At 38.2% G+C, this 72,089-nt stretch overlaps 2 protein-coding genes across 2 annotated transcripts; one reads left to right on the forward strand and one right to left on the reverse strand.

The window, feature by feature from the left end:
* Positions 1-20,610: 20,610 nt before the first annotated feature.
* TYW3 (tRNA-yW synthesizing protein 3 homolog) lies at positions 20,611-36,929 on the reverse strand. The gene is made up of 6 exons (XM_032425995.1): positions 36,652-36,929; positions 33,914-33,994; positions 32,166-32,264; positions 31,881-31,952; positions 29,259-29,392; positions 20,611-21,065 (listed from the first exon to the last, which is right to left on the reverse strand). The coding sequence occupies exons 1-6, from the start codon at positions 36,823-36,825 to the stop codon at positions 20,846-20,848; spliced, it is 780 nt and encodes a 259-aa protein (XP_032281886.1). The 5' UTR covers positions 36,826-36,929; the 3' UTR covers positions 20,611-20,845.
* Positions 36,930-36,980: 51 nt separating this feature from the next.
* CRYZ (crystallin zeta) lies at positions 36,981-60,457 on the forward strand. The gene is made up of 9 exons (XM_032425980.1): positions 36,981-37,088; positions 41,431-41,547; positions 42,958-43,110; positions 46,055-46,218; positions 51,096-51,147; positions 55,035-55,184; positions 59,061-59,162; positions 59,263-59,358; positions 59,786-60,457. The coding sequence occupies exons 2-9, from the start codon at positions 41,437-41,439 to the stop codon at positions 59,948-59,950; spliced, it is 993 nt and encodes a 330-aa protein (XP_032281871.1). The 5' UTR covers positions 36,981-37,088; positions 41,431-41,436; the 3' UTR covers positions 59,951-60,457.
* Positions 60,458-72,089: the final 11,632 nt, after the last annotated feature.

A 72,089-nucleotide genomic window follows, 5' to 3' on the forward strand; every position in this document is an offset into this window, starting at 1 on the left:
CTCTACTTACGTGCAACAGAATCTCCTAGAAATATTTAAGCCGTGTACCACTTGCGATTTTTTTTTAGATTTTATTTATTTATTTATTTATTTTAGAAAGAGTGTGTACACGAGCAGGAGGAGGGGGAGAGGGAGAGAAAAAATCTCAAACTGACTCCACGCTGAGTGCAGAGCCCCATGAAGGACCTTATCTCACGATCCTGAGATCATGAACTGAACCAAAATCAAGAGTCAAGACACTCACCAGACTGAGCCAACCAGCTGTCTGACCTCTTGTGACTTTTAACCCTATATTTGCAACAACACTTGCATCTATTAGATAAAATGTAACAATGGTAGTTACTGAATGCTTAGTTGCATGTATCCAGAGTTTTGGTTTTAAAAAAAAACACTCTAAAGTTTACTATAAAGTCAGATAAGGGTACTCCTCAATATTTGTGCGAGTGTATGTGCTTTTTGAGTATTAATGGCTAAATTCATACCAGTACAAAGGTGGGGAAAAAAGTGCGAGGCATCTGGGGCAACCAAACTGCATTAGTCTTGTTTATCATACATAACAAATGCCAGATAGAAATCTGAACTTACAAAGTCAACCTATTAACAGTTGATTAATAGATAATTTTCTAAAGCATTTGCTGCTGGGTACTTTTAAATTGTAGACCCTGAAAAGTATTAAAATGCTTGCCACTTTTTCTGCCAGAGGCAAGGTACGTGCACCTTTGCCACACTAAGGCTGAGCCATGGGTATAACAAGCGAGTTCTGGGTATGCCTCACAGCCAAGTGTCTTTTATTTCCTTTTTTATCTCTCTGCCACAAGGAACTTCTAAACAGATACAGTTGCTGCTAACAGTTTTATCCACATCTCAACCAAATTTGTCTGGGAAACTTGGCATTTAGCCGTGGTTGTAAAGCTGCTGCCACCCCTAGTCACCGACTGGGGGTGTGCCTGAGAAGAAGACGGCTCACAAATCAAGGAAAGCAGTGCGCCTGAGAGGACCAGAGTTCAGGGTCTCCTGCCCCAGTGTGCTTGCAGCCTGACTTTGCATTCCAAGTTTTCTTCTTCCATTTATTCAGAGTAGAAGCACAAGGAGTAGAGTTTGTGGCTTCAAGTTCATTTACATATGTGCATTGTTCCAACCCATCCATTTGTGACCTGGGCAGGGCTGAATTTCTAATTTCTGTGACCCTAGGTAAGAAAAGATTCAAATGACCCACATAAAGTTAGCAATGAAGGGTTTTAAAAACAACAAACACACACACACAAAACTTGTTCTTCTAAAGTGAAAAGTTTCAGATTATTTTAAAATAAAATGGATTAGCAAAACCATGTCTTCTTTTCCTTACACTGACCCAAGTATAATTATGGATTTTGTTTTTAACCTTTTATTTCCTTTTTTCTCTGACTCTTTAAGTGATTATATTCAGAACTGATGGAATGTTGTGCTCCATTAATAGTTCAAAATAAGGGCACCTGGGTGGCTCATTCGGTTAAGCGACTGCCTTCGGCTCAGGTCATGATCCCACGGTCGAGCCCCACATCGGGCTCCCTGCTCGGCGGGGGAGCCTGCTTCTCCTTCTCCCTCTGCCTGCCGCTCCCCCTGCTTGTGCTCTCTCTCTGTCAAATAAATAAAATCTTAAAAAAAAAAAGAGTTCAAAAGAGATTTGCTCAAAATTAAAAACTTTTGGGCTTCAAAGATACTCTCAAGAAAATGAAAAGTCAACCCACAGACTGGTAGAAAATATTTGCAAATCATATATCCAGTAAGGGATTTGTATCCAGAATACATTAAAAATTCTTATGGGTTGATAAATAGAAAACAACCTAATTAAAAAATGGGCAAAAGATTTGAATAGACATTTCTCCAAAAAGATACACAAATCGCTAATAAGCACATGAAAAGACTATCATCATCATCATTGGTCATTAGGGAAATACAAATCAAAACCCCGGTGAGACCAATTTTTCACCCACTAGAATGGCTATAATAAAAAAGACGGACAGTAACAAGTGTTGGCAAGAATGTGGTGAAATTGGAACTCATACATTGCTGGTGGGAATGTAAACTGATACAGCCATTTTGCAAAACAGTTTAGCAGTTTCTTAAGTTAATCAGAGATTTACCATATGACTCAGTAATTCTACTCCTACTCACAAAAATTGAAAACATATATCCACATACAAACTTGTGCACAAATGTTTGTAGCAGCATCAATAACAATATCCAAAAAGTCAAAACAACTCAAGTATCTCTGATGAGATAAATGGATAGTCTATATAATAGAATACTATTCATCAAAGAAGGGATAACACGCTACAACATGGATAAACCTCTAAATCTCAAACATCTTAGTGAAAGAGCCTGACATAAAAGAGCACATATTCTATCTATATGAAATGCCCCAAAAAGGCAAATATTTAGAGACGAAAAGTAGATTATTGGTTGGATAGGGCTGGGAGTGAAATTGAGGGTGATTGTAAATAGGCACAACATTTCCTTTTAGGCTGGTGACAACATTCTAAAATCAGATTCTATAAATTCACAAGAATTCATTGAATTGTACATTAAAATGAGTGAATTTTATGGTTGATAAATTATATCTCAATAAAGCTGGTGAAAAATATTATTATAAGTTCTAACCCAGATCTTGAGGGAAACTACCACTTACCAGATGGTATTCTTAATTTTGGTGGGCTTCACTTCATTGTACAGGTTTATTAAGACCCAGACTTGTCAGTGTATTTAGAAAAATGCAAGTTTGGTATTTATTTTATGGAAGTTATCTGGGCATTTGGTTTGGGGAACCAGGAGCAGAACTGGGGTGATAGGGCACATGCTCTTACATGGGCTTGTTATTTGATGATGACTGACAGGATCCAGGAAGATGCCCAAGATGCTCATCTAATTCCAACTTTGAAACTCCAGTTTCTTCCAAGGATTCTCTAATGAATTCCATGGAGAAAGATGCACTGAACATAACTCCTGACAAAAATATTTCCTGACTGTTGTCAACAAGAAGAGATTGTCTTAAATTAGAGGATGTATTAAGTAATGTTAAACCTGACAAGATAGGACTCTAATTTCAAGAGCTTTTAATAACATCTTCCTATAGACCTTAAATTTGGTGAAAAACTTGTAAAGTGCCTTCCAGAACAAAGGCAAAGAAGAAAGCTCTTGTTTCTGTTATCATTTCCCAGAGAACAAAGACCATGCTAGCGCTAAATAAAGCTAAATGCCTTTGTGTCAGCTTTTACCCCTACACCTGTTTTTTTTCTGGTGGGATAAATAAAGAAATGGAAAGTATGCTCTAACAACCTTCAAGTCTCTGTCCAAACTTATTTATGAAGTGTAGAGGTCCAAGTTCCAACCTGTTTGTTATTTTGAGTGAAAAAGTTTTCTCTGAAGATGTAAAATAGGCACATTAAGAAGCCAAATGTACATTAGTTACCTGCTCCCATCCCCCATTCCCCCCCCTCTTTTTTAAAGGATATATTCTGCATGATGGAGGCTAAAAGGTGGCAGCTGTGCCGAAGTAGTGGACCCCAAATCGCTGAGCAAAAATGAGAGAGGAGACGCTCTGATTGCTCGCAGTACAGGAGTGAATATGCACTCTCAACCACAAATCAAGCGAACTGAAAAAAAAAAAAAAAAAAGGCCCAATCAAGGCAGTAATGGCCTCCACTTCACAATCAGACAAGTGCTTCTTACTTGAAAAATCCTACCATTTATAGCTGATTGCTAACCCTGGCCTCATTTCTAATCTAAAGGGCGAGTAATAATTTGGAAAAGGAATTATAACAACTTCCCAACAATTTAGCAAATTGTTATTATTTCAGGGGGAGGGGAGGCAGGGAGAAAGGAGTTGCTTTTGTAACGTGTTTCTCTTATGGGCTACCATTTTCATGACATCAAATCCCATTGCTTCCATGCTAGAATAGCAACTAATATATATTGGAAATATATTTTTTTAAATGGTGATATTTTATGCCATGTTATGTATTTTATTTTATTTTATTTTTTTAAAGATTTTATTTATTTGTGAGAGAGTGACAGAGATTGTGAGAGAGAGCATGAGGAAGAGGGAGAAGCAGGCTCTCCGCTGAGCAAGGAGCCTGACGTGGGGCTCGATCCCGGAACCTGGGATCATGACCTGAGCCAAAGGCAGACACTTAACCAACTGAGCCACCCAGGCGCCCCCATATTACATATTTTAATATGGTCAAAATTACGGCTCTCCAAAGAAAAAGGGAAGAAGTGGAGGTGTCAGTTCTGTACACATTTACCTACAATATTCCCAAATACGTTTGAGTGAATGTCCTTGAGCATCACTGTTTTAAAAGGGATTTTGACCTTTTGGAGAATTTGACTTCATAAAAAAATAATACTGTTAAATGCTCCACTGGGTTTTTCCTTCAGTATTGTAGTGTTGGTGGACTTGGTTCAGGTGAGGTTTCTGTTACTAGAAATATAGTAATATATAGAGTCATCTACACTCTTATTTTTGAATTTCTACATTATAATGAAATATATAGAGAGATATCTATCTATCTCTCTATATCTATTTGGCATAGGTACTAGTTTGGAGATTATTTTCTACTGCGCAAAACACACACATATGTGTGTGTATATAATATTCTCTTCACAAAGCAGCTGAGCCTACATGTCATACTTATCTTATGTAATATTGTATGAAAGAGGTTAGGACCATGCTGCTTTCTGCAAAAGAAAATTCATTGATAAGAGTATAGGACAGAGGTTATATTGAATCACAGAGGTAGAAAAGATAGTGGAGACCATCCTATTCAGCCTCTTAATTATTATTCAAATGGGGAAACACGGGCTGGGTAAGGGTAGTAACTTCCTGAAGGTCACACAGCTACTAAATGACAGATTAAATTAAAACGTGGATATCCTTACTCCCATCATCACACCTTTTGCATTAATTATATCCATTCTTCCAAATGGCTTTAAATTATGTGGGGCTTTTTTAGGAACGGGACACGTTAGCCTCCTCTAGTACAGACATCAGTGATTTTTGTAAGAGAATATGCTTTTGTGAGCAATACCACTGTTTCTGCATGTGTCACCACTTTCCATGAACACTGTAATGAAACTTCTTTGTAGTTTAGAACTCTTTTGCTTTTAGGTATGAGAGGATTAAAATGTCACCTATTGAAAATATGTTTCATTCTCTTTTATTTTCCAAATTAAGACCAGTTGCCTACAATAGAGTAGACAATGAGTAGCAGAACCAAGACACAGTATTGTCCTTTCATTTCCCTCTTCAGGTGGGCAACCAACAGAATTCTGTGGGCAGACTGTAGGTCTCTGCCGTTGTAGCTATGCATGAGGCAACTGACGTGTCTGGAAAATCAGGTGGTAATTCTGAATCTAAGTTAGAAAAACTGGAACTCCCTGTCATTTGAATCAATGTAAGCATAATGAACATTTTTTATTATTTATTCATTTTCAGTGGAAAAAATAACTTTCTTTTGGTATTTTTCATATGTTGTCTAGCAAATATTAGAGATAGAAAATATATCTCAAAGGAAATATTTTGATTTTAAATTGAAAATGTTAACTACGCTATGCTTTTTGAAGCACAACAGACTTTAAGCAGATCTAAAAATTGGATTTGGAAAAACAAATATAACTATCTTTATTTATGTGTGTAACTAGAGTAAGAAGGCTAAATTTTTCAGATACCCAGAAATGATTTATAGCTTGCAATTACCCACTCCATTCAATATAAACAGGATCGTAATTCATATTACATAATCTATAGCACATTCTAAAATATATAATGCTACTCTGAAAAAAAAATTTCCTTATGTCATCTCTCATGTCCACCACCATGACCTGAAAGTGATTTTTTAAAAAAGATATAAAGATTTGATATTATTTAGTCCTAGAGACAAAGAGCAAAGTATTTTTAGGAAGGAGCTTGGAATTTAAAAACTTTTAAGAGTGGAAAATCAGATATTATAATGGGAGGTATTCATTTTGTTATGGGAAGGAAAAGCCCTGTTCTAATGGATGCATTTGCTGTACTTCACAGATGTTTGAAAATTAGCAAAAATAAGTAAGACTTTCACTGTGGCTGAGGAGGATCAGAATGTAAATGCTTAAAGAAAAAGACTAGCAAACCCAAAAGTTGACAAAATTTAAAGTAGTGACCATAGGCAAAATCACAAAATGAAGCACCATGCCCTCAAAGTAGGCCGGATATTTTAGAAGAATTAACAAAAATGAACTTTAGATAAGAAATTCAAAGCATACTTTTGTTTTATAGTTTTAAAGTAACAGAATCTATTCACAGGCCAACTAAGAGAAAAACTTAGGGATCTAAGCTCAGGAAAATGTTTTTCAAGGATAGCACTCTGCTAGGAAGTGTCATATTCCTAACCTTCTGTTTTATTAAGTAAAACTAATATTGTAGAATATTAACACAAGCTAAAATGACCCCTAGTGTTAGGAAATAGATTCTTTAGGGTGAATCATAAGCACCAAATATTGTTATGAACACAGTAATGTTAGCACACACATTTTGTCACTGCCTGTAATACAATTAGTAACAATCGTGTTGCTTTAGTCAACACAAAAAGACACAAAGTGTGCAATAAAGGACATCTCTTTCCTTTTGCCCATAAAACAAAAAAGTATCTTATCCTCAGATTCACTCAAGCAGTTTTAGATTTTTGTCATTCAGAAAAGACGTTTTCTCTCGTTAGGAAATATATGTTTATAGCTATGAATTAGAGCAGATGTACTTACAAGGAGAAAAAAAAGGCAAGATTTTTAAATAAAAATTCTGGTAGCATCATCTAGGACAATGTGTGGAATAATTTCAAGGCAGGCTTCTTGAGTAGTAAAGTTACCTATATATGGGAAATCCTATCCTTTATGGGCTAAATGGAAAAGTACGCAAGTTGTTTAGCTGTGTAAATCATTAGACACATTATAAGGAGACTAAAATGTCTAAGCATTTAAAAGCACTTGTTTCATTAAACCTGCACAAATGAATTTTGTGGTAGCCACTTAACAGTTCATTTTTATATCTTGAAGAGCAAATTTTGGAGGGAAAATGTAACATTAAGGAATACAGTTCCCACAAGGCATCAAAGAAGTGCAACATGTACGTGGTAACGGTATCTCTTTCCTAAGAAAAACACAACCGAAAGAGGGTTGTGTTAAGATTCAATAATGAATAACTAAACTCTCCTATGATTTTTGTGTGTTTGTGGCAAAGAAATGAAACTACTAAATACCAGTCAGTGTGGTTTAGAGAAGCAAGCAGGGATTAGTACAAAAATCAACAAAACCCCTGTATTTATTGTAATAAATGCAAAATGAAACATTATATAAAACATAGGCATATGGTTAAGCGTTTTAGAAACTATTGATTGTAAATGATAGATACTTCTGTTAAAAATAGGTTTTATCTGCACTGTATTATTTATCAATGACAATTAGAAAAAAAAGTGAAAGTAAGAGCTAATAAAATACAGATTTACGATATAGATTAAGAAATAAAAATTGTTTAACCTAACATCCAAGCACAATGTAATTAATTTCAGAAAAAAATTAATACCACATACATATGCATATTAAAAATACACAAAACCATTTTCAAATATATGTTTTGAATTCGGTGCTGAGCTTAATTGGAAAGCTTTCTTGGAGGAAAAAAACAAGAAACTTCTTCCTGTGTGCTTATTGCTACCACAGTAATTATCTACAAAGAATATGCCATGATGATAAACTTCATTATTCAATAACATTAGTAAACATTAAAATATTTAAAGAATATTGTACTGCATTATGGTTTATTCTATTTAAATCTCACAATTATAGCAGCCTTTTCTTCTTGTATTTCCCTATGGGATGAATTGCTAGGATTTGATAATCTGCTGCTAATGCAAGCTGATATTACAGTCATATGACCTAATTAAACATCAGGATTCATATTTAAAATATATAATTACCAGAGTGTCATTTTTAAAAATGTAATTACTAGTTTCTACTTTAATAGCAAAAATTGATGTGCATGTCAACAGACTATGGGAAGTTTTCTGGAAAATGTTTTTCTTCTCTGATTGTAAAGAAACAATGAAAAATATCAGTGTTGAAACCCATCATTAATATTTTTTTCATGGAATAAATTCCCTTGTCTTTCAATTTTCAAGGGAAAATTTCAGCTTTCAGAAGTATATTACATGTCATTTCTTAGTGTTACTTGGAATCCATTCATCTTTCTTTATAGGAACATATTTTCATTTTTGGTGTTTAAGAAATCCACGCACAACAACTAGCATGATAGGTAAGTGAAGAAACAAACTTCCATTATTTTAAAACAAAATAGACTCAGATTTGGGGCTTTGGAGAGGAATTTTTCATTTCTGAATTGCACAAAATCATTTATAATTACCTCTTAGTGATTTCAATATCACAAATCCCTTCTGATTAGCCCTCTTTAAAAAAGAGACGAACTCGCTTTAGAATTGTTTGGCCCTGTTGGAAGCCCTGTCTTAGAGAAGGACAGATTATGTAATTAAGTTGAATCGTGTATTTTCCATAGAAACAAGGCATGATACTGGAACTGATGCAAGCTATATGCTCATTTCTATATTTAGGCTGCTCAACGTCAACAGGGCAGCAGTCTGCTGACCGACCAACCAAGAGTTAAGGCATCATATGCAGCTTTTCAATTTTAAAAATATGGAAAGACCAAAAAAAAGAATGACTATAGAAATGGCTGATGAAATGTAACCCTTTTAAGGAACTATTCTTCGTTCCTTGGGTGAAAGAGTGTCCCCTCAAATTGTATTTTCCCACTTAGAGGACTGATTTGCTTTGAGCGCAGTATAGAGATGTCTGGCAAAATAGTTAAGTTTAGCATCCAAAAAAGAGATCCAGGCAAGAAAGCGAAAACTTAAGTTCACAGAGGAACACATGCCAAGTACCTCCAGAAGTTTGTAAGTGAAAATGCAAATGCAATATTTAAGAAAAATGCTCCTTTGTTTTTTCAAATACGAAGTGTAAACTAGAGATTACAAGGTTAAACCAGACGTTGCTGAGACTACATCTAACACAATAGCAGTAGGAAGGAAACAAATCACTGAAGATTTCTCAGCTTTTGATTATCTTTATCTTTGAATTAAGAACACTATTTCTTACTGGGCTTTACCTTCAGATTCTCTTATTTCTATTTTTTTTTTTTTTTTTTACCACCAAACCACAGTTGTAGTCCTAAATACCCAGTTGTGCTGTATTTTGAAACCCTCTGCACTACACTCTAAATTGAAAGTGTACTATTTACATTTTGCCTATGCAATCACTAAGAAAATTCAGTGTCACAAAAGCCCCTCAAAACAAAAGAGATCAAAAAAACTTGTAAACGGTTGTACAAGATCTAGAATATGTTGTCGAGAATAAGTCATCAGGAATCAATGAACCTCCATCTGACAATGATTCTTTTAAACCAATAGCAATTGATTATTTATAGACTTGGTGATTGTATATTTAAATTTTGTAACTGATTGCTGTCTAAGTGTTGAACTTACATTTAACATAAAGAATAGACAGGACCGCATGAGGAATAGTAACATTAAAAAGACTAAAGAAAAAAATTTGACATGGAAATCTATAATCCAAATAAATGCAATTATAATTACTCGCTCTTTCTCTAGGATAACTGTAGATTTAATACAAATATACAGAGAGACACAGCAATTTTCTTTGAGGCCTATATAGAGTCATCTATAAATATATAGATTCATCTTTTGAATTTGTACAAAATGATGTTGATTGTTAGCTCTTTACACATACATTTTACTTACATGTGTGTGAAAAATATTTAAAGTTATGGAGATGATCTTACAATTCTAACCACGTAGATTTTAGATTCAAGCCAACTAAAAATTTGAAGTAAAACTTGTTCCCAACATTTCTTTCATTTTAAGCCATAGACATCATTGTAATGGCATACTGGAACAGCAAAGGTGAAAACTTCTGAGAATATGGCTTTTTAATTAAAATACCAAATATCATTTGGCATTACATGATTTCATTTTAGAAGAATAAGTGGAAGAGTCATTTTTTCTTATGTTACTTTTTCTTAAAACTAAAAACATCAAAATATTCTGGAATTGGTTTTGTAAAGAAAAGAAAACAAACCCAAGCCCACACTCACCATTTCAGTTTTTGAACGAGGCTCAAGCAGCTCTGCTAAGTCTACTGTGTGTAGTGTTCTGCCACCTGGTGGCTACTTGTAAAAACTCTAGATAATGTGTTTGGGCAGTCTGTTTCTTTTTCTTTCTTTACCCTCCCCTTTATAGAACTGATGAATTAAACTTCAATTTGACAATATGCCTATTGCTGTGGGAAACACTGGCTAGTTCATGGGACTTACTAATTCTCTTTTGCTTCATTTCAAAGCATAAGTACACATTAGCCACAAGATTAACAGGAGGTAAGTTATTGGCAATTGTTTAGTGAAATGAAATCAGCCAGAATTTCTTGATTTCTGCACAGTGCTTTTTTTACGCAGGAATTAAAAATAGTTTATTTAAGTCTTACCATACCCTGGAAAATAGTCACGAAATAAGTTATGAAAAACTGAGGAACAAAGGAATTCATTAAATGAATATAATGCGACAGCATTTCTGTGTATTAATGTGAACATTCCCACGGCTACATTACAGGAAATGAACTTAGTAGACAGTTTGAGATGTCATTTCTGTCAATCTCATGGACGCTGTAAACTACAAGATCCAGCCTTTGAATAATGATCACTTACTGATTATTATACACTGATGAATCATTCCATAATTATATGTGTTTTTTTTTTTTTTTAACTTGCTGTCATGAGCACACCTAGTGTTCAGGACGTAATTTCTAAATGTCAAGGAACTGGGGCTTTTCAGCTTTCTATGATTCTGTGGCAGCACACGATGAACCTAGAACATCTTCTTGTGAAAAATAATAAGGAAATGCTTAAAACCTGATAGGAACATGTGGAAAGAGCACAGGAGCCAACTTGAAGTGACTCCCACTGTTCACATCTGGGACAATAAAGAATGATAGCAACAGATTGTAATCCATTGAATAAAATAAGAATATTTGAACCCATCTCTCTCTCTCTCTCTCTCTCTCTCTCTCTCTCTCTCTGTGTGTGTGTCACACACACAGACACACACACACACACAGAGTGAGGAGGAGTTTCTCTTGAAGTAGAATGCCAACTAGTAAATGTAGAAGGAATAAAGGAATGGTGAATTACCCTTTTGCAATCATCATGGTAATAACTGATTCAAACAAGAGTTATGCTAAAACTACAGGTGAAAGTTTGATGAAGAACAGGTCGTTTACATACTCTTAAAGTATAGCGTCCTACAAATTTCTTATTAAATATAAAAGGGAAAAAATATTACCTTAAGAATGGAGAAATCTGGCAGACACCACATTAACCAAATGATCAAAGTTAACGTCACCAATAAGAGAACCTGAAGTCACATGCCTCCTAAAATTATACATTGACAAGAACTCCTCATTATGTAGTTTTCTTGCCAAAAATGCATAACCTGAATCTAATTGTGAATAAATATGAGAAAAATATAAACTGATAGCTATTTTTAAAACACTCTTCATGTATTTCTCAAACATGTCAGTGTTATGAAAGACAAAGACTTGCTAACTGATTGTTAATGATTAAAAGAGTCTAAAGAAATACAGAAACTAAATGCAATTTAAGTTCCTAAATTGGATTCTGGGTCAGAAAAACAAATTACTAAAAAGCATATCATTGAGACAATTGATGAAATTTGAATAAGAGTTGTAGATTATATAATTAGGTTGTATAAATTTCAGATTTCCTGATTTTTATATTTGTGTTGAGATTATATAAGACTGTCCTTGTTCTAAGGAAATATACATTGAAGTATTTAAGGATAATGAAGCATGGTATCTTCGATTTACCCTCGAATGGTTCAGAAAAAATGTTTATATTTATGGGTATGTATGTATATACCCATATGCATAAAAAGAGAGAGAGCCAAAGGGAGATGGAGTAATCAATCTGGGTAAAGTATATTCAGAAGTTCTTTATACTAGCATAACTTTTCTGTATATTTGAAATTATGTCACAGTAAAAAGTTTTCAAAAGGCTTTCTATAAACACAGACAGGACCTATGACCTTTAGTCACAAGATGTATCTTGGAATCTTGGAATGCTGGATCTGGAAATTTGGGTATCTCGTCAGATATAAGGCACGATATTATGCACACAGTGTCCTCTAAGCTTATTTTTTTCACCCCAGCCCCTTGACTTTATCAATCATATAAAGATTTTTCCAAGAAATGTATAGTAATTGGATTTGATAAGGAATTTGTCATTTGTCTGTAAAGTAATAGATAATGCTCTGAACTAAACACATACAGTGTGTTTATAAATTGAAATAGTTTAGAGAGTTCTTGTTAGAGGGATACCTGAGTGGCTCAGTCGGTTTAGCATCTGCCTACTGTTCAGGTCGTGATCCCAGGGTCCTGGGATCCAGCCCAGCATTGGGCTCCCTGCTCCTCTCCGAGTCTGCTTGTCCCTCTCCCTCTGCCCCAGCTTGTGTGCTCTCCCTCTCTCTTGCTCACTCACTCTCAAATAAATAAATAAAATCTTTTAAAAAAAAGGCGCCTGGGTGGCTCAGTTGGTTAAGCGACTGCCTTCGGCTCAGGTCATGATCCTGGAGTCCCAGAATCGAGTCCTGCATCGGGCTCCCTGCTCAGCAGGGAGTCTGCTTCTCCCTCTGACCCTCCCCTCTCTCATGCTCTATCTCATTCTCTCTCTCAAATAAATAAATAAATAAAATCTTTAAAAAAAAAAAATCTTAAAAAAAAAAAGGAAAGTGCTTGTTAGAAACCAGTAATGGGCAAGGCATCGGAGATACAAAAATGATAGAAATATACCTTTCTCCCTCAAGTTGTCAAAGTTTAATAGGATGATGTTGGTGGATGTATATGTGCACAATTAACAAGTATCAAGCTACTCCTTAATATGTTTGATTCTAGAGATGTAAACAAAGTGCTATGGAAGTATAACGATCGGAAAGTGCTATGGGAAAACAGAAATGGAAGAAGTTAATTCTGAAATGGGCTATCAGGAAAGCTTCTGAGAAGAGGCAACATTTGGACTGGGCTTGGATTGATGAGTAGAATCTAAAGAGCACAGAAGATCCTAGGCAACTGTGTGATGGTGTCCACAGTACGGTCCTTAATAATGTTATGAGATGGGAAGCTCTGCCGGGGAAGGGGCATTGTCTTGTCTCTATGTGACTGACACATAGTTAGGCACTCCTTACATATTTGTTAAGTAACTATTGTGCAATTGTTGTATACACGTATGCATGGTAAGTAAACAATATGATCATTGAGAAAGATTTCACTTTCCTCTTGAAAGACATATTTGAGAGAAAGAGTTTCTTTTTAATTATCATTGGTATAGCTAAAGAAAATAGGTCATTTCTATGATATACAGACATATGAAAACTTTGTGTTAATAAATTTGACAGAAATATCTGGAAAAGGGTATATGGAAAGGGAAATAAACTTCTGGAACCTTTAAATAATCTGCCATTGACTTGGAAAGGAATCAAACAGAACTTCTAGAAATAAAATACAGTCTTTGAAATGTAAAACTCAACAGGCTAGCTAGACAGAGTTGAAATGAGAATGAGTTTGCTGGCAGATAATCTGAGTAAATGACACAGAATAAAGTGCACAAACATAAAGAGATGGAGGGGAGGGGTGGATGGAAAGATATGGAGAATAGATAAAGTAGGCCCAGTATATGACTAATAGTTTCAGAAGGAGAGACTAGAGATGAGGAGAGGAGTAAACTATGGACTTTAGGTAATAATACGGCATCAATATTGGCAAATCACTTGTAGCAAAAGCACAACACTGATGTAAGATGTTACAAATGGGAAACTGAGGTGGGGGGGCAGAGAGGAAGAGAAGCGTATGACAACTCTCTGTACTTTCTTGTTTTTTATTTTTTAACGATTTATATTTATTTGAGAGAGAGGGTACGCAAGGATGAGGGAGGGAAGGGGCAGAGGGAGAGAATATCTAAGCAGAATCCAGATCCACAATGAGCTCAGAGCCCGACCAGGGGCTCGATCTCATGACCCTGAGATCATCACCTGAGCAAAACCAAGAGTCAGTCCCTTAACCAACTGAGCCACCCAGGCACCCCTGTACTTTCTTCTTGATTTTTCTGTAAACCTAAAACTACTCTAAACAAATAAAATGTATTAAAATAAGTTAATTAAAAATAATAATTAAAATAAGTAAATAAGTACACGTGCAATGAGTTAAAATTAAAGTTTAAACCAAACCATTTTAAAGGCAAAAAGAAAAAGGGCTGAGAGATAAATTCTCAGCAAGAACCAAATACATAAAAATCCAGTACATTAAGTGGTTGAGTTTAAGAACATAAGCATTTATGGGTATTATAATTCTTTTGCACTAAGAGAAACCTGCATGTTGAGAGGAGCATAGTAGAGTAGGGAGAAGAGAGAGGCTTGAGGGTCAGAGCCCATTTTTAAAGGCCAAAAATCCTAACCAAACAGATATCCCTTATTACACACCCTATAAGGCCATGTTAGATTTATGCCCTCTCCCCAAACCAGATTCAAGCGGTTCGGGGGCCACCCACAGAAGGATGACACCAACCAGTTCTCAAGGTTCTTCAACACCTCACCCATGAGCTTCGACAGCTCCTGGCAAAATGGGGAAAGCCTTTGTTTTCCGAACATGGTGCTCCTGGCCACCTTTGCCTTTGAAGTCAGATGGCTCTGGAAAAGGCTCCATTTCACTTGATCTGAGTTTAGCCACTGAGCCTTTTGCCTTGCCTTTCAAAACATCAGTGATGAGTATTCAGTCCTGGTATGCTCCCAAATGGCTATCCATGGTCCCACCACCTCAGGGTGTTGTGTGAAAGCCAGCACCGCGACCAGGTCCAACCCACAATGTGTAGCACTCTGCCCCTTTCCTAATGGGGGGAGGCGGGCTAAACACCCTGACACTCATTCCCCTCTTCAACTCCAGAAACACCAAAACTCCAATCTAGGGCCAGCCTCATGGGTGTCCAACCTGTGCAACTGCATGGGGCCCCATGCTTGGAAGTATCCGGCACTTGACTTTATGCTCTGTTGTTGCTATTTTGTCATTGAACTTTTCAACAAGGTCTCCTCTCCCCATCTTCATTTTTGCACTGTCCTCTGCAAATTATGTAGCCAGTCCTGCTCTGATCTCTTGTTTATTGTGTAATGTCATAACTAACATCATTATGTAGGTTAATTCTCCCTGAAGTTCTACCCAGGGGTGACCAATGCTGGTGCCCACAGGTACAAGACTGAAGTGGGAAAGATTGCAGCCGGTGGTGAGTCAGGGAGCCAGCAGGGGGCGCTGCAACTGCGGTGAGCGGAACGCCTTGGGGCAGCCAGCCCTTACCTCCGCTAAAGAGCGGTCACTGGCCCAGTAGAGTCAGATTTTCCAATTTTTAAAGAAAAACTAGAGATGTACTTCAAAAACCTCATCATGTTTTAAAATATTGGCTCAATGAGGAAAAAATATATTCTGTGTAGGCCAAAACACATCTGTTTGGCCATACTTGCAACCACTAGTTTATGACCTCTGGCCTCAAATATTAAAAACAAAAGCACGGGGGCGCCTGGGTGGCTCAGTCGGTTAAGCGGCTGCCTTCAGCTCAGGTCATGATCCCAGGGTCCTGGGATCGAGTCCCGCATCGGGCTCCCTGCTCTGCGGGGAGCCTGCTTCTCCCTCTCCCTCTGCCTACTTGTGTTCTCTCTCTATCTCTCTGTCAAATAAATAAATAAAATCTTTAAAAAAAAAAACAAAAGCACGTTTTTAAATTTCCCTTCCTATTTCTCAGTAAACTTAACAATCTTTTTTTTCTCTCTCTCTTTTAGAACAAAAAGTTATTTTAACCTGTAGACTATAGGGAGAAATGAATCCAGGTGTTAGGAATAAATGGCGTGCCTCCATCCTGGGGAAGAGAAAGAATTCCCTTCGTTTTGGTTGGATCAACAACAACGAAGACAAACCACAAGGTAATTCTCAAATAGGTTGCATATTAAATTATTACTAATTGCCCTGCTGTAGTTACTAATATTCTTGATCGGGCACGTGAATTGAATATAAAATAATATACCACGCTAAGGAGTGAGTGGGATTCAATGTCCTTTCGGGCTTATGGACAGCACCTGGACTCTCTGCTCTACTAATCTAAGAGGTCCAGGATAGTTCTGTTACCTTCGATAAAGGGATTAGGAGGCATCCCCTCTCTTTCTGATTCTATGCATATACTCAAGTTTATAAAATTTGGGGATACATATGTCCCAATGGGCTCAGTTTAAATGAGTGAAGGATTATGAAAACCAATGGATTATGAGTTCTTTAGAGATATTTTTAAGCAACAGGATGCAGAATCATTCCACCACAGGATACCTCTCCCTGTTTCTCCCCCTCCTCTGCCCCACCCACCTTTTCCTATAGTTCTTATTTTAGGGCTTGTTTTTTAATTGTTTCTCTTCTCTTTTCATCTACCTGCTGGCAGGTATTTCCACATTTTATTCATTAAATTAGAAGAAATATTCCAGACATTCTGAGACCATAAGACTTCTTTCCTGCCCAAATTCCCTTTTGGCAGGACTGCTGTATATGTTAGTAGATAATGTGCACTGCACACTTTTTAAGGGGTGCCATTCATACTGTCATCTGTGGGGAAGGTCCCCTCCTGGAGTTGAACAGAGTTCAAAGGGCACAGCTGTACATATTGTCATTCCTCCTGGCTTTAGATCTAAGGACGAAGACAGTGACTTAATTAATATATTAGAACCTCCTCCTTACCTTCCCATAATGTATATACACAAAATCTGTGACATAGGTATATTGCAACATCTGATCATGTTACTTTTTTTAATTAAAAAAATGTTTAATTTTTCTCCAATGCCTTCAGGATTAAGTCTGTTACCAGTGGATTCCAAAAGCATTGCACCGATTTTATCATGATCACTTGGATGAGTTTAAAAAAATAGAGTCCTAGACTCCAGATTGAAGATTCTGGCTGGAAAGGTCTCGAGGAAAGTCTGGGAGCAAGTGTTCTAAAAAGCAGCCCTCCAAAACACTGCTAGCCTGGGAATTTCTGATGCATAATCATGTCTAGGCAACACTGGTCTGTGTCCATGGTGGACTGCAAGGCCCTTCACAATTGGGCTTCAACCAACTTGACTCATTTCATACCATATATTGCATTTCAGCTTTTCTGGAATATTCACCATCACTGAATATACCATGCTCTTTGGTGCCTCAATTACATTACACATTCTTTCTGTCTGCAAGAGTATTTCTTGGATTTTTTTTCAGTCAAGTGAACTTTTGGCATCCTCTTGAATTGGATTTCTAGTACTCCCTCACCTAGAATCAATTGTTCCTGTCTCTAGGTTCTTAAAACAGTATGTATTCTAGAAGTCATCCTTGGGGTGCCTGGATGGCTCAGTTGGTTAAGCGTCCGACTCTTGGTTTTGGCTCAGGTCACAGTATCAGGGTGGTGAGATCCAGCCCTGCCCTGCATCAGGCTCTGCGCTGAGCACAGAGTCTGCTTAAGATTTTTTCCCTCTCCCTCCACCTCTGCTTTTCTCCTGCTCACTCCCTCTCTCTCAAATAAATAAAATAATTTTTTTTAAAAAGAAGTGATCTTCAAAAATTGTTGGTCAGATACTCACCCAAATTAGTTTTAACACTATGTACTTAACATCGTAAGTTTATTTGCCTCATGTTTATATCGTAAGTTTTAATCACTACCAATCATATAATTTCTAACATAGTAAAACATCAACTCTTTATATTAAATGTATGTCATCACTTTAAAAAAATAGATCTAAAGTAATCTCAATACCTGTCTTAGGTTAGGTTCTTGCAGAAGACACCATTCTAGTGCAAGGGATTTATTAAGCAGGCGCTCCCAGGAGAAATGGGTAAGGAAATGGGAAAAACATGAGAGGAGTCAGGTGAAGTCCCAGCTTCAGTCTGACACTGCTGGGAGCTTAAATGGCAATTGCATGTCCAAGTTTATCCCATGTCTGTGCAGCAGAGTTGCCTTTTGAAGCTCTGCACTTGTCCTTATTGGCTGCGAGACAGTGGGTGTGCATGTGGCAGCAGGGTGGGAGGTGGACAGGAAACAGACTTCCAGGCTTGTTCTTTCTCTTAGAGTGGAGAGGCTCCAGAAGCCTAAAGCAGGAGCAACAAAGCATAGGAGCTCGGAGATGAGGCACAGCACTAAATAAAGGGAACTGTGGCTTTTGGGATAGGTTCCAAAGGTGTCAACAATATCCCACAAGGTGATGTTACCAATAATTTAAAAAATACATTAGACTTCGGATTCTGGAAGATGGAGTAGATATGCTTTTTCCCATTCCTTCCACTAAGTACCAGTAAAAACTCTGGACATTATATATAAAGTAAACATAAGAAGACTGAAAGTGAAGAGGGGAAGGTGGACCGGCTAGGCATCTCAGGACCTAAAGAACAACAGTGGTAGGTTCTCTGGGGTTTCTTCTGACCTCACATATCCCGGACGGGGAACTGGAAAAGCCAGGATGCAGAAATGCCAGTGGGCTCAGACCAAAAAAACGTCCCAGTAAAAGTCTGCTCTCTCTAGCCAAGGAAGCAGGAAACCGTGTTACAAGAGATCTTAGAAAGGAACAGCTGTACTCGAGAAGCCCCGCAGTTAGCTGGAGCTTAGCAGACAGGCAGGTTGGGGCAGGAGTTGGGAGTTACTGTCTCAGAGGTCAGAGCTGCTGAAATGGGTGAGATGGCTGGGCTGAAGAGAGAAATGCAAGAAAACCAAAGACAGAAATATGGGAATGCCTACACGTTATTGCCCTTTGGTTTACAATTAGAGAACAATTTGGTAGCTTTAAAAAAAAAAATACACATGCTTACTGTCCCTCCCTGGAAAGTCTCAGATCCTTTCTGTATTTTTCCAAAGTTCTAAAGATGATTCCAAGGTGCAATGAATGTTGAAAACTGTTAAAAGGTTTGAGAGCAAAAGATTTGAGGATTCGCCATAATCGGGGCAATTTAGAAGAAAGCAGGGGCGCCTGGGTGGCTCAGATGGTTAAGCGTCTGCCTTTGGCTCTGGTCATGATCCCGGGGTCCTGGGATCGAGCCCCGCATCGGGCTCCCTGCTCCGCGGGAAGCCTGCTTCTCCCTCTCGCACTCTCTCTGCTTGTGTTCCCTCTCTTGCTGTGTCTCTCTCTGTCAAATAAATAAATAAAAAATCTTTAAAAAAAAAAAAATTTAGAAGAAAGCATTCAGGATGCCCATGGGCGCAAGGTGATTAACAGCACCAAATGCTGCAGGTGGCAAGGGGATTGAGGACTCAAAGGAGCTTCTTTCTGGAACAATGGAGAAGACCGTGTTGGAAGACTTCCTAAATGTGGGATGCTAAAAGAAAAGTAAATATTAGAATCTTATTATAAAGGCCTAATAGAGAGCAGTTCAGAGATATGATAGAAAAAGGGAGTGAAGAAAAATCTCAAGAACTTTAAAACTCCTTGGACATCATCCCTGATAAATTTATTTAGAGGATAATAGATGTTTTTGAAGTCCATCTATTTTAAAAAGGCGAGTGCAAAATGATATGACAGAAGGCAAGCATGTGGGATGCAAATCTAACCATAATTTACATAAAAGCTTAGACAAATTATAAAAATATTAGGAAATGCCAAAATCAGAACTCAATGTTTATTATCTTATATAATTTTTTCTTGACATTCTGATAATTTTATCCTAGCATTTATTAGTTCTAGGGCTAACTAATAATTTCTTTTTAAATATAACTTTAATGATTTGATACTTTCTGAAGATACAGTATGAAAGCATCATTTTATAATGAAAATAAATGAGATAAATAGTAACACATATGCAAAAGTCTATTAATAACTTTATTTTTATTTGATGTGAAGCTGTCAGTACTCCTGTCGTGTAAATACAGCAGGTGTCAGAACTATTATGTAGAAGAGGAACTGGAAGGCCTTGGAAACTCGATGATTTGCTCAAGGACCCCCACCCCCGGTTTCTGGGTAGCAGCCAGAACTCGGACCCAAGTCTTGTGATGCCTTGAAACTTTCCAAAATAGTATATGAGGATTCTATAAGGATTCCAAGGTCTTAAATGATCATTTCTGACCAGGTTTAGTGAAAAACCAGGCCCACCCGTGTGGCAGAGACCGTGCCAGTGGCAGGCTCTGGTTTGCGAGAAATAACGGGAAGAAAGGGTTCAGGTATTTTGTCCTGAACAAAAAGCATATCAGTTGTTTTCTCCACAAAGTCAAAAAAAAGGGAAGGACTGGTTATTGGACTTCACGGCAACAAGAAGCAAGCTCATCCCCCTTTAAAGGCTGGAGGTTTCAAAGTGAAAAAAGAAGTAAAATGTTGTGATGATTTTTACTCAAACATTCCCAGTGTTAAGGTTCTCTTGAAAGAGTATTATAATTCTGTTTTTGCAGAAGTAGAAATTGAAACTTAAAAAAGAGAGGCATTAAAAAGTCAATTTTATTTTTGCAATGAATCTCTATGTGACTAAAACATGGTATTTAATGAGCAAATATTATACAGAGCTATTTTAAAAAGCTAAGGATTTCTCTAAATATAGAGAAAGAATAAATCTTGCTTTTCTGAATGGCTCATATACTCAAGAAACTAAAATACTCTTGTAAAGAGCAGCTTTGTATTATCTATTAGAAACATTATTCTACCAAGACCGAATCTTAGTAATCTTCAGGGAAGATAGTAACACTGATTCCTAGGTCATCATCATTTTCACATTCTTTAACATTTTCTTCAGTAAAACATTTGCTGTGTGCTTCTTCTGGGTTTCTTTTCTTCTTACGAGTATATGATGATTTATTTTTGTCTTTGATTTTCTCTTTGGGACGTGAGTTAGTAATGTTTTCTTTTTCCAAAGCATGCTGTAGGCAGTTATAAAGCCTGTGAAGAAATAAGTACTACTGTTATATCTGTGTTCTCAAAAACAGAATGGCTGAAATACATTTAGAACTTATAAATTTGATAATGTTCCATATTAACCTTAAAATATAAAATGAAGCAGAGAAATAATATGCTTCTTGCTTTTATAAGATCATTTAATTAGGAAGTGTGTTTTCAGTTCTTCAAGAACACTCCTGAAAATTGAGTTGGAAACATCTCTTGACAACCTGTATTCTACCTCAACTACTATTGCAGATGTAGGAGTCAAACAAAAAAGGTAAAAACAGAAGAGAAATTATTTTTCTTTATAAAAAATCATAAATGTAATAAAATCTCACTTTAGAGAATTTGGCAAATATATGAGGCTACAAATATAGACTACCTCTACAAAACTACCTAGAAATAACCTCTCAATATTTTTATTCTTTCCAGTTAATTAATGTATTCTGAATTAATATAATTTATACATGTACCCATATGCCTACTATCTTTTACAAAATTATTATATATAGTTTTACACTGTTTTATCAAATTTAATATTTATTGAAAACATTTTCTATATCATCAAATAAACTACAAAATAACACTTTTTAATGGTAGTGTAATATTACGTCATCTAGGTTGGCCTTAATTTATTTTCAAACTTTCTATAATACAAACAACAGTGTGATGAACATTTTTAAAAATAATGTGATCTGAGTTTCTAGCTACTTTTTTAGGACAGACCGCTAGAAATGTAATTACCTGGCTAAAGGGTATAAACATTGTAAAGCTCTTGATAAATACTACCTGTTTTCCAGAATAGATGTTCAAAAAATATGCTTCTAATAGCAGTACTTGAAAGATCACTTCACCCATACATTGAATATTACCATCAAAAACATACTTTACTTTGATAGGTGACAATGGTATCTTATTATTTTAATTATCATTTTTTTGTTTGCCAGTGAAATTGTTTTTCATGTGTTCATTAGCTATCTTGATTTCTTAAGTGTAAATTTCTCTTTTCCTTTCCTCATTTTTCTACTTTAGTTTTAGTGTTCACTTTGTGGTACAACAAACTGTTAGCTCCCCGAAAATCGGTCTTCATGTCTTTTCTACTCCCATGTTAACACCTAATCCAATCCTCTGCCTGACACAGCAGCCTTCAGCACATGTGGGAGGGCAGCGAGGTGGCATGGCGTATCGCATGCGCTTCAAATGCCTTCCACTGGGAAAGCTAAAGGTAGGCTAATTCCAACCTTACTGAGTCTCGATTTCCTCATTTATCAAACTGGACATTATCCTGTACTGAGCTGGGTTGTCAGGTTACAGGTGATATATGTAAGTACCTAGCGCAGTGCCTGGCACAAAGTAAGTTCTCAATATGACCATTTTTACAGAATATAAATTCTATGAGACCAAGGATCCCATCTATCTGATTTTCTGTTACATTCTTAGCGTGTAAGACAATGCTGGCACACTCAGTAAAAATAAGTGAATAAATAACCACTGAACAAAAAGGTGAATATGGATGTGTTATCCTAGGTCCCCAAGTAGAGGAATCTGGAAGCTGAGAACTCCCTTGCCATTGTGGGGATCTCATCATGCTTTTATATTCTATTATAATGGCAAAGTGTGACAGGGAATTTTTGGCACCTACGGAATAGATTGCTATTTGGACCAATTTTCTTCTTTCTTTAATTCAGTGAATAGGCTAAGTTCTACTTGTAAAGGCTCTAAAACTGCCCTAAAAAACCCAAGATAATCACCTGTTTCCAAATATTCCACACAATTCTAATACATACCTAACATACTTACTACATATCCTGTCCATATTTTAAGAACTTATGTACTCACCACTTAGGTATACCTTGATATCCAGCACCAGGCTTGGCAAATAATAGGTGCTCAACAGAGATTTCTTCGGTGAATAAATCAATCTCAAAGAGGAGGTACAGGACAAGGAAAAGCAGTATAGTAGGAGGTACAGCAAAGGGCTTTGGAAAATACTGATGTGTAATTTTTTAGACCCTATTCCGTGGTAACAACCTTTTAATTTAATGCACCCCTATATCTTTACTTAATTGAAACCTGGTTCCCCCACAAAGATAACCATCTGCTCTGCATTTCTCTCAAGCGGAGATGCTTACTCTTTCTGTACCCCACCTAAAACAGAGTTGGGATGTGGTCAGAACTGAGCTGGCTCACCAACATTCACCAGACCAAACTCCTTCATCTGCCCCTCATGCCATCTACCAATATTTCGTTCAGTCTCTTACATTCATGAAAACTTCTATACTTGGCATAATCTTTCTCCAGGTCCTACCATCATCCCCGATGACTTTAATGACTGGTTTTCTTCTCATCTTTCACACTGCCTATTTAGAATAGCTTAACAAAATGACCCAGTAGAATGACTCATTTTATCTAAAACTTGTAAGTCCAAAACTTCATGCCACCAAGTGGTGTGAATCACCCCTATCTGATCATAGGAGGCTATAGTGATGTGCAACTCCATTTTCTACCATTCTCCACCCAACCCTGAACTTCAGACTCAGGTCACCAAGTCTTTTTTCTGGATTATATTTTATTCCTAGAAAATTAAAGATAAGATTAAATTGCTCTTTTATGATCATAGAGAATTAATAGCTTGTGTAAAATATCTTGTCAATCACATAAAAAAAGTAATTAAAGAGGAACAGGTGCCTTACTTTAATCTTCCATTAAAGGACCTAAGAATTCACAGCTACATCCTTGGGGCACCAAAAAGAGCTGGTAAAATGGAACAAAGGCCCTGTTGTCTGAAAGCCAAGAACAAATACTTCAAATACGTTTTCCTTTTGTTTTTCAAAGGGAATTTTTAAAAAGTTCTTTGGGAAACTATCTTTCTCAATAAGTCAGAAATTTGTTTTGCAATTACATGCTCTCCCCTCATAAGATGCCCCTTTATATAGCCCTCTGAAGCCCAATTCTCAAAGTGCAATTTTCTCCGTTCTCACAGGCAACAAAAAGAACTCAGAAGATATTTTATCTTCTGAAAGGTATGCACAGGCAATTGTCTTCCCCACCCCCAAAGAAAATCAAACTGTCTTCAGTTTCTCTACTTCTGCAGTCAAGATTATCATGCCACGGGGCAACTTGTACTTAGTCTCTTCATGACAGAACTTTTCAGACCCGTTCTAGGAAAACGAATTCTTGTTTTTCAGGTCAGTTAGAGGACCACTTGATATTTCTCTGACTTCTGAAATAGGAACATAAAATTAATGAAATCTAGCCACAATTTCATACCCTTTTAGGGTTCCATTATTCACAAATAACAAAGAAGGCTATTTTCATGGATACGTATTTAGATTAACTTGATTAAACTCTAGCATTTTTATTAAAAAACAGGTATGTGATGGAGCCCGTGCCAGGCTCTGGAAAGAGAGGTAAAGGACCCGGTTGTGCTCTCAAGGAGCTCAGGGTTTAATGGGAGCAGCAGAACTGTAAAGACATATTCAGCATGCCATGAAGGAGACAAGAGGAACGGGGAGCATGGAGGGGGTTGGTACCCTGCTTCAAGTGAGATCATGAAATGCTCTTTGGAAAAACACCCAATGCCGGGGCTGAATTGCAAGGATGGACGGAAGTTGGCTAGGTACAGGAGAGGAAAAAAATGAGGGAACCGAATATCCAAGGGGGAACTATACAAAAATAAAGTTATGTGTTTCCACTTTATATTATTTGCTCCTTTGATCTTAAGTAATAGGGAAATGTGCGAGTTATTATTCACCTGTTTTAGTTCTGTTTTAAAAATAAGACTAGCAAAGACGAGGAGTCTAGGACATCTGTTATCCTTGCCTCCTCCTTCTTTCTACCCCCATTTCCAGTCTGTCACCAAGTTCTGTTTACATTCTGCACTATCACTCCCATTCATCTTGCTATTCAAGCTCCTGTTACTTCTCACCTTGACTATATACAGCAAGAGCCTACACCACTCACTCTTATCTCTAAGCCATCTTACACATCTTCCAGAATAATCATCTAAGGCTTTGAAGCCTTGTAAGTAGCACTACTGATGGAAAAAGTCAGTTAGCAAATTTAGAAAACATTTATTAACTACTATTCTCACACCAGACACTCAGAAAATGATAAATAAGAAACTGTCATTGCCTTTGGGGAACTCAATTTAATGGGTTAACTTTTAAGTTCCTTTATTGTTTATTATTAATTCAATAAACATGTACTGGTTTTCTACTATGAGCTGGACACTATCTTAGGTTTTGGGATAAGAAATATTTAAAGCGTGTATGTGTATGGTTGGTGGCAGGGAGAACTCAGTCCTATTTCCAATGTGACCACATTGTAGTGGAAGAAAAGGACATACATGCAATTAATGTTTCAATGTGGTTCATATTTCTGTTTTGCATTAAGGAATAAACTGTACCAATACTGGTAAATAGTAAGAAGAATCTGAACCAAGGAAATGGCTATGGGGTTGAGACTAGGACAAGAAAGTTAATCAGGAAAGGCTGATGGAGTATTCTAGTTAGATACATTCAAACGGTTATTGGATATCTAGGCTCAGGACTTGGGAGAGATTTGGAAGACCTATCATTATATATGGGGAAGTAGCTGAAGCAATGGGCCAGGAGCGGCATTTTAGAGAACAATAATATTTAACCAACAGATAGACTAGTGAGGGAAATCCAGAAGGAAGCTAAGGAGGAGCACCACAAGCAGGAAGGAAAGCAGCAAAGTAATAACAGAATTTCATATACCTGCCAACAGGTATATGAAAAAATCCTCCATGTCATTAACCATCAGGGAAATGCAAATCAAAACCACAGAGATATCTCACACCTGTCAGGATGGCAACTATCAAAAAAACCCACAAGAGACAACAAGTATTGGCAAGGATGCTGAGAAAAGGAATGCTTGTGCATTGCTGGTGGGAATATAAAATAGTGCAGTTCCTGTGGAAAACAGCACAACAGTCCTTCAAAGAATGAAACATGGAACTACCATACGATGTAGCAATTCTACTTCTGGGTATACACCCAACAGAACTGAAAGTAGGACTCAAACATCTGTACACACTTGTTCATAGCAACACTATTCACAAAAGCTTAAAGATGGAAAAATCCCAAACGTCCACTGATAAGTGAATGGATGGATAAATAAAATGTGGCATGTAAATACAGTGGAATATTATTTAGCCTTAAAAAGGAATGAAATTGTGATACATGCTACAACATGGACACACTCTGAAGACCGTATACTGAGTGAAATAAGCCAGACACAAAAGGACAAATATTACATGATTCCACTTATGTGAGGGACCTAGAATAATTGAATTCATAGTAATAGAAAATAGAATAGTAGTTACCAGGCGCCGGGAGTCTGGGGAATGGGGATTTATTGTTTAACAGCTACAGAGTTTCAGTTTAGGATGATGAAAAGGTTCTGAAGATGGACAGTGGTGGCTGCATAACAATGTGAATGTACATAATGCCATTGAAATGTACAGTTAAAATTGGTAAGTTTTATGGTATATATATTTTACCATAAAAAAGTTTAAAAAAAATAACCATTGGAAATAGATTCATTTACTTTTCTCTCCAATTTGCTTTATCAACGGTATTATATGCCAATGTATTCAGCCCTTTTACTCTTGACTTAGCATTTTCTTACTACACAGTTGGCGAAGAGAAGAACATGGCTAATTTTGTTGTACTCAGAGTCAAATGGTGGTTTCTTCTGACCCAAGTCAGTCCTGATCTCTTATTAACAGTCCAAAGATAGCCTTCCTCTTATAATTGGTAAAGAGATCTCCAAACTTCGTATTTTTTAGCTGGAAATCATTATATATAAAATTATCTTCTTTCCACTAAGAAGTGGGCTTGGGAATTGTTTCACACAAACCTTTTTTTGTATTAAAAATGTTTTACCTCTTAACTTTGATTTTTACATTTCTAGACTATTTCTTATTGCTGAAATGTTACTGATTAGGACTTGACTTTTAAAAATTCTACTATAGTTATTTGAATTGTGAACCTTTGGTCCTGTGACAAACCAATTTTAGTACTCAAAGTCTGATTGCAGAACTTATCACCTCCAGTATTTATTATTTTTTTCACTTTTCCACATCAGAAGGGTAACTTTTTCTCTGCATTTGGTTGAATGTACAGCTGTTCCCAAAGGAGCTCTCTAATTTGTTCCCCCTTTCTGAATTCACATGTAATCTTCTAATCAGTATCTTAAGACACTTTTCACCCTTCTTTAATTTTTCACTGATTTTATATGATGAGCATGGCTCTCTTGATGGCAGCATGCACACTATAATCTCCAAACATATTTTTGAGTCAATGGATTTAAAGTATAATTTGATTTTATAGTTGGTGAACGTGGCTCAATTAACTTCACCAGGTGTATAGTTAGTTGCTCTTGGGCTATATTTATAATCTTGTTGAAATTCAAGTAAGGAAACAGAGAAACTGATTTGTTACTTCCTACATTTTAGCAAAGAGCCTCACTGGAATACAATCTAAGAAACGTAGTAAACTTACGGAACGGTACCAACAAGTACCTACATGTAGTTCAAACTCTGTAGTCTGGTGAAGTGGCTGGGTGCTCCTCAGTACTTACTTGAAATTACCACTTCATTTAGAATGTTTGCTCAAAGCACCTGGTAGCCAGGCAACCCCTCAGCTTTTTTCAACCAGTGGTCTAGGAAATTAAGCTCCAATGCCCTAAGCCATCCTTTGTCTATAATGGGTTAACTTCTCTCCAATGTATCTAGAATGGAATATATATACCATTTTTGCAAGAACTGAGAAAGTCACTGAATAATTTTGTGAATTCTATCATTCAAATGAGGAGTCCTGGTTAAGAAAGCCTGGATGGTTTGTAATGATGTGATCATAGGTTTATTTTCTGTATGTGTCAATGAAGAAGGAAAAGAGCTACCCTATCCTGAGAATCCATGACATGACAGGGATAGGGCCAGTCATTATGCAGATGCTATTTATACTAAAACTGTTCTGTAAGACAGGTATTTCTCCCAAGTTAGATAAAAGAAAAATGAGTCAAGAATGTTGAGTAAGTGTGGTGGAACCTGGATTCAAATTCAGTTCTGCCTCTGGAACCAAATTCTACCTCTTTCCACCATCGTACACTGCTACCATTAGCACTTGTAGCCTTAGCTACTTTTAAAAAAAAAATTGTAGGTATTAAAGAATTTTAAGCAGGCAAGTAAAACACTAGGACTCCTTTGCACTTTACAGATAGGATTCTGATGGTGATATAGAGAATGGCTTGGCAGAGAGACACACTAGAAACATTCTACTATGAGACCAGCTAACAAGGCTATTGCAGTGGTCTTGAATAAAGAAAGTGACAGTACAAATGGGGAGAGAAGAATGATTTAAGAATTATTTAGGCAGTGAGTGACTCATCGTGAGGTAGCCAAGGAGGTGGGGAGAAGGGGAAAGGACATTATAAATGACAACAAGTTGGCCATCACTCCTTGACAAACTCAGAAGCATGCACCTTGCTGATGGCAGATCACTGGCATTCCTTTCATGTAAGAAAGACAGCATCATTGTCACTTCTTTATGCCAAAAACTCTGTTTTTATGAAAAAGTTGAAAAGAAAGTAATGTAAGAGTTTTATTTACCAGGAGGTAAAATTTAAGGAGAAGAGAAGGTATAAAGATATAAATTGATAGTCATGATCCTGGGATCCATGATCCCTCCGGGGACAATTATGGCAATTCTAGATCTAATCCATAAGAATCAGCCCCATATGTAAAATATTTATTAGGCTAAAATTAACCAGGTTGCTTTCCTCAAAAGGAGATTCTGGATAATCACCAGTAGATCACATTCAGGGGGCAGTGTGTACCTCTTCCCTGGCTGCCTTCAACTTGATCAGTTATGGTCCCCATTGCTGTTGGGTTCTCTTACCTGAGGGATTATGTTTCTCTCCCTTTATCCCTGTTGCTGGTAGTCATGTCCCACTATCCTCCATGTATCTTCCCTTTACACTGCATTTAGTACCTTTTACTGTCTGGGCTACTCTCATCTGTTACTTTGATCATTTTTTTATTATCTGTGATAAGACTACAAATAGAAAAGGAGTTGGGAGTATAAACTGAAGATGGTGTGTATCAGTATTTTTAAATATGACCTAGATATATAAGAATAACATAGAAATATCCAATTAACATACCTTTCAATTCTCTTCTTGTTTTCCTCCATTTTTTGATTTGCTATCTTTAACAGGAATTCAATATATTCCTCGGTTACCATCAGTTTTCCCTTATGGCTTAATGGAACTTCTAAACCATGTGTGCTCCGGATAGCCTACAAGGAACAAGCAATTTTAGATATAATGACTTATGTACTAGACACACTGAAAATAAATAAAGAAAAGTCCCAGTCAGGGCTGTGTTTAAACATAGTTTGGTTCCATTATAGGATTTAAGTTTATGCTTCAATATACTTTAGCTAAACACAACTGAATCGAAGGAGAGTAAATAGATTTTCCCATCACATAAAGTTATTTCTTAAGAAAGTCATTCTACATATTGTCTTTCAGGAAAGCAGATAATATCCAAAAATCCAATCACTTTAACAGTTTCAGTCTCACTAAAGCTTAGAAAGCTTTAATATGCTATTTAAAGAAAAGAAATAAATGAAATCTCAACAGAAGCTTCAAGGGAAAATCAAAATGGACCGGATTCGGAAGAGCCTCTTAGTGCTGCTTGAGCAGAGTGCGGTTATAAACTGCCTGTTCTATCTCACAAAGTGGCTCCTTCTCCATGCTTTAGGGTTGCCAATCTTAGTAAACCTCTTGATGAAACAGTCAATGGGTTCCAAGTAAATCCAAACAGTGGAAATAGGTTAAGAACAGCAACAAAAACTAGCATGGGAAATAAAAATTCTTTCAGTGAACTTTTACTGAGCATCTACAGTGTTTTGGCCCCATGAAAGGTATGAAGACACAGAATAAACATAATAGGATCCCTGCCTTTGAAAGCTCACACTTTAAAACAGGAAATAAATAAGTGAACAAAGAATGACAAGACAACACAGGTGCTGTGCCAGGAGACACACACACACACACACACACGGGAACGCGTCCAGGCCTCGGTTTTATGGGAAAGGTGGCATTTGAGTTAGGATTTTAAGGATAAGTGCAATTTCACCAGATGTAAAAATGGGGGCAGGGGACATTCTGGCCAGAGAATGACTTATCTACAGTCATGGACACGTGAAAGAGCATGATACATTTGGGAAACAGCTAATAGTTTTCTATCTCACTGGAGCATAAGTGTGGTAGAAGGAGATGAGCATAAGTAAGGTAAATGGAAAATAGTTTGGGTAGGGCCTTGAATACCGGGGGAAATATATGGAGACCCTGACTTTTTTATTATTTATTTATTTATTTTTTTAAGATTTTATTTATTTATTTGACATAGAGATAGAGCCAGAGAGCACAAGTGGAGGGAATGGCGGAGGGAGAGAGAGAAGCAGGTCCCCACTGAGCAGGGAGCCTGATGTGGGGCTCGATCCCAGGACCCTGGGACCATGACCTGAGCCGAAGGCAGACACTTAACCATCTGAGCCACCCAGGTGCCCGACCCTGGCTTTTTTAAAAGGGGGATTCTGATAGTATTGGTTTGGGGGGCTGAAGGAGAAGATGGGTAGTAGGAAGACGAGTTAGGAAACCATTGTAAAGACTGAGGGGAGGGATCATGACGGCTTAAGTAGGGGCAGTGACAAAGGGCTTAGAAAGTGGAGTCGGGCATAAGAAATTAGAGGCAGATGTGATAGGACTTGTAACTGAATACGAAAGACAAAGGAATGGAAAGTGAATGAACGGTTCTGTTCTTGCTTGGGCTACCAAATGGAGTGTATGGGAAGGAGACAGGGACACAAACCAGTACCGTGGCTTTGACTTTCTATTTAGGCATGCGTTTTTATAGGTGTCTTCTTTTGTAAGCCATCTCTATTTGGGAAATGGGCAACTTGTTAAAAATAGATAGAAAATAGGAAAGTCTAGGAAGCTAGAATGGAAGAAAACCTGAAATAGTTAAAAAGCAAAGAATACATACCATCACAAATAATAAATACTATAGAAGATCAGAAGAGGGCAAAATCACTAGGAGTTGACTTGGCCAGGAAAGGACTGAGAGAGGCTGGAGGCTTAGAAAGGGCTTTAAAGATCATCTAGTCCAGGGTTGGCAAACTTTTTCTGTAAAAGGATAGATAATAAATATTTCTGACTTTGTGGCCATACAGTATCTGTCGTAACTACTCACTTTTGCCATTGTAGCACAAAAGCAACCTGAGACAAGAATTTATCAAGTGGGAGTAGTGGGATCTGACCTCCTGTGGACTGGACTTGGTCCCAAGGCAGTAGTTTGCTGGACCCCTGATATGGCCAAGAAAATTGAGACCCTGAAGGATTAGGAGCTTGACCAAGTTCATATAGCACAGCTGTGGTGTAGCCAGTCTCTGTGTAGAGGACTTCAGACCCCCTGCCTATGATTCTCTCCACTATATCATGGTGCTGATTACACTGAGCTTTGACTATTTAGGATGAGGAGGGCACAGAGAATCAGGTTGAAAGTACGTAGAGGAAGACACTATAAAATAAGAGCTCAAATGCAAATTTAAGAACTCTAGACTTTGCTCTGTAGGAAAGAATAAAGTACTGAAGATTTCTGAGCAAGGGAATGGCAAGATTTGAGTAGGGAGAGACTAAAGACAGGAGTCTAATGAGGTTTTTCAATAATCTGAATCACTTCATGCCCAAAGAATTGCTTTTTGCCAAAAGTTATCTTACCAACATAGTCTTTCCTCTCTTTCCCACGGTTATGCCAGAGTTCCTGAAACCAGAATCTATTGCCAGTGAATGCTGTAAAAAAAATAAATTGGTTAAATTCTGATAATCTGGCTAATCAAATAAACTGGTTAGCTCTACATTGCAGAAACATATAGCCCCAAATCTATAATTAAATTTAAAACCTGGTTAATTAAACTAAAATCATATTATTTTTTGGTAGATTTAAAGCTTAGAATTAAATCTACCCACATACCTGTAAATTCAAGTATAATCATAAAATGTTACCAGAATCTGTGCATCCTGCAACTGTCGACACTGCACATGAAGAATAAGTGGTTCAAATTTCAAAATGGCATCACCATTTGCTTTCTTCAGAGCTGCAATCTAAATAAATGAGAAATGTTAGCATCAGACACCAATATATGATCCTTTTCTGTGGTGACTCTTTACCATATGCAATTTCAGTTTTTCCCAGAAACATTCAGAATCATCCAGCATCCTTTTTCTGCAATAACTTTTCACTCTGCTTTCTTGGTCCTCTTCCTCCAAACACTGATTAATCTGCTTATTCTTTTAAAAGACCTGATTTCCAATTCTCCCATAAACCTCTGTGTCATTCTTTCTAGCCATACCTGGGAAAGTAAACTACTACTCTATTTAACTCTGTAACAGATTTTCACTAAGGAATATGGTAGGTGGGTGTTTGGCTGGATCAGTCCATAGAGCATGTGACTCTCAATTCTGAGGTCATGAGTTCAAGCCCCATGTTGGGCATAGAGCCTACTTTAAAAAAAAAAAAAAAAAAAGGAATATGATATGAAAGTTCTGTTTAGGGAGCCTGGGTGGCTCAGTCAGTTAAGCATCTGCCTTCAGCTCATGATCCTGGGGTCCTGGGATCCAGCCCCACATGGGGCTCCCTGCTCAGCCGGGAGTCGGCTTCTTCCTCTGCCCCTCCCTGACGCTTGTGCACTTGCTCGCTCTCTCTCTCGCAAAAATAAATAAATAAAACATCTTAAAAAAAGGGAAGTTCTGTTTAAATGCTTTGTTATTAGATTGACGTTTGAGATGCATGTATGTCTGAGCTAGAATTTATACAAGGTGGTTGTTATTTCTGTCCACCTAGTATCCTTCGGCTGTATCCTCCCTTTTTCACACCATTTGATTCTGATGGGACTGTCAATCATGACCCTATCGCTCATGACTCCTGCTATAATAATCTCAGAGATGCCAAGTGCCTAGGTCTGATCGAGGATAGTATTCCATTCTACCGGCAAAAATAACTGGTCTCAAGGGGAGAACATCTGACCCAAGCAGGATGACTCAGACTCCTCTGGGAATAATACCTGGATATTAGCAAGAAGAAGTCCTTTTCTGCTGAGGCTGTTGGCAGCTATTTTTCCTACTACAAAGACTGTCTCCAGCAGAAGAGAATAAGGGCCAATATGCAGAAAGAATCAGTACCCAAAGAAAGAGATGAAGAATGAGTGAGTATCCTAAGACAACATTTAGGCACCTGAACAGGTAATGTAAAGTGCTTGACTAATACAAACTTATATGAACTCTTCTAAACATTTTTAATTTCTGAAACTAAATAACCCAGGACAGATCAGAAGATTTACAAGAAGCAATCCAGATAAATAATGTATAACTTATTTATGTCAGTACGTTGGTAATATATAGATAGTACTAATTCCTTTCTCCGAGCTCCCTTCTTGTATAATTTATTTCAGGTTACAGAGTTATCAAATGGTAGAAATGAAATTCAAATTTTCAATCTACTATGTGTCCAATACCCATGAACTCTCTATGTTGAAGAGGATGTGTTTTGTTGAGCAATAAGTAATGCTTATATACATATTTATACTTTTATTTCCCAAATCAAAAAAGCCACTGTAATAAATTCTCAGGTTTTCTAATCTTCAGTCATTATAATTAAGCATATAAATCCACCTTGAATGTTCTGTTTTTTCCATATGTATTTAATGTGATTCTGAATTAAAAGTTTATTTCTAAGTTTATATATAAAAACTTACCACATCATCCTTTACACAAGGTTTGTGTGTAACCAGTAGCCAGCAACGGTTTTGCTTTTGAACCTCAAAACCATTTATATCCTAAAATTAAAAAATAAACATAATTTAATTTAATCATATAATATTTACACAAATAGTAAGTACAATGCATAGCATAATTGTAAGCTTTCTTAGATTAATAATTCCAAGTGGTAATTTTAAGTATTACTGAGAATAATTCACTAGGTTTTGGGTAAACTTAACCCAAAACAAAAATGAGACCAAATTAGTTGAAATATAAAGAAAATAAATTGTTTATTAAGGTATAAAAATATTTTCTGAAATATGGTCACGATTTTGTCAGGAGAAAAGGGATTATTGTAAGGGGTTGTATGTTAGCAGCCCTGAGTTATACTCTACTTGTTTTATTTGGCTTGCAAACTATTTTTTTTTTTTTTTTTTTGAGGGAGAGAGAGGAGAGAGAGCATGATTGGGGGGGCTGAAGGGGCAGAGGGAGAGGGAGAGAGAGAAAATCTTAAGCAGGCTTCATGACCCTGAGATCATGACCTAAGCTGAAATCAAGAGTTGGATGCTCAACCTACTGAGCCTCCCAGGTGCCCCTTGGCTTGCACAATATTAAAAAAGCAAACAAAAGAACAACTTGGAATTCCCTTTGTAAAAAAGCACTGTCCCAATCCCACACAGGACCTATTACTTTTTACTGACAGGTGGGCTGTTCACACCCTTATAATATGTCTCTAGTTTCTAAAGGCATACATTTGTAACGTCGGGATTAGACTATATATATAGACCCAAAGGGCAGAGCTAGGACTGCAAGGTCAAAGCTTCAAGAAGCCAATACCTTAACATCAGGTTTTTGTTTTTGTTTTGTTTTTTAATTAACTGAAAAAAAATGTTTATTTGTAAAGTTCTTTTAGATTCTTTGGGTATAAACAGATTCTACCCTCAAGGAGGCTGGAAAGAAGATGCAGGAAACCACACTTACGTCTATACGTCTAAATCACTATACTTCTACAAAGTAACTATTTTTACAATGAGTTCACAGGAGACTTGGCTGTCTAGCTTTGGAAAGAGGAAGAGCTGTGCCTGTCCTAAATAACTGGTTTGTTTTCATTGAATGACCTCAGTGACATTTATCTGATCTTATGTTGCCTCCTCTAAATGTTAGAACCAAATGTGTGACTCACCTCTAGCAAATTTACAGAATCTAGGGGCATACTTAGGAACTAATGCCATCTCTAGCTTCATCTTATCTATATTCCCTTCATCCAGATTTTCCCACTTTTTTCTTCTTGTATTGCTTTTCTTTAAGTTGATGCAAATCCTTCCCGAAATAAGACTAAATGAAAATAAATAATATATATAAAATGAAAAGAGGTTCTGAAAAAGTCCTGAGGAAGTTCAGAAGAAGCAGTCATTACTTACAAGTGGGTGTGTATGCTTGTGTTCAGATGGGAGAGGGGAGTTTTGGGAGTCGCATATACAGAGATGGGGGAAACATTTCAGGAATAATAAATATGAACAAAGGCAAAGGCAGGTAAATATAAGATGAAAAAGAGAATAGTTCAGTTTTAGTAAAGAGAGAAACATGAAGAGAAGTAGCAGAAAATATCACAGCAGCAGAGGGGTTGGAAGGTATACTAGAATAAGGGTTTGGATTTTCTGATGTTGGAAAAATGTGTAATAAAAGATTTCAGCATAGATGAGTGACATGCACAGAGCTGTCTTTAACAGTATGTAACATGGTTTGGGGTAGAGAGAATGGTAGATAAGTGACCTGTTAGGAAAACGCTGCAGAAATCCAGGTAAAATAGGGCAGTAGGAGAGAGTAAGCCCAGTGCCACCGCTCAGGAGGCAATGGTTGCAATATAAAAATATACAGGCCCTGCTAACCTGGGGGACCAGAAAATTATCAGTCAATGAGGGATCTAAAAAATGAGCTTATGAGTGTGCTGTCTTTCATGCTCTGAATTCAATCCTAATGTTAAAATTGACATGCAGCTAACTTTTATAGCACACTTAATATGGGCCAGGCATGTGCTAAATGTTTCAAATTATCCCATTTCTACTACGCAAAATCCCTATGAAGCCAATACTCTATTATCCTCATAGAACAGGGAGGGGCTGAGTTTAGATAACCTTCCTAAAATCACATAGCCAGTAACTCCCATAATTAGCTTAGAATCTAAGCAGTATCACTCCAAAGTCTGAGGGCTTGACCACTATCTCAGACTAACCCATATTGTACATTTTATTGTATTCAGCGTAATGTAAAAATTACCAGAGCTGTAATAACGGAGTGGGCCACTAGGAGGCAGTAAACGCCTTAACCCTGGAGACGCTCTATCTAGTTGATTTGGTAAGGCGACTGAAGAGAAAAGCCGCCTCGCCCTGCTGGGAGTCTTTAAATTCCCCTAGTATTTAGAATCATATTCTCTAATCCTTGCAACCCAAGAGCATTCTCAGGCCAGCAGTTTCGCCATCGCTTGGGGGCTTGTTAGAAATACATAGTATCATCAGCTCCATCCCAGAATTACTGAATCAGAATCTGTATTATAAAAGAGCACCTGGTGATGCTCTTTTATAGACACATTAAAGTTTTAGAAGCACTGGTCTAGTTCAACCTTTAAGTTTCATAAAGAAGCCGAAACCACCCATCAGAAGGACAAACACAGGCTGGATTGGGGTGTTGCACTGGGTGGGCACCACAGGGCTGGCGCTGAACAAAAGGGCCTCACCCCGTCTAGGAGGATGATGCGCCCAGCGCAGGAACTGGTGGTGAAGTACGGTTCTCGCCCATTCAGGAGCTGCACAAGTTCTACCACATCCTCGTCCACACTGCCCTTACGGCTGAGGTCCGCTTTGCTCAGACACTGCGCCTTCCATCTCCTGAACTCTGCGGTACGATCCATGGGAGGAAAGATTTAGAGTCTATACTTTGACGTTAGCCCACGCCTCTCCCTGGGGGAAGCCATTTTGAAGCGGGTGGTGGCCGGAAAGGCCCAAACTTCCTCCTCGTCCCGAGTTCGGGAGCGTGTCGTGCCCTCCCCTGAGGGCGGGGAGAGACGCGCGGGCGAGGCGGAGACAGCAAGTATAGAAGACGCCCAGGTCCGTCCCCTTTTCTGTGGAATCTGAGTGAGCCTTCGCAGGTTTTGCTTCCCCACTCTAGAACCGGGTAAGTGGTTTTAAAGAAAGTCCCGTTTAGTTGTTCAGGCAGCGGATCTCCCCGCCGCTCGTCCACAAGGGAGCTGCGTTTGATTGGGGTCGCGCTCTTGTGCCGCGTTCTGTCCTGGAGAATGTGAAGAAGGAGCTCGTGGCCGAAGACCTTTCCCTCTAGGGGCTGCTCATTCCTCATCCGTAAATCACGCAGGGACTTTCACTTGCGGGCCGCGAGCTCCCAGCCCTGGTCTCCAGTGAGATCTGCGTTTCGGCTGCACCCCGCAGGCCGCCGCGGGCTCCGCGGGCTCCGCGGGCTCCGCTCCCGCCGCCAGGCCTGCGCTTGGGCATTCCTGCTGCAGCCGGCGTCGGCCGCGGGCCCTGCGCACAGCCCCGCGGGGAACAGGCTTCTCCTCTGCCGTTCCCGCGGCTGCGGGGCTCTGGAGCTCCACCCGCCCGGTCTTAAGTCGCCTCTGCCATCAGAGGTGCTGTCTTACTTTTGGAGAGAAATGCCTAGTTTCTTTGACACCCCCACCCACCCACCCCGGTGACCCCCACCTAGAATAATTTTCAAAGGAAAAAAAAAATTACAAAACACCGCGTAAACACATCGTTAAATGCTCACTTAGTTCCAAGATGAGGCTTATCACAGGGACCAGAGAATGCGTTCATGTTTGAACTATTTAAAGGCTCAAGTTGGGACTGGTAGCGGAAAAGTTGTGCGATTCCCACTGAAACCACTGGCACGCTACATGTTAAGTCCGGTCAGCGTCAGCGAATTCCACTGAGCTCTTCCCGAGCAGGGAGCGCTGCCGGCCTAGTTCCACCCAGTCTTTACATCCAAGAACCTGGAGGGGTTTAGAATTATCTGTTCATCTCCTCCTCCACCACCCCCTCTTATCAGAAGTGGGCACCGAGATCCAGACCAGGGAAGTAACCTGACAAGGTCACCCAGCCAGGAAGAGACTTTTCTTAGGCTACTTTTAATTTTTTGGTTTTTTTACATTTCTGGCTTAAGGCCAAAAAAAAAAGGCTTACGTGAGTCATTCTTGATCAACAGCAGCACATTTCGTAATGATGATTCTCTTTCCAAGTTCTTATTTTTTTATGTCTTGCTAGAAATTCTTATTTAATTTTACTTATGCTCTTCTCTCATAAGTGCCCTTGCTCTGCCTTTGTGACTTGATTTCTTCATTCTATATTGAAATATAGTTCTAACATTTTCCCTGTCCCTTTAGTTTTTATTTAAACCAAACAGATTGAAACAGAGCATAGAGAAGATCACTGTTTGAGGAGGAATTTTAAATTCTGTGTTTCCTAGATTTCCAAAGTATGCTTGGCAACTTTTTATAGGTCAAAAGTACAACCAAAAATTAAACCAGGTCCTCTAATTTAAAGTTTATACTTGATAAATAGAAAAATCTATTTAAAAACACTAGCAAGGTGGCAGGCCTGCTGACACACAAATGATTTAGTCTGAATAATAGAGCGTATTGCATGCTGGGCATGCTGTGAAGCACTCACACCCTGCGCTGTTGCAGTTAATCTTCACAAGGATCCTATGCTAGGGAGTACTGGCCCCATTTTACAGATAAGGAAATTATTAGTTTTCCTAATAGAATCTTGTCCTGTGTATCACTACTGCATCCCCCTAACTTACAGACATTTGGAAAATTTCACACTCTGAGCAGGTGCCTTAATCATAAAATATGTAATCCTACCTGCAAGTTAGTTGAATTTCAGATTTCTAGCTCAGCCTGTCTCATCATTATAAAGTATATTTTTAAGAAGTTAAAGGATCTTCTGTGCCAACATTTCAAAGGGTAAGATGAAAAGAATTGTACAATAAGGGTACATCACCAATCAACATTTAAGATGGAGGACTTGGATTCTAGCTCTGCTTCTGTGTGACCCTGGTGAGTCTCTTACCCTCTTGGGATGTTTTCTCATCCATAACATGGATGGTGATTTTATTTCCATTTCTGCATACAATTAAATGGTTGCTTTTCTACCTATTGTGAAAATAATTATACCAATGGACATAAAAGATGTGCTTTTTCGAAGAAATCAGGTATTAGGGGTTTAAGAATTATAATTACAATTTGTGTGTTGTATTATTTCTTTTTATTATTCCTTTTGACATATCACCTTATGTGTTATGTATTATGAAGCAGATGATGATCCTATGGGTAGTTGAGGGGGTTTTCAAAGGCAGTTTGTACAGATTGAAGCCTGATCGATCATAGTGGCAAAGGCTCAGTGGGAAATAAGATGGACAGAAGCAAAGTAGAAGACGGCGCTGTCGAGGTTATACCTGGTCTCCTTACACGCTCGGTAGGAGAAGATGGTAGTACTAGGCAAGGCAGCAGGGTCTTCTAAATCCAGTATTAAGGATGAGAATCCTCCTTCCTTTGTTCTTTTCTCCCAACTTAGCAGATATCAAAATGTAGGGGGAAATGTATGTGTTAGATAATTTTGACAGATCCTATTTTGGGATAATTTTGCTTTCATTACCACTACAGTTCTTTGAGGATAATAATGATGTCTGTTGGTGAAAAGGTAGATGCAAGTGCTTGAAAGAAATAAATAGGTAGGAAGTAGGTAGAAAGTGGAAAAGGAGCTGCAGATCTTAACGTGGTGTGTGTAGCTGTGTGAAAGAATGAGAGCACAGAGTGAACAGGAGCTAGGAGAGGGGCTGGGGCATTTTCTCTTTGCCCTTTGTGTTCTCTGGGGTTAGCACAGGGCCTCGCTTACAGTTAATGTTCAAAAAATACATGTTGAATGAATAACAACCAATATTTGATATTAATGTTTAGTTTAAATGATTCTCCAGACTGAATCCTTTGAGGCCAAGGTCTTGTTTTTATAATCTGAGTCCTGTAAATATTGTTATGTAAAATCAAAAGTGATTATGGAATTATAGAATCAAGAGTATTTTAATGAATAAGAAATTGAAAAGGAGAAAAGAGATGGGAAGGGAATCATGATATCTACTATATATAGGAGTGAACATTTGCCAGGTTCAATGCTTGTTGCTTGCTCTGTCTCTAGCACAGTAACCCTGAGTGGGAGCCCAGTTTTCAGATGAAGAAGCTCAACAAAGTTGACTGCCTTGCCCAAGGCCATTTGGCTAGTAAATGATAGAGCCGGAATTCATACTGAAAGCTGTCAGATTCCAAAACCCGTACTCTTTCCGTAACACCATGCTGGCAACAAAAAGGGAAAAGAAAGCTGTGTTCTTATTTCCAGAATGAAAAACTCTGAGCTGGGCAACCTTGGTTTTGTTGTTGTTGTTGTTTCTGTTTTACTGTCTTTATACTTTCACTTTCTTGTCTAAGAAATACCCAGCCTGAGTGAAGAGCTAGATCGAAATTCAGTAGTGAGACTGTTGGCAGGTATGGGGTGAGCTGCCTTTTCCCAGTCCTCACACCACACAGGTGGCACCCTCAGGGACTGCCCAGCTGCTCTACAGTGACCTTAGGTTTATGTCTTCTGCCTGCTTCTGCCCCCTTGTATTTGAGGACAGAAAGGTTAACTGTAAATGACCCTTGTAATTTATAAAAGATTACATACAAAGCAGTGTTTTTAGTTTTTAATGTTTTCCTCTTTTGTTAAAATGAATGAACTTCATAAAGCTAAGTGTTCACCATTGATAAATCTCAAAAACTTAATGTTGAGAAGAAAAAGCAAGTTGCAGAATTAAGTACAGTATGATCCAATCTAAAGTTTGAGAACATGCAACACATGGCACATATTGTTGAATGAAGTAGTGATATGACATCATGCATGGGAATGATGAGCTCTGAGTTTATGGTAATAATCACCTCTTAAAAGTGTGGGCCAGAAAAGGGCTTGGGGATGGGTACAGAAGGCTTCAGTTATATCTATAATGTTCTAGGTTTTTAAGATGTTAAGATTTATTAAAGCAGGGTGGCAGGTAAATGTGTTCATTATATTCTTTATGTTTCTCTCTATATTTGAAGTATTTCATAATCTAATAGGTCTATTTCTCTAATGTTAATAAAACTTAACAAATTTCTAAGATGTGGCAGCACAAACTTGCACAAAAAGAAACCTAAGATACTGTATCATGCTATGTCTAGCCAGATGTTTTTGTTTGCATGTTTGATTCCCTTGTGGAAGGCACTGAATCCCTACAGGAAGTAGTATCAAGTATTTTGCTTTGTAGCTGAAGGATTTGTAAGATGAAAGGCCCTTAAACATGAAATGAGATCTGTGTAAGCTCATGATTTAAATTGTTGTTTGAAAAATTGTTTGATCTGCCTCCTCCAGGGGAAAAAACATAGTGATATAGCCTAGATACCATATGACAGAACATTATTTTTTTTCTTGGTGTCTAGATCACCATGGCGACTGGACAGAAGTTGATGAGAGCGATTCGAGTTTTTGAATTTGGTGGACCAGAAGTGCTGAAACTCCAGTCGGATATTGCAGTACCAATTCCAAAAGACCATCAGGTGGAAATAATTACATAAAAACAGGCAGTAATTACACTGAGTGTGAGTCTCCAGCACATCAGGTTAATGTTCGAAAGAAGCAGACTCACAATAATTCGTAGAGACATTGAATTAGGACAAAGTTTATACTGATGATATATGTGAGCTCTGACAAAGAGAGCATAGTTATAACAGTGAGGTAGATCTATAAAAAGGAAAAATATCTTGCTATAAGAACATTTTTGAGGTTGAGGATCATCTGTGCAGTGCAATAATTGAATTTTTCTGCATGGAGTCATAAGTAGTTTTGAACAAGTTATTCTGTTACACACTTTTCGTGATTTCTATTTTGTGCACAGTAGGAAAATGATTTTCTTCTGCATACATGCCCTTCTATATGTGATTTAAGAGAATTTAAATGAAGAGTTTAATCATTTCCGGTGACTTTAACGATATACTTTCTCATTAAAAATTATGTATCTTTATTACCGCACCTTCCATGACTCCCAAGTCTCATTTCCTTAACGAACCTTGAACCTCCTGAGAGTTTTTACAATTTGGCCATAACCTAACTTTAGAGATTCATTTCGTATTGTTCCTTTTCAATAGACTGTGCTGTAACAAGCAGCATTATCTGGTTTCCCCAAGAGGCCCTTTTATTCCTTCTCATACTATTCCTTCTACCTGAGATATCCTTTTCTCCCATTCTGAAAGAATATCTACTCTCCTTTTAGGGCCTAGCTCAAATACCACTTTCTTTGTAAGGCCTTCTCTTACTCCTACAGCAAAAGTAATCATTATATATTAAGTAAGGTAAAATTAGCTTCTGTGGTAGATGTAACCTCAAAATCTCAGTGGTTCAACAATAGAAAATTACTTCTCATTCACTAAATTTCAGAATTCTCAAACGTCGGTGGGTAACTCTCAAAGAGTGATTTGTGGACCTAGCCTTCTTCCATCATGTGGCTCTGCCACCTTCAACACCTCTGTCTTCTGGGGTCACTTCTTTAAAAGGGTGGAGGCACAGTGTGGATTGCCTAGAACATCTTTAATGGCCCTGACAGTGACTCTGATCACTGTTGTTCACTTTCTGTTGGCTAAAACTCAATCATAAGGCACCAAGAAATAATATTCTTCCTATGTACCCAGGAGGAGGAAGAATTAGATTTGATGAGCCCATAGAGGTTTGTGCCACACATCCTCTCAAGTACTTCCACTACTATTTTCCCAAAATGTTCTTAATATAGCACATAATAAGCCTTTCTGTCTTATCTTTTTTATGTATATGTTGGTTTGCAAAACTAATGTGAGTCCGTTGAAGGTGAGGTTTTCGCCTCCATTTTTATAATTCCCATAATCAGTGGAGTCCTAGCATAACGCTGAATGAATGCCTAAATGTTCCGTGTGAACGAAAATATGTTGTCATTGCAGGTTCTGATCAAAGTCCACGCATGTGGTGTAAACCCAGTGGAAACGTATATTCGTTCTGGTACTTACAGCAGAAAACAACTCTTACCCTATACTCCTGGTTCAGATGTGGCTGGCGTAATAGAAGCCGTTGGAGATAATGTATCCACTTTCAAGGTATTACATTTTAAATTATTTCCATTTTGGCTTAATATTTTTTTTCAAATTTTTTAACATGGCTTTTAAAATGTGTTGTTATTTAAGTCTTTAAAAGGCCCCGTTACAGATTAAGGAGTGCACTTGCTGTGATGAGCACTGGGTGTTGTATGGAAGTGTTGAATCACTAGATTGTACACCTGAAACTAATATTACACTGTCTGTTAACGAACTGGAATTTAAATAAAAACTTAAAAAAAATGAAAGGCCCCATTACACAATTTCTGCCACTTGGGGGACTCCTCTATTCAAAAAAGAGATTGCCTTTTATCTGGAGGTCTTCCTTGTTTCCATTGTTGGGGACAAGTGCTGGGTAAATTCTGTATCTTCACATCCTCACAGAATTCAACTGTGATCCTTTTGATGTAGCAGAAATATGTAAGGACAGAAAATAGGCAAGGAAATTATACTATTTCCTAAGTCTCAGTAATACACAAACCAACATAATGTTTGATTCCTTTTATAAATTTAGTTTCATAAGATAAAGGGAAGGCCAATTCTTTTGAATAATAAGTAAAAGATGAAAAAAATGCCAGGTCAACTATACATTTTTAGAGCTCTGCCTCAGATCAAGGTGACTGAGTCAATAAAAATGTTACGATCGGGGCTTTTGTTATTTATATGCCAAAAGGAATCTAAAACATGGATAGTGTATTCATGTTCTAGCATCTTTCCTCATAATTCCTTGACCTGCTCCACTTTGGCAGCACATTTACCAAAATTGGACTGAGACAGAGAAGGTTAACGTGGCCTCTGCACAGGAAGACCGTCCGATTCCTACAGCGTTGCTCTCCTCAGCCTGTGGCGGTCTGGCTTCTGCCCCCATAGCTCCACGGAAACATTCTTGCTAATGTCACTAATGGCCTCTCGATTGCTGGAGTTAATGGGCCCTTTTATGTCATTATCTCTCTTGACTTCATGGTGACATTTGACACTCTCAGCCGCTTTTTCTTAAAAAAAATTTTTTTTTTTTTCTTCAGCTTCTATGACATCATTTTTCCTGTCCTCTTCCCCACTTCCTCCTAGGCATTGTTTTTCAAGCTGCTTTTTCTCGGGATGCTCCTCAAATTTCAGTGTTGCCCAGTGTTCTCAGTCCTCTTTACACTTTGGCATTCTGTGCCTTCTTCACGATGACCCCACGGTTTCCAGGATCACATGTGACATCTTAGAATTTTCCACCAAGCTGTGGACCTGTGCTGTCTAATAAGGTGCATACCCCACGCTCTTCCTTCTCTGTCTTTGCTCATATTGGTTCTTCTGCTTGGCAGAATGAAACTGAAACTTACAAACATAGGTGCGGGGGCTTTTACCCTCCAGCTTTAGTTCCTTTTCATTTTATCTCTGAAACTATTACCTTCCATATATTCGACTACTTACTCATTGGGCACAAATGCTAGCGGTTTCTCAGCATTTATTCCTGCCACTGTTCCTTTGTTTACTTTGTTCCCTTCACTCATAATGACTCTTGTCAGTTCTAGTTTTCAAAATCTTGTCCAATTCCTCAAGACCTACCTTAAATATTGGCTTCTCAGTGAAGCTATTTTTGATTCCTTCAACTTAGAAATAATTCCTTTCTTTTCCTGGTTACTTATCTTTGATGGTTCATCATGTTTTCTTGCATTGTAGTTATTCCTATCCTTTCCTTTTCTCTCTTCCTAGGGTTTAGGATGCTTTCAATGGGGGAAGTTGTTTTGTTATTAATATCCATCACAGAACTCAAAGTCCTGCTTTCCATAATGAATTCTTAGAACATGTTTGAATTATATTGCAATCTGTGCAACATCTTTTTAAGCTATTAAAGCAGGATTAATCTTAACACAGTCATATTTGACCGTTTGCACATGGCACTGTTAAGCAGGGATGAGTCTTTGACTGCTGGTTGGATGCCTTTTGAATCTTTTTTTGTTTCTATTCTACAACATAGTGCTATTACTTTTTTAGATCTTTTTCTGGGGGGGGGGGGCAATTGAATAATCCTGAAAGTTCTTGCCTTAATATTTTGCTTATTCCAAGGAATATTTAATTTTTTTCAAGAAAGAAGAGTTCGGGCAGGTGTTTGTAGTAGACAGTCTGATTTCCCTGGCATGCGGGTCACATTGGGCAGGCTCTAAGTCTTGCATCGTGCCTTACCTCACTCTCAGTTATGCATCTGCTTTTCAATAGCAAGGACCCAGCAGAGTTTCCGGAGAGTTTACTGTGTTTCTGATGCTGTAACAAGTGAAGAAGCCTGTCCCAGCTCATCTTGCTGTCAGGATTCAGCCATAGTTTCCTGCTCTTGGTGTATGCATAAAAAATGAGGGAAAGAATGCAGGGGTGAAGAAACCCAGGGGATGGATTTAGAACACGTATTTGGTGTGTGGAAGAAACCTTACATTTTATTTGTTTCTTCTTCCTAGTATTTCGGAGAAAAAAATAGTTGTATTAACTGTCATTTACTAACTGCTTAATCTGAGCAAATTATTGAACTTCTTTGTCCCTCAATTTCCTCATTTGTATAGTGGAATTAATCTAAAGTGGTGATAAGAAAAGTACTTACCTCATAGGCTCTTGAGAAGATCAAATTAGACAATATCATTAGACTCCTAATACAGTGTCTTGCACAGTAAGCTCTCTCGATAAAGGCGATAAAGGTTAGTTGTCTTCTCATTATACCATTCTGGAAGTTCTCTTTCCTTTCCTTTCCTTTTTTTTTTCCTATTTTCCTTAAGTTTTCTTCTTCTTGGTTTCTATTAATAAAACCTTTAAAAATGTTCAATATGCTGAAGATAGTTTTATGAGACCCTAAGATGTAGAAAACAATACATAAATACTTATTTGTTGTTATAAAAATTGCATTGTAAAGAATTATACCCATTGACATCATTTTTAATCCCTGGTGCATTTATCAGTTTATTGCTTTCCCTAGAAAGGTGACAGAGTTTTCACTACCAGCACCATCTCTGGGGGCTACGCCGAGTATGCGCTCGCAGCAGATCACAGTGTTTACACACTGCCAGAAACACTGGACTTCCAGCAAGGAGCTGCCATCGGTATTCCATATTTTACTGCGTACCGAGCTCTGCTGCACAGGTAACGACACACACGGTCGGCCATAGAGCCGGTAGCGCCTGCCTTCCTATCACGCATCCGTCTCTCTCCTGTGCGGTTACTATTTAGTTACCATTAAGCACTTATGGAGTGGAAACTGTGCTAATTTGGAAGATTATTTTAATCACTGGGGATACAAAGAAGAGCAAAATGCTGTCTTTGTCTTTAAGATGCTGACAGTCTAGTAAGAGAGACAGACATAAGAGTTATAATATTGATGTATAATGTGGAAAGTACAGTGGTGTAGGTGTGCATAGGGATTTATGGGATCATAAGGGATGTAACAGTGGTGATGAAATAGGGCTTCCTGCCAAGATGTGAGGCTTGGATTATTTTAAAGTCATGGTTCAAAAAATCTTGTTATCCAGCCCTAGAAACTAATTGCTGCAATTTAAAAATACCATGTAGGGCCCTACCCTAGACCCACTGGTCAGTTTCCATGGCTGGGATCTGACAATTTTTATATATATATACATATATATATATATATATATATATATACACACATATATAGGTATAGATATATATATATAATTTTTTTTTTAAAGATTTGATTTTTAAGTAATCTCTGTAGCCAACATGGGGCTTGAACTCACAACCCCAAGATCAAGAGTCACATGCTCCACCAACTGAGCCAGCCAGGCGCCCCTCTGAAAATATGTACTTTAATCAGGGAGTTATCTTGGGGAAGGATAGCGGGGAGGGGAGAGGAAATTCTAGACAATGGGAATAGCCTGGTGTCGGGGGGGAGAATCATGATATTTAAGGAGAGCTATAGCAATTTGGTTTTGTTGGATAGAAGATTACAAGGCAAAGAGTGGCATAGAATTAGGTTGGAATATAGTAATCTTTTAATAAATATTAGCTGTCACATGAAATAGGTAGGTTTCAGATTGTAAAAAGCAAGATGATAGAGCTCGCACACTGTTCCGTAAGGGATTGGGGTCATGAAATGTTCTATTCAGGAGAGTGATACTGTTATATGAGTGTTTTATTAAGATCACCTATCAGTATGTGAAGGGTGGATTTGATGACAGGAGTGGAGAAAGAGATGGGTGGGTCTTATACGAGTATCCTTTAGGCAAAATACCTAAGGGCCAGAGCAAAAGCCATGGTAGAAAAGGTGGAAGGGAAAGGACAACTATTAGAGGGTAAAATCAGGTGTGTTTGGTGACTGTTTGCATGTGGAGAATGAGAGAGAAGATGAACTTACGGATACTTCTAGCTCTTTAGGTTGGTAAATGTTTAACTATGACAGAGAAAAGAAGGAAAAAGTTTCAAAGGGAAGCTTGGTCCAGTTTTGGACTTGAAACCAAGATAGGCATCATGATGGAAAAGACCAGCAACCTGTTGTGTGAAAGAATCTGAAGACTGAAGGGTAAAGATGTCAACATGGGGTTATCAGCCTGTGGGTGGGAGTTGACAAGATGAAAGTGACTGAAAGCCTTCAGGGAGTGAAGAACAGTGGAGTGAGAATAGAAAGTTAGAGAAAATCAGCATGGAGGAGTATAGTCAGAGGTAGGGGACAGAGTCCTAAGAGACCAAAGGGAGCGTTTGCCAAGGCCAAGGTCATGGTGTCTGTTAAACACCTGTTAAGTTCATGGTCCTTGAAGACAGAAAGACTTGTTACTGGACTGTCTTCTCCTACTACCAGCCATATGACCGTGGTCCAGTTACTTCCCTGTCTCAGCTGTAGTTTAGTGGTTTGAAAAACATGAATATTAATAGCACCTCCTTCCTAGGGGTGTGGTGAGAATTCAGTGAAGTCATACCTGTGAATCTCAGTGCAGACCCTGGCACAGAGTAAGTACTCTTTTGGTGTTGGTGGTGTTAGGGGCAGTGGTTGATGTTGCTACTAAGAAGGGAAGCTAGCTGTCAAATGCAGCAGTGAGGTGTGTTTGGAAAAAAAAAGAACAGTTAGGATTAGCAATTAGGAGGTGATTGGTGACTTGAGTCCAGGTCACTTTCCCAGTAGAGCGGCGGGACAGAAGCTTGATTGAGTGGGCTGAGGAAGGAGGTGGAATTGGGTTCCTTGAATGGAGATAAGGAGGAGGAAGTAGAAGAGTACTCGGGAGTTTGTGGGGACAAAAGGTTGGATGGGAGCTGAATATGTTTATAGCTGAGGAAGGATCTAGCAGAGGGAGCGATGGAAGGTTTGGAAGAGAGGGTGGAGTGGCAGATGGTGGGATGGAAAGAAGTAGGACGTGTGGAGAGATTGGCCTCAGATATTAAAGGACATCTCGTCTGCTAAACCCAGAAGAGGTAAAGATGGTATAACTATGGAAAAATGTGTGGGTAGGGAGGTGGAGTGTTGAAGGAACTCATATGAGATTGCCTCATTTTTCATAATTAAATGGGAGGCAAAGTAATCTTTCGAGAATCAGAACGGAAGTGGCACCAAAATGCATGGTCACGTGATCTTTTTTTTTTTTTTTTTTTTTAAATAGTACTTCGCCATTTGGGTAGATTATCAAGGAAGTTGGATTTTAACATTAATCCAGGGCTGGAGTGTTAGTGACAGAATGGAGTAGCATGATGGAAATGAGAGCACAGGAGAGGAAGAGAGAGGAGCCGGCATAACCTGCTATGGGGTCCCGGCTGGCTAGTGCAGGAAATGGGGCCAGGAGCAACAAGTAGGCAGAAATTGAGCAATCCAGAGATGGTAATCTCTGGGAAGTTGGAGAAAAGATTTTGAGAGAATATGGGCTTACAGAATTAGGATAGGAAATTACTGTCATAACACTGGTTATTAGGGTCTGATATTTCTCTAGTAGAGTGTTTGGGGGTGGTTACCAGGTTCCGCCTTGGGAGAGAGTGGCTAAAGGGGAGAATTCAGGAATTGCAATTCAAGATTTTCTTCCCAGAGAATGTTGAAATCTTTTAGATTAGGGCCGGCTTTGGCGTGGAAGAGAAAGCCAGGTACTAATGTGCCAGGTACTAATCTTCAGTGACTGGGAGGAAGTCTGGAACAACAGCATGGAAGGCCAGGCCAAGGCTCGAGCCCCTGCCATGAGCCCCCAGGGGAGCTGACTGTATTAGTCAGGGTTGTCCAGAGGAACAGAACAACAGAATGTGTATGTACATATGTACGTATTACATACATACATACATATACAGAGAGAGAGATTGATTTGTGGAGGCTTGGTGAGTTTAAAGTCTGATAGGGTAAACTGGCAGGCTGGAGACCCAGGAAAGAGTTGCAGTTTGAGTTCAAAGGCAGTCTACTGGCAAAATCACTTCTTGTTCCAGAAGTCAGTTTTTGTTCTTTTAAGGCCTTCAGCTGATTGGATGAGGCCCTCCACAGAGACATCCAGAATAATGTTTAATCAAATTCTGGCCCCATGGCCCAGCCAAGCTGACACATAAAATTAACCATCACAATGACTCTGTGCAAGGGTAGAAGGATCATAGCAGTGGGGTCCGAGAGAGGGTTAGCTTGCTTTTTCACCGCCCACCCCAGGCCCAGTGGTTTAGGAGAATGTGCTCTTAGTGTTTGAGGGGTTGTTTGTAAGATTCTTAAAAGAACCATTACTGGGAAAAGTATTTCATATGCCATAGTATGACATCAGTAATCCTATTCCCTTACATTCATATTTTACTTTTTAAAATGTCAAAGTGTTTGGTAATAGTTTATCATTTAGACTCTCCATTTAACTCACTGCCCTCAGTCCCCTTATCTCTAAACAAGAGTATTGGAAGAAGCTTCATTTACTGCTCGTGATTGCTATTTGTCAGCTCTTGGCACACAGCCTTGAGCATGACTCTGGGTCATTGTGTTCTTACTCCCAGATTGAACATAACGTCTGTACAGTGGGGCCACCCCCAGTATTTTAGGAAGTAAGAGATCCTCCCCGAGAGTCCGATCTGGATCACAGAACAGCTGCTGGATTGGGACATTGGCACTTGTCCATCTGGAATAATAAAGCATCTCCTGTCTGTCTTGCTGCATGTACCTTATTTTCGGTATAATGGAAAAGTAGTCAGATGAACCAGAAGTAGAAAGAATATGTCATCTTACCGGAGGATCTAGACATTTTTTGGTGTGACATGGAAACCTTTGTGACAGGATTGATCGTATTTCTTACCCTCGTACCGCTGCTGATTCAGCATTGCTCTCTGAAATGTGGGCTTAGAGGCTGCACGACCTGATGTTCAAAGGCATAGAGAAGGAAAATGTTTTCTTAAATCATCTAACTTCGGGGCGCCTGAGTGGCTCAGTCGTTAAGCGTCTGCCTTCGGCTCAGGTCATGATCCCAGGGTCCTGGGATCGAGCCCCGCATCAGGCTCCCTGCTCGGCGGGAAGCCTGCTTCTCCCTCTCCCACTCCCCCTGCTTGTGTTCCTGCTCTCGCTGTGTCTCTCTCTGTCAAATAAATAAATAAAATCTTTAAATCATCTAACTTCTGCGTTTTCTTGGGCGTTACCCTGGGTCACAGAACCGAGACTGGGCTATCATAAGCCTGTTTTGAGACACTTTCTGTAGGAATGAACGAGAGACTCCCGTTCCTCTAGGTTCAGCTCTTTCACTTCACGTGCCTCCAAAGACTGTAGCCTCCCAGAAGGAAGGTAGCACCCTGATGTGCTACCAGCACCCAGCACCGTGCCTGGCACATAATAGGTTCCCATTAAACGTTTGTTGAACGAACAAATGAATTTCATGTTTTCTTTCGTCTATGGCCCTGTAGAACCCTCATTTGATCCTGTGAAGCTTGGAGAATATTTTGGGCTGTAGAGCAGAATGAGTTTCCTGTTTGGGGACGCGTTAGCTGAACTGAGGGTAGAATTTCCTTAAGAAGAATGACAAACACCTGAGCTTCATTACCTTCAACGTGAGGTGATGAACCCTTGTCTTGTTTTGCAGTGCCCGTGTGAAAGCTGGAGAAAGTGTGCTGGTTCATGGGGCTAGCGGAGGAGTAAGTATTTCTTTATTTTTAAGTTTATGTTTAAAGGAGCTTATGTGTGTGGGTTTCACATTATATTTCTTTTCAGTCATTTTTAAAAGCCATGTTAATAAATATGGTCAATACTTGTAGTCAGTACATATATTCCTTTTTGTAGTAAAGCTTCTTTAAATGCTGTCTTCTGAAGGTGATTCCTTGTCATTAGTTTAGCATTTCTTGGTTAATACATTCAGCAGATCACCCCATTAAAAATGTCTGTATTAGGTTTTCCACCTGTGTCAGGTGCAGACCAAAATAAACTGGCTTTGTTTTTGCCTTCAAGTAGCATATGTTGTAAGAGTATTTATTTGGAATTTTAAACAGTTTTTTAAAGTTAATATTAATTCCATATTCCCTTAGCTAAGGAAACTAAGGCTCATTAAAGCTTTACCTGTGTTGCCCCAGACAGCACTGCAAAGCCACACTGAGAATTCTCAGACCCTTCCACTGCTTGCCTGCTGCGCTTTGAGGACATTCATGGAATGCACGGTGTACAGCTGTGTCCTTAACACCACAACCCATGGCTTAAATGCTAATGGGGGGGGAGGGACTGAGAACTTTAAAATAAGCCCTTCAGTGAAATAACCCAACACAAGGCTGTCAGAAGCTTCTTCAAGAAACCGGCTGTCAATCTGCCTCTGAGGAGCTTAGAGGAAAAGTTAGAGCTCTGAGGTTGGAATTTAACAAGAAATCCACATGACCTCTATCCTGCATGTAGAGGCTTTAGAAATTTTGGAGATGAGATTTCACGTTTTTTAAAATACAGGGCCTGGGGCTAGATGGCTCACCTTGAGGAAGCTGGTTAACCCTTTCAGAGCACTGTGTATTCCGCAGAGTAGTTGAAAGGAGTAGCCTGTCAAATGGCACATTGTTCTGGAATAATGAGTGGCATCCTAAAAATCTAAAGGTGGCCAGGGACTACAGAGCATTCAGCCCATTGTGTTTCTGTTACCTTAAATAGATGAAGCACAAGGTTCCACACTTAGCCTCCTGTCTACCTCAAATAGATCAATTCTGAAGGATTTCACAGATCAGAGTATTTACTAAAAAGACTAAGATTGTCTTTTTGGGGCTTGAGAAAGTATGACAGATATGCCTTGTCAAAAATTCCCATTGCTTAGCTTCACCAAAGAGGCTATTTTTGGGTTAAATTAAATTTAACCCAAAATAACTAAAGGATCTGTCAAACTTCCATTTATTTAAATTGCTTTGGCTTTCAGAGAGCTAACCTGGTGCTCTGTATAAAAGGGAGAGGTTTCAGTAGGAAGGGCAGAGAAGAATTTAAAGAAAATCTCTTTTTATTCCCTTTACCCTCTTGTAAAAAGCCCAGTCACTTCACCATGATTTTTTTAATTTTTTTTTTTTTTTTTTAAGGCAAAATCCACACTGTTCTCTGAGCTGGCTGAGTTTGTTAAATCCTTGGCTGGCAGGGATAGGCTGGTGGCCTGGTGTGAGAAGCGCTTCTGATCCTCCCCGCCCTACTAGAGGGAAATAGTACTGGGTTTTGTCTTGCTTCTGTTTGTACTTTCTGTCCTCATTTAATTCAAATTCCTCTGGGATTATGTTGTGTATTTAAAATGGTGTGGAATTTATGAACACAGCTGTTACCCAGATATGTTGGTGGGGAGTGCCCTATTTTAGTGTCAGCAAAGTAAATAGAAGAACAATAATTGACACATAATGGTATATAATCTATTGAAGTACTGTTCCTGGTATAATTGTTGACAAGAAGGGCATAAACAGTACCTTCAGAATAGCTATTAAATGCCTCTTTAGAGCAGAAGGAGATATATTTGCATTAAATCTTTAGATGTAGTTTTATTAGAGGCCTTTTTTTTTTTTAAAGTAGCAAAAATCAATAGTGCTAACTCCATAGTATTTTGTGGAATTGAATGTCTCTCTGACTCATGAGACCGTGAGTCCTGGGCATTTGTTTGTTTTGGTTAAATCAAATAAATCCCTGCCAAAACCCAACTGAGTTCAGGCTCATCACTCCCATATGCCATACAATCTTTAAAGTCTATTTCAGACCTGGGAGTCTGTGATTCTGTTACAATTTTAATCAGTTTCTATCATCATTTTTCATTTTAATTCTTTTCAATCCATAATGATTTTACCTTCCTCTAAATCATTGGTTATCAATGAGGGGTGGTTTGGCATCATCCTTCCTCCCCCTTGAACATTTGGGGCAGTGTCTGGGGACATTATTGGTTGTCACTGGGTGGAGGGGTTCTGCTGTCTAGTAGATAAATACCAGACATGCTGCTAAACATCCTTCAAAGCACAGGATAGCCCCTGCAACGTAGAATTGTCCAGCCCCAAATGTCAGTAGTGCTAAGTTTGAGAAGCCCTGCTCTAAATGTATGTGACACTTACCTGTACTGTTCATGTGGCATGTAACCAAACATAGATTTCCTAGTATTGCAATTTAAATAACTGTTTTTATCTATATTCCTTATATGCTTTTATTTCTCCTTTACCGTAAGTACATTTATTTAGTGACCTAGTGATTTCATGCAATCCGTGGCTTTATTTTCTTACTTTTTTTTTAAAGGTTTTATTTATTTATTTGACAGAGAGAGATAGCGAGAGCAGGAACAAAAGCAGGGGGAGTGGGAGAGGGAGAAGCAGGCTTCCCGCCGAGCAGGGAGCCCGATGCGGGGCTCGATCCCAGGACCCTGGGATCATGACCTGAGCTGAAGGCAGACATTTAATGACTGAGCCACCCAGGCGCCCCCAATTCGTGGCTTTAAATACCAACTATAAAGTGATGAATCTCAAATTTATATTTCCAACTCTGATGCTCCCAAGTCCATATGCATATTTAGCTAATTACTGCACATCCTCAGTTAAGTGAGCACATACAGCTCAGCATTTTCAAAGTGAATTCCTGCAAGGCCCTGCATGCCCCTCTGCCCGCATCTTGCGCTATCTCCCATGTACCCTGCCGTCAAGCCACGTTGACCCTCTTTCAGTCCTTTGAATGCCCCAAGCTCATTCCCATGTCACCAGGTGAGTCACAACCATTCTGCCTACAGCATTCTCCACCAGGCTTTCCAGATATTCACACGGCTCATCCCTCACTTCACTCAGGTCTTTCTTGGTGACCTCACTAGTCCCTCTCCCTATCTCCAATAGGCTAGGTTTTTTTTCATAGCACTTTTTCTTTTCTGAATGTACTTTATTCATTTATTTGTTTGTGTGTTAATTATTTTCCCCCTTTCTCAGAATATAAGTTTCTTACATGAAGTACCATGCCTAGCACATAGTAAACACTCAATAAATAGTCATCATATGGATGAATGGATTAATTTGCTCATATACCTATCTCTTCCACTTAAATGGTGTCACATTTGTCATTTAGCATTTTATATGTACTGTTAAAGTATGAAGTCAGTGAACAAGTTTTGAATATCTTTAAACCCCGTACCTTCTGCACAAAGTAGATGCTAATAGTAAGCATTTTGATACCGTGGTTAAAAGCTCAAGCTCTACAGACTGAATTGGTCCAGCTCTGTGATTTGGCCGTGTTCCCACCTCTGTGACCTGGGCAAGTTACTTATATTTTATAAGCTTCAGTTTTCTCATCTATGGAATATGGACAATAATAATATCTACCTCCTAGGCTTATTGTGAGGCTAAAATAAAGCAATGGATGGAAAGTCTTTTGAGTGGTACCTGACACATTATAAATGCTCAATAAAAGTTAGCTATTGTTGTTCTTATTTCTTCATTTAGACTCGAAATTCCTTAAGGATAGGGTAGGACCTAGAAGAACCTTAAGTTTATTACATATATTTAATAAATATTTGCAGGGATGCAAAGAATCTAAAACTAGGCATTTATATTTTGTTTTTCAGGTTGGACTAGCAGCATGCCAAATTGCCAGAGCTTATGGCTTAAAGGTTTTGGGCACAGCTGGTACTGAGGAAGGACAAAACATTGTTTTGCAAAATGGAGCCCATGAAGTGTTCAATCACAGAGAACTCAATTATATTGATAAAATTAAGGTAAAATTATTCTACAGTTTTATAAAAGTAAATTTTATTTCTTGGGAGACTTCCTTTTTTTGTAAGTTCTTTTTTCTTATCAACCACTCTTAAAGTTGTTTGCTTCTTTTTTTATGCCTATGTGTTTTACAGTTTTAATAAATTAAAAAGCAGAGATGTCTAATTTTCAAACCTTTACTCTCATCTGTCTTGTTTATGTTTATCAAATAAAACCTAGCCTTTCCAGAGTCTTATAGCTATAAAAATTGGTACTCTTTAATGTAGTCACATTTTAAGTAAAGTCATAGCTTTGTATTTAGAGCCCTGAGTTCTTTTTTTTTTTAACATTTATTTAGTTTTGGTTTTTTTGGTTTTTTTAATCATTTAAATTCAGTTAACGTATAGTGTATTATTGGTTTCAGAGGTACAGGTCTTTGATTCATCAGTCTTATATAATACCCAGTGCTCATTACATCACATGCCCTCCTTAATGTCCCTCACCTGGTTACCCCATCCCTCTACCCCTCTCCCCTCCAGCAACCCTCAGTTTTTTCCCTATGATTAAGAGTCTCTTATGGTTTGTCTCCCTCTCTGATTTCGTCTTCTTTTATTTTTTCCTCTCTTTCCCTATGATCCTCTGCCTTGTTTCTTAAGTTCCACATACGAGTGAGATCATATAATTGTCTTTCTCTGACTGACTTACTTTGCTTAACATAATACCCTCTAGTTCTATCCACATCGTTGCAAATGGCAAGATTTCATTTTTGATTGCTGAGTAATATTCCATTATATATATATATAATATATAATATATATATCACATCTTCTTTATCCATTCATCTATTGATGGATTTATTATTTATTTTAGAGAGAGAGAGAGCGAGTATGGCGGGGGGAGTGGGAGGTGTAGAGGGAGAGGGACAGAGAAACTCAAGCACACTCCATGCTGAGTGTGGAGCAGGACATGGACCTCGATCTCATGACCCTGAGATCATAACCTGAGCTGAAACCAAGAGTCAGACACTTAAATGACTGCACCATCCAGGCACCCTCCTTTTACTTTTTTTGATATTTGTAGATATTGTGAAGTGATCACCACAGTAAATCTCACTAACATCCATCACCATACATAGTCACAAAATTTTTTTCTTCTGATAAGAACTTTTAAGATCTACTGTTAGCAACTTTTAGATCTGTGATACGGTATTAACAGTTGTGTTGGCCATGCTGTACTTTACATCCCCGTGACTTACTTTTTTTTTTTATAACTGGAAGTTTGTACCTTTTGACCTCATTCACCCATTTCACCCACTTCCAGCCCTCTGCCTCTGGCAACCACGAGGTTTTCTTAATATAATTTCTGTTGGTGTAACTTTTTAGTGAAAAGTGAGGTATCTACAGATTACAAACTGGATCTGTCTAGCCTAGGGAAAAAAGTTTATTTTTAATTGGATGGCGTGGAGGAATAATCATTACCTCATCCAGAGCAGTGAAGTAGGTTTTAGTTAGTTGTTGCATATATTCCATTGTTAGAGCAGAATTCAAGCAGATTCTGAAGTTCTCTGTTTGTACTACAGTAGAAATTTACTAAATACCGATTACTTTGCTAAACCTCAAATTACTTGCTTATGTTGAGAAAGACTTAGAATTTTCCAGGTACTGATTACTGTGTAACCTCAGTCATTAACAAATTGAGGAAAATATGAGTGAGAGTTTATTTATTAGCACTAAATCATATTGCCAAAAAACTGAGTAAAAGTACTCCTTTGTATATGTCTAGGAAACCTAAAATTAATTGAATATTCACTCCTGCTCCCATCATCCAAGAGTATTTACAAAGATGAAAAATGGCCAGTTAATTTAAGAATATGTTTTTGTTTTGCAGAAATCTGACTTTAAGACCCTGAGGTCTTGTGGCTTCTTTCTCTTCCACTAGCTCCTTCTGCTTAAGTCTCTCTCATTCTCCAAATCATTCCTCTGACCTTTTATCAAACCCTCCACCCCCTCTACAACCACACTTCTTGAAAAAGCAGTGAGTACTTACTCCTTTTACTTCCTTACCTCCCAGCACCTTCCACTACATTTTGCTTGTCAGAGGTCACCGGTGAGCTCCTAATTACCCCTCTGCTGCTTTTGGCTTAGCCTTCATACTGTGTGATTTTTTTGGCAGCAGCTGACCCTGATCACATCTCCTGGCAGCTGGTTCTCTTCTTACTTCCCTGACTTCATTTTCAGTCCCCTTCCTCCTCGTATTACTTAGGTGTTGCTGTTCCTTAGCTTTCCCCTTGGTCTCATATCTTCCCTGGTGCTAGACCTTCCCCCTGATCAATCTCATCTACACCCATGGCTTCAGTTTGTGCCCACATCCTGCTGATTTCCAGCACTGTCTCTGGCCTGCGTTCCCTTCCTTCGTGCCATCAGCCTGCTGGACGTGGCCACTCATCTGCTCACCCAAGACAGACCCACGTTTCATTTTTAATTCCTATCTTTTAATTACTGTTCTCCTTCCTGCCCATCAGGTCTGCCACCTCCCTCTGTCAGTTTCTATTCTGACATGCCTTTCAAATATGTCTCCCTTTGTTCTTGTCTCTGCTGTGACTTAGTTTAGTCCTCATCTTCTCCAGCTTTGTCTGTTATTTATAACTGACCTAATATCCCCTTCTGTCTTCACATTTTCCAGACTTACTTGGTTCTCCTTTAAAAAAAAAAAAAATCTCCAGAAATAACTAAAATGGAAGCTCCATGAGAATAGGAATTTTTGTCTTTCTTGGTCCCTGCTGCACCTTCAGTATCTAAAACAGGGTCTGGCACAAAAATTAGCACCTGCCTCCCAAAAGTCTAGCTCCTTTAACATGGCATTCGATACGTGTTCCCAGTCCATACTGGTATAGTTGACAGTTGCCTCTCTACCTCTTCCCCACCCCCCGCCTTCCCAAACACGTGCCCCAGCTCCTCTGGGCTACTTTCTAATCCCGACTCGGACTCTCAGTCCATAGCTCTTCTATTTTCTCTTTCTCCCGCCTCAGGTGCAGCTTCTGCTGGCTCCTCTTCCTTCCATTTGCTTAAAGAGCTCCTGCTCATTCCTCAGGGCCCAGGTTCTCATCTCTGTTGAACTTTCTCTGATCATTACAGGTGATCAGAGTTATAGCTTTGTTTTTCTCTATAACCTGTAGTTTATTTCCACTAACGCAGCACTTAGCCCATCCCATCACAGCTATGATTGCGGTAGGTTTCCATCTTTCTCCCTAGCTTTGTTTTGAGTTCTCTGTGTCCATCTTTGAATTCCCAGTACTTAACAATGCCTGACACAGGTATTCATTTTTTTTGTTAAATAAAATGAGTATAAGGTGTATATGTATAACTTACTTAAGAGAAGAGCCAGTTTTGGATATTGCAAACCAACATCTCTGAAAACCCAAAAGAAAAGTAGTATGCCAAGCTGATTGTAAACTACTTGGGACAAAATTGAATGCACACACAAAAAAATTGGGCAACACCAAACAGCCAATGATTTTCTTCTTTTGTTTTTTGTTTTTTAACAAAAGTGTAAGCCTTTTTGGGATTTGGGATTTGTTGTTTGCTTCTCTGTGAAAATACATTTTGAAGACAGAAAATTTTCAACCGAGGAAAAAGTATTTTATAGTCAAGTTGAGTCGAAGCACTTGAAATTTACTAAGTATAAATCTTTACCACTTTAAATGTTGTGACTGGTACCTTGGAATTACATCAACACTATATAATTAGATCATTTAAAATTTGTATATTAGTCTTAAAAATGTAGCATTTTATGTCTTTTGAAACACATTTCTGTAATATATGGGACTGTGATAACTGTTTTACAGTTGTTTTTTTTTTACTTGTTTTCTTATCTTACTCTGCGTTTTTTTTATTACATAGAAATCTGTTGGTGAAAAAGGAATTGATGTAATCATTGAAATGTTAGCTAATGTAAATCTTAGTAATGATTTGAATCTTCTGTCATATGGAGGACGAGTAATAGTAAGTATTTTGGTTTCTTCTTACCACTTTGAAGCTTTACCATAATTTAATACTATTTTGCAGTAATCTTTAACTATAGACAAGTTGTTTTTCATACTAGGTTGTTGGCAGCAGAGGTCCTATTGAAATAAACCCACGGGACACCATAGCAAAGGAATCTAGTATAATTGGAGTTGCTCTCTATTCATCAACTAAGGTACGAAAACAAGTGACTCTGATTTTGATAACTTAAACATCGATACAGTTTGCCTAGTCAGGCAGACTGAAAATTCCAGTAGATGTTAAACTTTGTTATCTGACTGAATGGGTATGTTGAGGATTAGTCACTACAAGATAACTAGGGGGCGATGTAATTTATTTTCCAAGGCAAGACACTTTTGAGAGAGAAAGGAGATACTGTTAGTAATTGCTTCAGGACAGTAGGTTTTTTGTAAACCGACACTGCCTCAGACAAATTGGACTTAAGGTTACTCTATAGAAAACTACTTTTTCTGTAGTTCTGGACAAGTGACAAAAGCCACATATGTGTAAGGAACTGTTTATGTTCCGACTCATGATCTGAAAATTTTTCTGAAAATTAAGTGACGTGTTCTTCTACAAAAAGACCTTTTTCTTTCACTTAGGAGGAATTTAGGCAATTTGCAGCCGCCCTTCAAGCTGGAATGGAAATTGGTTGGTTGAGACCTGTAATAGGTTCTCAGTATTCACTGGAGAAGGTGGCCCAGGCTCACGAAAATATCATCCATAGCAGTGGGGCTAGGGGGAAAATGATTCTTCTCTTAGAATGATTAATTCTTTCATGTATTTACTATGCAATTGGAGGTTTCCTGTCCCAGTTTTACTTACACTACCTTTGCTCTAATCAGCATTCATTTGATTCAGTGAATTTCTTATATTAAAAAACAAGATTTGCCTTTAGAGATGTGGGCATTGGAGTACAATTTATTTTATAGCTCACAATATTCTTTATGCCTCCCACCTACCTCTAATCAAGGAGTCATCATAGTAGGAAATAGAATGTCAGTAGTCATTTGGCATTGGGTGAGTTACAGAAATTCCTGGTATTTGATCATTAATTCCATACCTTTGACTAAAACAAGCTAATTCAAAATAAGGCTGTGTGATTTCCAAGCCTACTTGTCCTTGTAAAGGTTCTTTAGTATCTGATTAGCTCAGAACTGTATTGGACTCTGAAGATTTTCTGGACTAAATAAGACCCCTTTTCTAAGCTAATCTCATCTGGATCTACAAGTCTCTTGCAAGGGCAAGATAAACAATGTCCAGAGAAATTTGTTTTTTAACAAATAGTTTTCCACTATTTCCCCAATATTAGAACATCCACTGTGTTGATGGTTGATTACTCATTATCTATATATTCTTTTTTTTAATTGTACATTTAGTGCCACCTTTTTTTTAAATTTTATTTTATTATGTTATGTTAGTCACCATACATTACATCATTAGTTTTTGATGTAGTGTTCCATGATTCACTGTTTGCGTATAACACCCAGTGCTCCATTCAGTACGTGCCCTCTTTAATACCCATCACCAGGCTAACCCATTCCCTCACCCCCTTCCCCTCTAGAACCCTCAGTTTGTTTCTCAGAGTCCATAGTCTCTCATGGTTCGTCTTCCCCTCTGATTTCCCCGCCTTCATAATCCGTATATTCTGTGAAGAGAGCAGCCTTATTTTTGGTATAATATGATAGGTAGGTACATAGTCTCCCGATAGATACTTCCTGATGATTTGATTTTCAAAATAGATTTAGAATTATCTGTGTGATGGGAGTCCTATGTTTTTATTTAAATTACTAAACAAATTTGACACATTAAGAGTGATCTGCTTTTGTCTTCATTACATGATAACCTGCAGTAAATTCTGTAGAAAAATAAAACCTGTGTTTATCTATTTGGTCTTTATATAGTACTTGCCTTACATCTCTTTTACGTAGTTCCTAATGGTTAATTTCTAACAGTGTTCTGTGCTGGAAGTCCTTATCGAAACTAAATAAAGGGATGATTACTTAGAAATCTTGCCATCAGTGTCATGTGCAAGGAAATGAAGTTTGATTATTTTTGTTCTTGTTTTTCTTCGTACAAGCATAACCTCCTAATATATGTACAAACACACACCTACATACACACATGTGTATATAAAGAGATTTAAGGAATTTTCTCATAGTTATGGGGGCTGATAAGCCAAATCAATAGCGTGGGCCAGCAGGGTTTCTATATTGCAGAATTCTTTCTCTGGGAAACCTCGGTTTTCATTCTGAAGGCTTTCAACCCATTGGGTGAGGCCCACCTTCATTATTGAGGATAATCTACCTGAAGTCACCAGGTGACTCTTTGTAAACACATAAACAAAACATGGTGATATTATGTTGACACATAAAACCAGTCATCACAAGAAGGTGACATAGGGACACAGATGAGGGCACTTAGTATAGCTTGGGATTTCCAATTACACATTTAATATTTTTGATGCATTTGTTAGCTGCTTCCATCCAGAGTAGCTTTGGCCATGGGAAGTACAAAATAACATACATGCTTCTGAAGAGGGAAAAAAAAGGGGGGGATAACATTTTATAATGTCCTTAGCTTAGCTTTACTGAGGCAAGAAATTCTATGTGTGCCAAGGGGTTCCACAATTCACAGTGTAAAGAACATTTTTCTGTGCAAGATAACGCTCAAGAATAGCAAAACCGATCGGGTCTCTTTGACCTGGCTCTCTGTGCCTCCTCAACTACATCTCACAGACAGGAAAACACCTCAGCTCAAACCTTAATTCTTTTTCCAACACTACCATTAGCATAGTGATTTTTTAAAAAGTACAACATTTGAAAATTGTCATAGGATAATTTTACTAATCCATAGGGCTTTAGGAATCGCTCATATTTTGGGAACTTCCTACATCCAAGAAAAGAGCCCAGAAATGTTATATCATAAAAAGGAATCTAGATTCACTTTGGTCTAGAGTCAGACTGCTAGGTGTTGATGGGGACAACCTTAAGAGTGAGTCTAAATCCCAAACCCACCGCCTGATACAAATGCTTGTCAAATGTGTTAAACGTGCCAGAGGTTGGCAATCCCTGGTTACCCTTTCCCAGCTTCATGCAAAAATACCCTCAAAGATTGTAACAGTACTACAAACTAAAGAGGAAACCCTGTGCCAAAATCCACTGGGAATTTATATTAACTCCAGTGCCCATCATTTGATTCATGGATCCAAATTAGCTGGAGAGAAGTTAAGAAAAAGCCCCAACTCAGTCACTAACTCAGGACACAGGAGCTACACCACCTTGAAAACCAAATCCTTGTTGCCCAGCCATCATCTGAGCTAGCTAGAATTGAGATCTGTGCCCACCCCTGCAGTATTCCTCAGCCCCTTTCTTTCACCTGCATGGTAGAAACTACAGATTTCAATTTTTAGTACAACTGTGGATTGAGGAGTGAGGGGCACTTTGCACCCCTGGATATACAGTCACCACAAAGGAGTCTTGCAAATGGATGGAGGGTGGAGGATCCCTAGATTGTAGCAAATGCTGAGAGTATATAACACTTGTTCAAAGAACATTTGTCTGATGGTAGCAATTATCTATGCAGATTATCTAAGAATTGGAGCAGAAGATGCTCCTGCCTTAGTCCAGCAGGCACTGGAATTGACACAGGTACTTAGGAGGCCACCTCATTCCAGATATAGATCTAAAAGGAACTGAACTCCCCTGTGAACAGGGAGGAGGCCCAAGGGCATGTGGAAACCTCGCAGGGTTGTTAAAAGCATGGGTTATGGAGGCAGAAGGCCTGGCTTTAAATCCTGGCTCTCCTACTGACCAGCTGTAGAGTGCTGGGCAAATCACCTAGTCATCCAGAGTTTCAGTTTCCTCACACATTACATGGTAGTGATATCTACCTCAGTGATTGTAGGAAGTAAGCAAGTTAAAGTCTGAAGTGCTTAGTGCTCTGGCTTGCACAAAGAAGTGTTTAAATAATTACTTTCATTTTTATTAGCCATAAAGAAGGAATAGATTGAGATAAAGAGAAGGAATGAAAAGGTGCATCCTGAAATATGAAAAAAAAAAATAAAAGGAAACTCCAAAAGTAAATTCCCATAAGAGGAACTAATCAGCATAATGGACACTACTGAAAACTTTGTAGGTCATATGGGTAAATTTGATCACTCTCAAAAAAAAAAAAAAAAAAAGATGAGAAAAAATTAAGATATAACAAACAAAAGAAAGGAAAATACGATTTTTGAATTCTATGTGTGCCAGCCCAAAGAAAACAGAAAAATGAAAGAAGTAATAATTAAAGAAAACTTTCCTGGGCACCTGGGTGGCTCAGTCATTGGGCGGCTGCCTTCGGCTCAGGTCATGATCCCAGGGTCCTGGGATCGAGTTCCACATCGGGCTCCCTGCTCCGCGGGAAGCCTGCTCTCCCTCTCCCACTCCCGCTGCTTGTGTTCCTACTCTCGCTGTCTCTGTCTCTGTCAGGTGAATAAATAAAATCTTTAAAAAAAAAAAAAGAAAACTTTCCTGAACTAACCCAAAGAGCTAAGTTTATTTACTGACAGTTTTTATTAGGTCTATGCAAAATTAATGAAAACTGCTAGTAATAAGGCATATCCTTTAAAATTTTTAAAAGTCACACATACAGATATTGGAAGGGAGCATACAGAAGAATCATTACTTGCAGTTATGTTATTCAAGACCTGGAGAATGCAAGAGAACAAATGGAAAGACTAATGAGTTTAGAAAGGTAGCCAATTGCATAATAAATATACAAAGATTAATATAAACCTGTTGATTGGTCAGAAAATATAATGGAAAGACAATCTATTCACAACAGAAGTACTACTAATACCAATTTAAAAAGCAGTGAAATATAAGTGACCCAACTTACAAGAAACGTACAGGACCCTTAAAAAGAGAACTGTGAAACTCCTGGGGGACAAAATGGAATACTCAAAAGATTTCTTGGTCAGGTTCATGTACAGATTTTTCCCTCATACTCTGGAAATTCAAAGGAATTCATACAAAAATCTCAATAGGACTTTTTAGAAACTTGAAAAAAAATGTTTCTAAAGCCTTTTTTTGTGGAAAAAATGGGCAAGTAGGCAGACAATTCAGAAAGGGGAGGGAAAAAAAAAGGTTGGAATGAGTCTCAGCAGATACGAAAATTTTTTTCCAAGGTAGAGTGACTAAAATATTAGTCCAAGATCAGTGGAACAAAAGAGAGTCTAGAAATGTTTCTCACTTTTGGGGTGATAAAGATGGCTTTTAAGTGGGGAAAAAAGTTATTTATTAAGAGATCTGGCTACCCATTTGGGAAAAAAAATAAAGCTAGAATCTTACTTCACATATAACATCAATAGACTTTGAGATGGTTCAAAATTTTAAATATAATAAATAAAATTATATAAAACAAAAACATGGTAGAATATTTTTTTATAATCTTGAGAGGTGAACAGCCCCTTACGTCATTACTCAGAAGCTCAAACTATCAGAGAAAGAGCAAAATAGAAAAAGTAGAAAAAGATCTGTAGTAACAGATAAAGATTAATAATCTTAAAAAAAAAGAATTCTTCAAATTAATTAGTAAATGATGAACACCCCACAAGAGACATGGAAATGAGTGGATAATCCATGTAAGAAAAGATGCATACAGCCAGCAAACTTAGGGAAAGGGTTGTTCATGCTTATTAGTAATACAAGAAATGGGCACTCATGGACTATTGATAGAAGTATACACTTCCTTCTCTTCTGGAGAGCAGACAGACAATGTCTTTAAGTTTAAAATGTGGATTCCCCTTTGACCCATTAATTCCACTACAGAAATTTATCCTAATGAGATGGACATGTCTGTAGAGGCATATGTCAAGATTGCTTTCCCTGCAGCCTAGCTAATCATAGTAAAATATTTGGAAATAACCCAGATTTTCATCAAGTGGTTAAAAAGCTGATATATTTGTACAGCGCAATAGGATGTAGCTATTAGAATATCATGTAGATATATAGCTACTAACATGGGAAGATGTTCAGGGCACAGTATTAAGAATATTAAGTTTAAAAGGCAGATACAAAATATGTGTAATTCTACTTCTATTTCATTGTGTTTACCTATGCATTTCAAGAGATGCCTGTTAAATACTTATCAAGAGGTTTTGATTTAGTAGTAGAGTTATAAAGATTTCCCCCCCAACACTTTTAGTTTTTCAACATTTTCAAGTATTTTTTAGCAAAAGTTATTTCTAGGAAATCAGCAGCAAAATTTTATTTAAAAGAAATGCTTCCTTCAAATAATAAATATTAATATCTAAAGAGTTTAATATCAAAAATCAAAATAAATGACTTACTAAGTTTCAGAGTACATATATATGTATATCTTATCTTGAATCTTCTGTAATTGTATGTCTGCATATTCAGAACTAGTTTTTACCTGTGTTGGTAATTTATGATTTATTCTTACAACATGCTCTGTAAAAACTTATGGCAGTGCATGTGTTAAATTTGTACTAAGTGGATCGTAATGATTTATTTACTTTATTCTTGTTTTTGAAATATTAAATTGTCCTCAGAAAATACTCCATTTTGTTTTAAAGGGATAAAGTATTCTTCAGATGATGAGAACTATCTGATCTTGGGAAAACTCTGTATGTACATTTCTAGTAATGAACTCCAAGATTTAACTTATGGTTAATAAAAAACCCAAGATGAACTTGGGCTTATCAGTTTGTCTTGGATGTTTATTTTGATTGCAGCATCACCTCTGAAATCCAATTGTAAGCATCACTTGTAATCAAAGCACTGTAGTAGGTGTGACAAATGCATTTTAACAAAATTATACCCATGTTTTATTTGGTGAAATATTATTTTGCTTAGGAATTAACACTGTAATTCTGTTTCACAGTTTATCCATGTAATTTGGGTTTTTACATATCTTGCAGTTTCTTTTATCCTAAAGTAGGTTTGAGTTTATTAGCTGGTTTCACATAGTCTTGTTTATAGACCTATCACTATAGCTTCTAAGTGCTTCTCAGATTATGTTCCTTTTTTTATGTCTATCAAACTACATTTCCACATAAACGAAAACTCTTAAGTTGCTAGAATTCTTTGCCTCTTTATTGTCAGCCCGCTGGTTATCTAAATGAAGAGCACTGTTTTCCAGTTTTGTTCCACCCGGTGGTAGGCAATTTATCTGGAATTTTTATTTCACCATGAAGAAAACACTAAGCTATTTATACTTACAAATTTATTTGCATCCTTTTGTCTTCATCTCCTATTTCATTGGAAGTGATGACCATCCTGCTTATTAAGCATTAATTTATCTTTTCCCTGGATCGCTTTGCTCTGGCCTCTTCATGAACTTTGCTCTATCAAGTATTCCCCGAATCCTGTAGCTTCATCATGTCCCTACACATAGAAACACCTCAAATTCTTTCCTATCCTGACTTCTAGAACAACATTGTCCTGATACCCCTGCCCCCTTCTTAGTTTCCTATGTAGACATCTCTTCTTCCACTCAACCTTTTAAATGTCGGCATGCTTTACTTTTGGATTTTTTTCTCTATACATTACTCTTGACTGGTATCAGACCCCAGACATCAGTATATCCTTTGTACACTCAAACCTTTATCTCAAGCCTGTTCTAAGGCCCATATAGGGACCATCCACTGGACAGTGCTTGGATATCGTTCCACAAACTTCTGAGAATCAGTATGTCCAGAATTGAATTCTTCCCTAGCTCCGTGAATGACGACAGCTTGCACCTGGCTACCCAAGTCCAGCAGCCATTTTCAATTCTTCCCTCTCCCTTATCCCCAGTACTGCATCCTGTCGGCCACTGACTTGAATGGCATCTCATCTTTGTACCACAGAACCTGACTCAGTGTCCGTGCCTGGGTCTCAGCCCTCATTACTTCCGGCTTGGCTCTCCATCCTGGCATTCTCACTGGCTGCTCGCTCTTTATTCTTGCCCTACTTTGAATCCATTGGCCACACAGTACCAGAGTGATCTCTGTGAAATGTCTGATTAAAATCCCTTAATGTGTGGGATTAAGTTGAGGACAGAATGGTTTGCAGCTAGCAAACCCGAGGGGCGAGGGGCCTTTCCCACCAGGTGGGGGGCATATCTGTCAAGAGTAGGGAGCTCACAGCTAAGCCTTTAGGGCCTTGTGAGTCTCAAAGATATGACGGCAGCACATGGAATTTCCTCCCAGAGAAAAATCTTCCTTGACCACCCCTAATCAGAGTTAGGCACCCTTCCTCTCTGCTCCTAGAATAAATCTGAACGCTTGCCACCCTGCCTAGGATATTAAATTCTGTTTAGAAGAAGATGGGTACACACACACACACACACACCACACAAGCATAGAAGCAAAAAAAAAGCACATCTTGCACCATTGCAATTTACTATTTATCTGCCTGCTTTCCTGACTAGAGTGGTGTGTATTTCTTGAGTGAAGGGACTCTGTCTTTCATTTCCTAAACCCGTCTTCTGTGCCTCACTGGTGGAAGGAACTTAGCAAACATTTATTGACTAAGTTAATAAATATTTATTATGCACTGATTTGTGGAATGTACCTTAACTTCTGCATGAATATGTATTCGGAATGCATTTGTAAAGTAAAAATTCCAAACACTGTGGTTTTACCAAGGAGTGGGGAATTTGCAACCAGTGGGTCCTAGCTCTGTGCCCGTTTTTGCTAGAGGCCCATCAGAGGCTGACTGGGGGACAGGGGTGCGTGGAAGAAAAGCAGCAGCTGCAGGATCAGGGAAAGAACCACGGTCTAGACAGCTTTGGGTCCCCAGAAATACTTGGGGAAGAGTTTTCAGGGAGCTGATTGCCCTAGACCAGACATTGGACTCACTGAAATAATAGAATTTCTGTTATTACTATTACTGTGACTTCCTTTGCTTTCCTCCCAGCCCCCCGAATGTTGAGGACTGGGAAAATTTTAAGTTAACACACCTTTCTGAAGTGAGCAGAGAGTGAAGAAATCCGCTTCAGAGCAGAGGTAGTTTAAAGTCCTTTTTTTTAACATTCTGATTATACCTGCTCTTTGCATTCAGTCCTTCGGTTCATCTCATCCCTCGTTGCTCTTCAGTCCATTAGCCTGAACCAGCCCTCACATTGCACCAGGCCTGCGTGGTCACTGGAATACCCTCAACTAGTGAGAACCACCATCCTCGTACAGAACCACTCAACGAAACCTAACCCTGCATCAAACCTGTAATCAACCTCCAGTTTCCAACCTTATGGAATCGAGCCAGTCAAATGTAGCATGTGCTGCCGAGCCTTCCCCTCTCATTTGCCCTTCAAACCCAGAACTCTCTGCCTGTACTCCTTCATGCCATTTATGTCCCATTTATTACCCTTTCTCCAGATACATTCAGCAATTAAGCATTTGATTAATTATAAGATGATCTTTATATATCCCCGTGTGAAGTAATTGGAAGATGAGCAAGTCATTTTTCCCTCTAGAAGGTAGGTAGAATGTGGGAGTAGCTATGAATCAGATGTCACTCAAACCGTTAATGAAAGCAAATTGCTATAAACCACATGATGGGAAGGAACGTGGAATGGCTGAAGCTTAGTATGATAAGCAGTTGCTAATCAGGAGGAGTGAATATTTTCATCATTTGATTGAACTTTTTTGCCTAAATAGAATTTAAGCTTCTTGAGGTGAGGAATTAAAATCTAACACACTGCTGTAGAGGACAGGCATTCAAGTGTTTGAGGAGTGAAGGATTATAATGGTGGGTTAGGTTTTCCCACCTGTAAACTCTGCTATATCAGGTTCTATTTATAGTGCCATTTGTATTTATTATGATTATGTATTTTTAAACTTTTATTTTATTTTTCCCATAAAGACAACTTTTATTTTTTTTCTTTACATATCTGTTTTGGATATACCTTATCTAGATGAAGAGAAGACAAGGACTTGGAAAGCAGAGTATCCCTTTCATTACAATTTCTTTTTACATAACCTTTTTAAACTGTCTCTCCTATCAAGGGAGAAGGGTTGTGCACCTTACAACAGGCAAAAAAGGCTTTTAGAAAATAAAATATTTTAAATTGATCCATTACAATTTTTCAATTTTCTTGAGTACATCGGAAAGCGGGGAAAAAAGACAGGAGGAGGGGAAAATGGTCCTTCAAACAACCCGACTGTAATAGCCTTAGTCAGGTTTAGTATACTATTTATATTTTTTCTGCAGACAGGTACAAAGGAGGTTCAAGTGCTCTATGTGCCTGCTTTGCCATACCTTGATATTACATATATAATATATATATATATATACACACACACACATATGTGTGTCTGTGTGTGTGTATATATTTAACTCCCAGTAATCCTGGCCAGTGTTTATCTAAACTCTTTGAAGCATATGAAGTCCCAGTTATGCAACATAACCCTGGGCAACCACAAACAAGGCGGAAGCACATCTCCCAGAAATAATACTTGTTTACCAAGTATTATTACAAATAATGCTGTATCCCAAGTATTACACACACACACACATATAATGTATATTATGTATATTATATTTAATTTGAAGTTTAAACTGTATTGCAGAAGAACCCACAGAGATATGTAAACATATTGGTACATTAACTGTAAATTGCAGATTTAACATTTGGATCAAGTACAAAAAAATTGGCTTTATATACCGTCAAAGCTCAGCTCTGGGTACCTGCCATCTTGCTTCAAAGAAAATCTCACTTTGGATGGTTAAGAGGAAAAAATCATGGAATTTTAAAGAAAATAAAAGTAAAACCTATCAATTAAAAGATTTGTTTTCCTTTATTATTTTATTTGAATGAAACAAGCATCCAAACTTCTAAACCTTATTTAATTTTAGCTTGAAAACCTTTAACAGCCTAATTCTTAAACTTATGTTCTAAATATAGAAAGTGCATAACACAGGTAAGTATTAATTTTTAAATGTCAATTCAACTTAGTAGGAAAAAAGCAATTGATGTGCTTCAGTAATAACTTCCACTTGTCTTTACCTTGTTTTATTAAAGCTTGCAATTCTATTTAATTGGCATGTAATTTAATTGCCACATAAGTTATTTAATTATATGCTATAAATGGAAAATGTTGTTTATAGGCAATCACCATCTCTTTTGTTAAAATCTGGAATACTAGATCTCCCTCAATCTTGTGTTTATTTATTTCTTCATGCTGATTAGTTGCATTGCATGATTGAGTTATATCACATATTTAATTGATTTTGCTATTGTTTATAATGGGGTATGTATGTGTGTGTTTGTATTTTTTATTCTATTTCAATAATTCAGAGAGCCAAAATTTAACCTACTTTATTAATGAAAACAAAGGCCCAGAAGTTTCCTTCTTTATGGAAGGTACAATGTCATGCTGTCCATCCAGCTCAGCACGCCTTACCCTCCACTCTTGCCCAATTCTAACCCATTACTTTGAAGGTTTACCTTAGGTGTTACTTCTGCTTGCAAGGCTGTTCTGACCCCACTAATAGATTAGATGGTTTTTCTCTGAGTTCCTTTAGCAGAATAACTACTACAGAGTTAGACCTAGACCTGGTCTAGTCTTCCTTTTCACTAGTGTGGCAACCTTGGGCCTTCGTAAGCTTCAAGTTTCATGGTTCTAAATCAGGGATAATAGTTACCTTACTGGTTGTTCTAAAAAATATATTAGATGCATCTTTCTATGCCTTTGCACACTATTGGCACATAAAAAGCCTGCAAAGAAACTTAGCTCTCTTCCACTAAGTACTCAGTAAATATATGTTGAATGAACGGATGGATTACAGTTACCTGGTTTTTTTTTTTCCCCGGCCTTATTGTATAATTGACAATAATTATCAGCTGACTTGTCTGACTCCCACTGCTTTGTTTACCCAAGGGTGGTCTTTTGTCTCATGAAAGGTAGAGAACAGTACCTGCCACATAGTACGTGGTTGGTGAATTGATTGAAAACTTCTAGCTTGCCCATCTGACTAAAAACCTAATAAATACTTCAAATAAACATCATTCATTTAACGTATTTGTTAAGCACCTACTCTGAACGAGGCACTGTTCCACTCCCTGGTTCTACATCACTGACAGCCTGTGATTTCATAGCATTTGGATTTTAGTGGAGAAAGGCAATGATAAACAAGTTAAATACATGGACTGTTGAGTGATAAGAGCTATACAGAGAACTAATGCAGAATAAAGGGCAAGAGTATATTGAGAGCAGGTGCTATTTTATGTAGTGTGATCAGGGAAACCTTCCTAGGAATGAGGGACCTAAAGGAAATGAGGGAGTCAGTGGTGCAGATAGATATCTGGACACAGAACTTTCCAGGCAGAAGGAGTAGCAGGTGCAAAAGCCTTGAGGAAGGAACATCCGTGTTGTGTTTCAGGAAGAGCAAGGTGCTCTGACTGGGGTGGAATGAGCGAGTGAGAGGGTAACAGGTTAACACCAGCAAGGTAACCGGGAGCCTTGCAGATCAGTGGAAATGTTTAGATTTTAAATCTGAGTTAGATGGAAAAAACATATCCATTAGCATTTGGATACAGAAGTAAAAACGCTCCGCTACCCGAAGCTGAAAGTGGTTTATACAGGGAGTAAGTGCATGCCCTTGTCTGATAGTCAGTGGACACAACGTATTCCTTAGATTTATTTTGACAGCAAGGGAAATCATGGCCTCTTTTGCATTATATTTAATTTCAATTTATAATTATAGCTGTTCATCTAAAAATTTCAAACCTTCCTTTGAAAGCACATTATAGTGATCCAGATTTCCCAAGGCCCTGGGTGTGTTTTTTATGGGAGTATTTAAGCACTGTTGATACAGATTGGTGTCTCTGGGCCCTTGTTTCCAAATTGCGTTCATTAAATGTTTTCAGGTGCGATCAATATTTTTTGAAAGTCTCCAAATTTAGTTTATAAAATTG

Source organism: Phoca vitulina, unplaced genomic scaffold, assembly GCF_004348235.1.
Source record: "Phoca vitulina isolate PV1807 unplaced genomic scaffold, GSC_HSeal_1.0 scaffold2, whole genome shotgun sequence".
Taxonomy (NCBI): domain Eukaryota; kingdom Metazoa; phylum Chordata; class Mammalia; order Carnivora; family Phocidae; genus Phoca; species Phoca vitulina.

Excerpts from the sequence above, each read along its gene's own strand:
- CRYZ (XM_032425980.1), top strand. The coding sequence starts at position 41,437 with ATGGCGACTGGACAGAAGTTGATGAGAGCGATTCGAGTTTTTGAATTT. Across the intron at positions 43,111-46,054 it reads ATAATGTATCCACTTTCAAG|AAAGGTGACAGAGTTTTCAC; the intron begins GTATTACATTTT and ends TGCTTTCCCTAG. Across the intron at positions 59,163-59,262 it reads CATATGGAGGACGAGTAATA|GTTGTTGGCAGCAGAGGTCC; the intron begins GTAAGTATTTTG and ends TTTTCATACTAG.
- TYW3 (XM_032425995.1), bottom strand. The coding sequence starts at position 36,825 with ATGGATCGTACCGCAGAGTTCAGGAGATGGAAGGCGCAGTGTCTGAGC. Across the intron at positions 33,995-36,651 it reads GCATCATCCTCCTAGACGGG|GATATAAATGGTTTTGAGGT; the intron begins GTGAGGCCCTTT and ends TTTTAATTTTAG. Across the intron at positions 32,265-33,913 it reads CTTGTGTAAAGGATGATGTG|ATTGCAGCTCTGAAGAAAGC; the intron begins GTAAGTTTTTAT and ends TCATTTATTTAG.